At 49.5% G+C, this 70,576-nt stretch overlaps 1 pseudogene; it reads left to right on the top strand.

The window, feature by feature from the left end:
• Positions 1-28,560: 28,560 nt before the first annotated feature.
• Positions 28,561-35,875, top strand: LOC139258480 (zinc finger protein 229-like; annotated as a pseudogene).
• The last annotated feature ends 34,701 nt before the right edge of the window (positions 35,876-70,576 follow it).

Below are 70,576 nucleotides of genomic sequence, written 5' to 3'. Positions count from 1 at the left end.
TGTTCTGTATTGTTTAATGCTTTTTGAATACGGTTGGTATAACTCCACACATACTGCATGTGAAATGTTCTGATTGTTGTAATTGCCTTTGCTAATTTTAATGGGGTTGTTGATTATAATTACTTGTTACTAACATACCTTGCAGTATTTTTTGCATCAAAATATTAGTTTAAAAACTTTCTTCATCAGGTGTTTCCCGCCATCGATCTCTGTTTCCTCTTGTGAGGGAATCTAGAACTAGTCATAGTCTGAGACTAAGGGGTCGCCCATTTAAAACGGAAATGAGGAGGAATTTCTTCCCTCAGAGGGTCGTGAGTCTTTGAAATTCTCTCCTCCAGAGAGCAGTGGAGGTTGGGTCATTGATTATATTTAAGTTGTAGATATATCGATTTTTCAAAGATAAGGGAGTGAAGGGTTATGGGGAGAAGGCAGGGAAGTGGAATTGACGCCAAGATCAGATCAGCCACGATCTTATTGAAAGCTCGAGTGGGCTCAATGAGCCAGGTGGCTTGCTCCTGTTTCTTATCTTCCTAGCCGTGTTTCTGGGCTGTGTTTAGGTGTAACTTTCGGGCTGGTGCTTGTGATGTGTGGTTCTTTGTTAGGATTGAGGTTAGTGCTTAGTGTAGTCAATAGGATGTAAGGCTGAAGATACAGTGATTAACTTCGAAAGCACTATTGGAAGTATAATTGTCACTGGACGTGCACATGCCATGTTTTTAACCTCACACAGACGAGTTACAAAAAAAGGCTCACAATGTGTTCATTCAAGGAACCCTCTTTCCTGCACAAACCTCATTTCCTCCCTTCTTTCACATCTCGACACAGAATAATAAATTAGTGACTGTTAGATCTCTTAATTTCCAATGAAATACGAACTCTGATGGTAGTTTTAACTTTTTAATCTTGGCAGAGAGTAACAAGTTGCTGGCTGATTGCCAGTTTCTTTGTCTTACTGAAACCACATGGTCAAAATGGCTGTATTTATACCTGGATCAATTTACAGAAAAAAACTCGCCTTCTTTGAACTTATTGGCTCAATTGAAAGTCTGTTAATGTTTTAATTGGCTCGCTACCCAAGGTCTGAAAATGTCAAGTTGATTGATGACTTAATGCAATGTGGCCTGTGTTTTTTCACATCCTGTCTGAATGCAGCCTGTTTGAATTCTCGATCAATCCCCCCTTTGATTCTTTCACAAACTGAATCATAAAACATCAGGTATCACTGGTTAAACATTCTACAAAATAATTTCATACATGTTAATAGAGTTTCCTTCTAAAATTTGTTGATGTGTTTCGCCGCATGTCCGGACTAGTAGCTTCCACACAAATTTACAACAACCCGAATTCCATCATGGCCACAATGGAAGTCTGGTTTTAGTAGGTTAATTAACCTTATTCCAATTTAATCCAAATCAATATCTTAATTCAACCAGTAAACCACCTTAACTTAAGCATAACATACCCCTGTGCCACATACAGATGGTCTGCTGGGACCTGCAAGGTGTCTCACCTGCGGGACAGCAGATACAGCCGCCTGGTCGCAACAACATTTAATCAACATAAACAAACAATATAAAAGTAAAAGGTATTTACATGTAATTCCCTTGCTACCCTACGATTTCCCTTTGGTGCAGAGGGTCGGCTAGTAAGAAGTAGGCCTATGCCGAGAATACCTACAATCAATAATACAGTAAATTTATACATTTTCGCAAAAAGTAATTGTCCTTATTAGACTTCAGCTTCAGTTACGGGTGCTCATTTAATGTGTGAGGCGTGGATCCCGGCTTTCTTTCCTTGGACTTTAACAGCTGCCTGGGTGGTCAATAACAGTTGATAAGGTCCCTCCCACTTGGCACCCAAAGGTTCTTTATGCAACTTTTTCACATACACCCAGACTCCCGGGATGATGTTATGTCCTCCTTCGGGTGGATTACCCCAAGCTGCCGATACCAGTCGGGAAACAGGACTAATAGCATTGGTTAAGTTCTGACAGTATGATAACAAAGTGTCATTAAGTTCACTCATCAGCTTTCCGTAAATCAATAGTTCCTGGCAGCGACATGGGTCTTACTGTTATAATTTCAAATGGACTTAGACCTGTAGTTCTGTTCAGGGTTCCCCTAATGCTACATAGCACTATTGGTAGTGCCTGGGGCCATGGTGTTCCTTCTTGGTGATATTTGGCAAGCCGTTGTTTCAAAGTTCGATTCATTCGCTCTAATTGTCCTGATGATTGTGGATGACAGTGTAAATCCCACGTAATGTTCAGTAACCTACAGACTTCTTGGCAGACAGCACCTGTGAAGTGTGTTCCCTGATCTGAGTCAATACTACTCGGAACTCCCCATCGGGGAATGTAATCCTTACACAAGACCTTTGCAGTGTGATAGGCTGTGGCTCTTTTAGTTGGGACAGCTTCTACCCATCTAGAGAATCTGTCGACCATGACAAGAATGTTAGTGTATCCTTGGCATGAAGGAAGAGATATATAATCAACCTGCAGATGCTGGAATGGTCCGACAGGGGCAGGGGGCCTCAGTTGGGGCATTACCGTGATGGGTCCAGAATTATTTTTCTGGCAGACCACACAGCGGTCTGTTACCAGCTGGGCATGTTTTTTAAATCCCCGACCCCACCAGCTTTTCTGGAACCGTGCCGTCATCTGTTGAAAGGCCAAGTGTCCCCACGAGTGGATCTGTTGGGCTAAAAAAGGCATAAGCACTTGTGGCTTGACTCTTTGTCTCCAGACACCATCTTCACATTGCTTAATTCCTGCCTCCATCCATGTCCATTTTTCCTCTCGGGAGCACTTGCCTTGCATTGTTTGAAGGTCTCGTGTCAGAGTCCTGAGTGCTTTCAATCTGCACATCTGTGTTGGTTCTTCTGGAGGAACGCCCTGTGAGGCGGCATCTTTAGCTGTCTGGTCGGCTAGGGCATTTCCCTGTGCTTCCGTGGACTTCAGGATGGACACTTCCTGAGGTAATTGTATGGTCTCCAGTAAGTCTCGGACTTCTTTTCCATTTCGGCTAGGTGTAGCAGCAGCAGTGAGGAATCCTCTTTTCCGCCATAACATACCAAAGTCGTGAGCGACTCCAAAAGCATAACGCGAATCTGTGTAGACATTAGCTGTCTGTCCTTCTGCTATTCGATATGCTTCTGACAGGGCCCGTAACTCGGCCTGTTGTGCTGACGTTCCTGAGGGTAAACATCCTTTTGCCACTACCTCATATAAGGTTGGAACTGCCCATCCTGCTTTTCTGGTACCATTGTCAACAAAGGAGGAACCATCTGTAAACAGGATGAGGTCTGGGTTGTGCAGAGGCTCCTCTGCTGCTAAGGCTGCTTCTTCTGTTTCTTTTAAAATCTCCACGCAGTCATGCTCTTCACATTCTCCCCGCTCTTGCTCCCTCGATTCTGACATCGGGAGCATAGTTGCGGGATTAACCGGGCTGGCCCGGACGATATGGAGATTAGGAGCTTCCAAAACTGCTGTCCAGCGGGTCCATCTTGCTGCTGTCACCTGATACATTCTATTCATAGACAGCAAAGCGTGTACGGTGTGGGGACACTTGACAATCAGCTTTTGGTCGAGGACTAGACCCGCAGTGATCATTACCACTCGACATGTAGATTCCATGGCCCTTATGCAAGTTCCCCATCTGAGGGCTACCGCATCCAGTTTTGCCGAATAATAGCCAATAGGTCTTTGCCGATCCCCATGTTCTTGTGTCAGTATAGCTGTCATATATCCTTCTTTCTCATGAACAAACAGCGTAAATGGCTTACCACTGTCGGGGATTCCCAGAGCCAACGCCGAACACAAGGCCTTTTTCAAACTCAGGAAAGCCTCTTGCTGTTCTTTACTGAGGGTGATGGCTTCTTTAGAGGCACGTTTCCCCTTTAAAATATCATTCAGTGGCTGAGCAAGCTGTGTGAAGGAGTCAATCCAATTTCTGTTAAAGTTACACAATCCCAAAAAAGACCTTAGTTCCTGAATAGTGGTGGGTTTTTTAGCAGCTCGAATGGCTGCAGTTCTATCCTGGGTAAGTTCTCTCTTTCCTTGTGAAATCTTTTGTCCAAGGTATACAACCTCTTCTTGGGATATTTGTGCTTTGTCGATGCTGGCTTTATGTCCTTTCAGCCGAAGGTGATCCAGCAAAGCTCGTAAATCTTGTTCATGCTGTTCTTCCGTGTTTGAAGCTAGCAGGATATCGTCTACATATTGGATGACTGTGGATGACAGGGGAGGTAATTCTCGCAAATGACTTTGTAAAGCCATGTGGAATACCGTAGGGCTGTTGTGAAAACCCTGCGGTAACCGGGTCCAAGTATACTGTTGTCCTTGGACCGTGAAAGCAAACCACTGTCGAACCTCCGGTGCCAGAGGCACCGACCAAAATCCGTTGGCCATATCTATAACCGAGAAATATTCATGTTCCGGTTTGAGGGCATTAAAAATGGTGGAGGGATCTGCGACCAAAGGAGCTTTTTGATCAATACACTGGTTAGCTTTCCTATAATCGACAGTCATACGCCAAGTCTCATTAGATTTCTGTACCGGCCACACGGGGCTATTGGAGGAGCTATGCATTTTAATAAGCACCCCTTGTTTCTCCAATTACTGAATAACTGGTAAGATTCCTGCGATGGCAGTTGGACTGATGGGATACTGTTTCGTGCATGGAGTCTTGGTCCCGGTAAATAATGCAGGCTCCATCTGGAGTTGGCCACAATCGTTCTTATCTTTAGCTCATATCGGGTGTTCCTTCAATTCTTCTTTCTTCAAAGTTCTAATTGACCATGTCACCCGACCATCCTCGAAATGCAACGATGAATCTATTTGGATTAGAACGTCCATTCCCAAAAGGGGTTGATCTACTGGGCCTATCCAGACCGGCGTGGTTAGTTCATGTGGACCCAGCCCTATAAGTACTGGTGTTGTCCTTTTAATTTCCATTTTATGGCCCCCAACTCCATAGGCTGTAGGTGCCCTACCATCCAACGGCAAAAAGTCTCCATATTGTAGGGGTAAGCATGTTAATTCTGCCCCTGTGTCTAAAAGACAGTCCACATCCTTATCGCCCACCCTCACAGTTATATATAGTCCATCTCCCCTTTGTTGTATTAGTGCGAGGAGTGGGGCCAGGGCGGGCTCTCATCGTTTTTTGCTATCCCAAGTAAATCCTACTGTTGTTGTATTGTCAGTCGCTTAAATGCTTCTATGAGGCCGTTATCTTGTGACAAGCCTGGCTTGTTGGCTGAATTGTATCCCTGGCTGTGTCCTCTTCCCCAGCCACGACCTTGCTGTTTTGCCCTGCACGTCTTGGCCCAGTGACCTTCTTTCCCACAATAATGACATTTTCCGGGTAATTTTCCAAATGACTGTTTATCGGAATCCTGGGATTTCCATCTCATAGCCTGTACAGCTCGGACTTTAGCTCCCATATCCCGATCTAATTGGTTACATCGATCCACCAACGCTGCAAAGGTAGTTCCTCTACCTTCCCAGTCCGGTAACACGACCTTAAGCATTTTGGACAGTTCTGGCTTTAGACCTGCCATGAATGCTGCTTTCAGGGGTCCAAACACTTGTTCATCCATTTCCTCATCCGTATTATTCATACCCGAATGTTCTAGCCACGTGTATCTAAACCACTCGTCATACTCCAGGACCTCCTCTGTTCCTTTCTGTTGGCAGGTTGCAATTTTTCCCCAGTCTGTCTTAGCTGGACTGAAGGCTTGCAGCCAGTGTTTAATCGCCTCCCATCCTGCGTCTGATTCTTGCTCATTCTGCCCCAAAGCTTCATCTACCTTGTCGTGCAATTTTCTTCCTTGTGTTTTTGGCACCATTATGGTCAAAATTTGCACTCCGTCCCAGGGATGAAGTTGATATATATTTCTTAAGCGGTCCAATTGGTCCCACGTTTTTGCTCCCCCTTTCTTTGAATTGGGCAATTCCTTGGACCATTTAGCAATTTTCTCTGGGTCTGCCGGAGCATGAACTAAGTATTCTTCGTACACCCTTCTCTTTGTTTTTTTGGTTCCGCCCTCATCCGCAGTCTCTTCTGATTTGACTACAACTCGTCTTTTTTTAAACGGGGCAAAGCGCACCCCTAATTCTTCATCATCCTCCGACACTGTATTGTCGGAGGATTCAGAAACCGTATCTATTCCTCGGTCGTGTCTTCGGGTTTGCCCTTTTAATTTATCCAAACATGGGTACCCTGGGAATTGATCAATACATAATGATTTTTTCCATTCTTTAATTTCACCTTTAAGATCTTTAACTTCCGCTTCCAGCTTTTCAAGTTCAAGCTTTTTCTGTCGCAGCTGTGCACAAACAGCTTGCAATTGATCCTTTGTACTGGTCAGTTCTCAATCATGTTGGGAACGCATTATAATTTCATTCCGGTTTCGGATCTGGCCCATAACCGCTAGGGACCATCTAGTTCGCTCTTTATTTTTCATATGGGTCGTTTTTCCCCAGACCCTTTTAATCTCGTCCAAGGACCATTGTCCTTTGGAGGTTCCGTACTTTTGTTCGATCTTAATACAGGTTTTAGATAAGTTGAATTGTTGCTCTATGTATTCTTTCAACGGTTCGAGAATTAAATCTAGCGAAACTTCAGGTGGTGCCTGCCCACCTTTAACAGTTGTCGGCAATTCTTTGCCCTTATCTCCTGCTGCCATTATACTGAGTTCTTTACTGGGGTCTCAAGTCGTAGGCCTGCTAGCCGATCAATAGGTCGGTGATTAATTAACTAACACACCGCCGAAGTTTAGACGTCTATGGTACCTCGAGCCGACTACCAACCGGAGGGTTCGCAAACTGTAGGCTTTCGGAATCGCGTAGAAGGAGAGGCGAATTTAGACTTTTGACCGAGGACTTTTTTTTTAAAAAGAGGTGTCCTTACCTCAGTATGTAGGTCCGATGTCCAAAATTCAGTTTCTTTCCTCAGCGATCCTGTTCGCAGCGCCAAAATTGTTAGATCTCTTAACTTCCAATGAAATACGAATTCCGATGGTAGTTTTAACTTTTTAATCTTGGCAGAGAGTAACAAGCTGATGGCTGATTGCCAGTTTCTTTGTCTTACTAAAACCACATGGTCAAAATGGCTGTATTTATACCTGGATCAATTTACAGAAAAGAACTCACCTTCTTTGACCTTATTGGCTCAATTGAAAATCTTTGAACGTTTTAATTGGCTCGCTACCCAAGGTCCGAAAATGTCAAGTTGATTGATGACTTAATGCAATGTGGCCTGTGTTTTTTCACAGCCTGTCTAAATGCAGCCTGTTTGAATTCTCTATCAGTGACATTAGATTTGGGGATTTTGGGACAAGAACAGACAGATACAGTTGTTGCGCTGATTACATCTAATCATCAACCTGCCTGAAATAGACTTCTGCCAATAATCTGTCACCAGGCCCCACCAGTCGCCATGTGATTGCACCATCATATCCTCATTCATTACCCACCTTTCGCCCTAACTAGAGCTGCTTTCACCGGCATGGCCATTCCCCATACTGAGGCTCTCTAATTCCCGAGCAGAGCAGAAACCCCAGCATAGACTGGTTAGTCCGAACGGCTCATTTCTGTGCCGTATATCCCATGTAATTTTATAGCCTCAGTGTAAGTGGTCCCTGGATTTATTGTCACAGTATTAGCAATCCCTCAATTTTGTGTCATGATGTAATATGTTCTGGATTTGATGTCTCATTTTAAATGGTCCCTGGATTTGGTGTCATGGTATAAGCGTTTCTGGATTTGATGTCACCGTGTAAGGGGTCCCTGGATTTGATGCTTTAGTGTAAGTTGTCCCTGGTTTGGTGTCACAATGTAAGTGGTTTCTAAATCTGGTTTGTCAATGTAAGTGCTCCCTCAATTTTGTATCACAATGTAAGTGGACCCTGGATTTGGTCCATACTCTATGTGGTTCCTGGATTTGGTGTCTCAATGTATGTGGTCCCTGGATTTGTTGTGAACAGCACATCATCACTGGGACTGACGGCAAACCCACAGCTCAGCAACATGTTCAGCACAGAATGATCCCACACAAATCTATTCCCAATTAACACTACCCACATTAATTCACCAGAAACAGCCCGGTGCCCGCAAGGAACTGCAGCCCCACATCTAACTTCAGTGAAACACACAATACAAAATATTTTAAAGGAAAAATAAACCTCATTATAGTTCAACAGAGGCGATTAATGGACAGTAAATCCCCCTCACTCATATACCTCCTTTACCCCTATTCTCCCACTCTCCCTCCCCAACTCCTCTTTCAACTCTACTCTCCAAACCTCTTGTAATGACTCAAGAGTCTGGTTACTGTAAACTCACTCAGGTGCAACCTGATCCATCTTTATTTCAGCCCGAGATTGCCAGTGTGACAAAGACACCCAGTTTATATACAGGTGACCGAGCACACATGCCACATGCGTACAGCCTGATAAACCTGCAACCGTGGCGCCCTCTGGTGTCTGGTGACTCCTAAGCATTAATACATAACAACATCCCCTTTTAAAATCTTAACAACAGTCTTTTTACAAATTAAGACAGTCTCAGGCTTTCCTCTCACGAGTTGATCGTCTCAGTTCAACTTTGGCTCTGGGTGAGGGTTCTGAGTCCGTTGAGACTGAGGGCTGAGTAACCGATCTGATGGGAATGGTCATGACCACATCAGAGACTGAAGGTTCAGAGTCAGTAATGTCAGCAGAGTCCTCTGATGAGTGAACAATGGTTGGTTGATGACTGACTGCATCTTCCTCACTCGGTTCCAGTTCATCCATGTGCCGCAGTTTATCCTGGTCAAGGTGTTTCCTGCATGTTTGCCCATTCTTGTTAGCACTCCTTGGTCCTGGGAATAAAGTGAAAGTCAGAGTGACCGTGTCTGATATATCCATGCCTCGTGTGAGTTTGTAACAAGGTGCAGAGACACGACATTTGGCGACGAGAAACGGGAATCACCGAACCATGAGCAATGCCACCGGTGGCACAGAGGAACGTTACTGTGTGGGTGAGGCCTGGGACAACTTTGTGGAAAGACTCCAGCAGAGCTTTGTCACAAAGGACTGGCTGGAAGAGGCAGCGGCTGACTAGCGGAGGGCGCATCTACTGACCAGCTGTGGTCCACAGACGTATGCGCTGATGAAAGACCTGCTCGCACCCCGAAAGTCAGCGGACAAGTCCATCAAAGAGCTCAGCCAGCTGATCAGTGAGCATCTCAAGCCGGCAAGTAGCATACACATGGCCCGGCACCAGTTCTACTCTCACCAGCGTCGGGAGGGTCAAAACATTTCGGACTTCGTGGCGGAACTGCGGCGTTTGGCCAGTCTCTGTAAGTTCTCCGATGCCTGCAGGGGGGAGATGTTAAGGGACTTTTTCATCGATGGCATTAATCATGCCAGCATTTTCAGGAAGCTCATAAAGACTAAGGATATGACTTTAGAAGGGGCAGCATTGATAGCTCAGACCTTTATGGCAGGGGAAGGGGAGACCAAGCTAATCTATGCACACAGCCCTGGTTTCAATGTTGCGATGAACCAGGGAGTTAATGTTGTAAAAAGGACACAGGCAGGCAAGGGCAATTCGACACTGTCCAGGCAGGCAGGCAAGGGCAATTCACACCGTCCAGGCAGCAACTAGCTCCAGGGTGGGCCTGCAACAGGGACAATGGAAAGGGGATCGGCAATTCATGCCATCACGAGGAACAATGCATCGTGTGATGGGACGATTAACACCCTCCATCAGAGTGATTAGAAACAGCCAAACGGGCCATCAGAGAGGGATGCCTGGGAATAGTCCTTTTGTTAACAGCAATCTCAGCTCATGTTGGAGATATGGGGGAAGACACACTGCAAAAATCTGCAGGTTCCAATTTTACACCTGTAGGATTTGTAATGTCAAGGGACACCTGGCCAGGATGTGCAAAAAGGCAGTAGTGAGGCAGACGAACCAGATGAGGATGAGGCCTGGGGAACAACCATGGATGCTGAAGTTCAGAGAGTTCATTGGCCGACGTCCACAGCTCATACACCAAAACGCCACCCATGATGATGAAAGTCTTACTGAATGGCATCCCGGTGCACATGGAGCTGGATACCGGAGCTAGCCAGTCCCTCATGAGCACCCAACAATTTGAGAGACTATGGCCACACAGAGCTAGCAGGCCCAAACTGGAACGCATTGAGACGCAGCTACGGACATATACCAAAGAGATCATCCCAGTGCTGGGCAGTGCAAACTTGGTGGTAATGCATAATGGATCACAGAACCGGCTGCCACTCTGGATTGTTCCGGGAAATGGCCCCGCGCTCTTGGGGAGGAGTTGGCTAGATGAGATGAATTGGAAATGGGGAGCTATGCACACCATTTCATCCGTGGAGCGAAGTTCATGCTCGCAGGTATTGCAAAAATTCGAGTCACTCTTTCAACCCGGTGTTGGAACGTTCAAGAGCACCAAAGTAGTGATACACATCACTCCGAACACCAGACCAGTGCACCACAAAACCAGAGCGGTGCCGTACGTGATGCGTGAGAAAATTGAAAGTGAACTGGACAGGTTGCTCAGAGAGGGCATCATTTCGCCCATTGAATTCAGCGATTGGGCAAGTTCCATTGTTCCCGTCCTCAAAGCAGATGGCTCAGTTAGGACTTGTGGCGACTACAAAGCCACCATCAACCGAGTGTCGCTGTAAGACCAATACCCGCTCCCGAGAGCGGAGGACCTTTTTGCCACACTGGCAGGTGGTACGCTGTTCACGAAGCTGGACCTCACTTCGGCCTAAAACTCTGGAACTGGCTGAAGAATCCAAGTTTCTGACCACCATCACAACACACAAGGGATTATTTGTTTACAATAGGTGCCCGTTTGGCATTCGTTCGGCAGTGGCTATCTTTCAGCGAAACCTGGAAAGCTTGCTCAAGTCCATCCCTGGAACGATCGTGTTCCAAGACGACATCCTTACAATGGGTCGAGACACTGGAGGAGGTGCTACGTTGACTGGAATGGGTAGGCCTGCAGCTGAAAAAGGCCAAGTGCGTATTTATGGCCCCAGAAGTCGAGTTCCTGGGCAAGAGGGTTGGCGCAGATGGGATCCGGCCCACTAAATCAAAAACTGAGGCGATCCGCCGGGCGCTCAGGCCCGGCAACACGTCGGAGTTGCGATCATTCCTGGGGCTCTTGAACTATTTTGGAAACCTCCTGCCGAACTTAAGCACATTGTTGGAGCCATTACACACGCTCCTGCATAAAGGTTGTGAATGGTCTTGGAGGGATTGTCAAGAACGAGCTTTCAATAAGGCGAGGAACCTGCTGTGTTCCAACAAACTGTTGACTTTGGATGACCCCTGTAAAACACTGGTTTTAACATGCGATGCATCATCCTGCGAGGTTGGGTGTGTTTTACAGCAGGGTAACTGATAGAGTATTCAAACAGGCTCATTTCGACAGGCTGTGAAAATTCACAGACAACAAGTCAGAGATGCTACATGCATTTCAGCCACATTGCGTTAAGTCATCAATCAACTTGACATTTTCGGACCTTGGGTGGCGAGCCAATAAAACATTAAAAGATTTTCAATTGAGCCAATAAGGTCAAAGAAGGCGAGTTCTTTTCTGTAAATTGATCCAGGCATAAATACAGCCATTTTGACCATGTGTCTCAGTAAGAACAAAGACCTGACTTGAAGCCAAGCAGTTTGTTGCTCTCTGCTGAGATTAAAAAGTTAAAACTACCATCGGAGTTCGTATTTCATTGGAAGTTAAGAGATCTAACAATTTTGGCACTGCGAACAGGATCGCTGAGGAAAGAAACTGAATTTTGGACATCGGACCTACATATGGAGGTAAGGACTCCTCTTTTTTTAAAAAAGTCCTCGATCAAAAGTCTAAATTCGCCTCTCCTTCTACGCAATTCCGAAAGCCTACAGTTTGCGAACCCTCCGGTTGGTAGTCGGCTCGAGGTCCCATAGACGTCTAAACTTCGGCGGTGTGTTAGTTAATTAATCACTGACCTATTGATCAGCTAGCAGGCCTACGACTCGAGACCCCAGTAAAGAACTCAGTATAATGGCAGCAGGAGATAAGGGCAAAGAATTGCCGACAACTGTTAAAGGTGGGCAGGCACCACCTGAAATTTCGCTAGATTTAATTCTCGAACAGTTGAAAGAATACATAGAGCAACAATTCGACTAATCTAAAACCTGTATTAAGATCGAACAAATTATGGAACCTCCAAGGACAATGGTCCTTGGACGAGATTAAAAGGGTCTGGGGAAAAACGACCCGTATGAAAAATAAAGAACGAACTCGATGGTCCCTAGCGGTTATGGGCCAGATCCGAAATCGGAATGAAATTATAATGCGTTCCCAACATGATCGAGAACTGACCAGTACAAAGGATCAATTGCAAGCTGTTTGTGCACAGCTGCGACAGAAAAAGCTTGAACTTGAAAAGCTGGAAGTGGAAGTTAAAGTTCTTAAAGGTGAAATTAAAGAATGGAAAAATTATTAGGTCAAGAGACAGTAATAGGAAAAGGAAAATGTATTGATCAATTCCCAGGGTACCCATGTTTGGATAAATTGAAAGCGCAAACCCGAAGACACGACCGAGGAATAGATACGGTTTCTGAATCCTCCGACAATACAGTGTCGGAGGATGATGAAGAATTAGGGGTGCGCTTTGCCCCGTTTAAAAAAGACGAGTTGTAGTCAAATCAGAAGAGACTGCGGCTGGGGGCGGAACCAAAAAAACAAAGAGAAGGGTGTACGAAGAATACTTAGTTCATGATCCGGCAGACCCAGAGAAAATTGATAAATGGTCCAAGGAATTGCCCAATCCAAAGAAAGGGGGAGTAAAAATGTGGGACCAATTGGACCGCTTAAGAAATATATATCAACTTCATCCCTGGGACGGAGTGAAAATTTTCACCATAATGGTGCCAAAAACACAGGGAAGAAAATTGCACGACAAGGTAGATGAAGCTTTGGGGCAGAATGAGCAAGAATCAGACGCAGGATGGGAAGCGATTAAACACTGGCTGCAAGCCTTCAGTCCAGCTAAGACAGACTGGGGAAAAATTGCAGCCTGCCAACAGAAAGGAACAGAGGAGGTCCTGGAGTATGACGAGTGGTTTAGATGCATGTGGCTAGAACATTCGGGTATGAATAATACGGATGAGGAAATGGATGAACAAGCGTTTGGACCCCTGAAAGCAGCTTTCGTGGCAGGTCTAAAGCCAGAACTGTCCAAAATGCTTAAGGTAGTGTTACCGGACTGGGAAGGTAGAGGAACTACCTTTGCAGCGTTGGTGGATCGATGTAATCAATTAGATCGGGATATGGGAGCTAAAGTCCGAGCTGTACAGGCTATGGGATGGAAATCCCAGGATTCCGATAAACAGTCATTTGGAAAATTACCCGGAAAATGTCATTATTGTGGGAAAGAAGGTCACTGGGCCAAGACGTGCAGGGCAAAACAGAAAGGTCATGGCTGGGGAAGAGGACGCAGCCAGGGATACAATTCAGCCAACAAGCCAGGCTTGTCACAAGATAACGGCCTCATAGAAGCAATTAAGCGACTGACAATACAACAACAGAAGGATTTACTTGGGATAGCAAAAAACGATTAGAGCCCGCCCTGGTCCACCTCCTCGCTCTAATACAACAGAGGGGAGAGGGACTATATATAACTGTGAGGGTGGGCGATAAGGATGTGGACTGTCTTTTAGACGAAGGGGCGGAATGAACATGCTTACCCCTACAATATGGAGACTTTTTGCCGTTGGATGGTAGGGCACGTACAGCCTATAGAGTTGGGGGCCATAAAATGAAAATTAAAAGGACAACACCGGTACTTATAGGGCTGGGTCCACATGAACTAACCACACCGGTCTGGATAGGCCCAGTAGATCAACCCCTTTTGGGAATGGACGTTCTAATCCAAATAGATTCATCGTTGCATTTCGAGGATGGTCGGGTGACATGGTCAATTAGAACTTTGAAGAAAGAAGAATTGAAGGAACACCCGATATAGGCTAAAGATAAGAACGATTGTGGCCCACTCCAGATGGAGCCTGCGTCATTTACCGGGACCAAGCCTCCATGCACTAAACAGTATCCCATCAGTCCAACTGCCATCGTGGGAATCTTACCGGTTATTCAGCAATTGGAGAAACAAGGGATGCTTATTAAAATGCATAGCTCCTCCAATAGCCCCGTGTGGCCGGTACAGAAATCTAATGAGACTTGGCGTTTGACTGTCGATTATAGGAAAGCTAACCAGTGTATTGATCAAAAAGCTCCTTTGATCACAGATCCCTCCACCATTTTTAATGCCCTCAAACCAGAACATAAATATTTCTCGGTTATAGATATGGCCAACGGATTTTGGTCGGTGCCTCTGGCACCGGAGGTTCGACAGTGGTTTGTTTTCACGGTCCAAGGACAACAGTATACTTGGACCCGGTTACCGCAGGGTTTCCACAACAGCCCTACGGTATTCCACATGGCTTTACAAAGCCATTTGTGAGAATTACCTCCCCTGTCATCCACAGTCATCCAATATGTAGACGATATCCTGCTAGCTTCAAACACGGAAGAACAGCATGAACAAGATTTACGAGCTTTGCTGGATCACCTTCGGCTGAAAGGACATAAAGCCAGCATCGACAAAGCACAAATATCCCAAGAAGAGGTTGTATACCTGGGACAAAAGATTTCACAAGGAAAGAGAGAACTTACCCAGGATAGAACTGCAGCCATTCGAGCTGCTAAAAAACCCACCACTATTCAGGAACTAAGGTCTTTTTTGGGATTGTGTAACTTTAACAGAAATTGGATTGACTCCTTCACACAGCTTGCTCAGCCACTGAATGATATTTTAAAGGGGAAACGTGCCTCTAAAGAAGCCATCACCCTCAGTAAAGAACAGCAAGAGGCTTTCCTGAGTTTGAAAAAGGCTTTGTGTTCGGCACTGGCTCTGGGAATCCCCGACAGTGGTAAGCCATTTATCCTGTTTGTCCATGAGAAAGAAGGATATATGACAGCTATACTGACACAAGAACATGGGGATCGGCAAAGACCTATTGGCTATTATTCGGCAAAACTGGATGCGGTAGCCCTCGGATGGGGAACTTGCCTAAGGGTCACGGAAGCTACATGTCGAGCGGTAATGATCACTGCGGGTCTAGTCCTCGACCAAAAGCTGATTGTCAAGTGTCCCCACACCGTACACGCTTTGCTGTCTATGAATAGAATGTCTCAGGTGACAGCAGCTAGATGGACCCGCTGGACAGCAGTTTTGGAAGCTCCTAATCTCCATATCGTCCGGGCCAGCCCGGTTAATCCCACAACTATGCTCCCGATGTCAGAATCGAGGGAGCAAGAGGGGGGAGAATGTGAAGAGCATGACTGCGTGGAGATTTTAAAAGAAACAGAAGAAACAGCCTTAGCAGCAGAGGAGCCTCTGCACAACCCAGACCTCATCCTGTTTACAGATGGTTCCTCCTTTGTTGACAATGGTACCAGAAAAGCAGGATGGGCAGTTACAACCTTATATGAGGTAGTGGCAAAAGGACTTTTACCCTCAGGAACGTCAGCACAACAGGCCGAGTTACGGGCCCTGTCAGAAGCATGCCGAATAGCAGAAGAACAGACAGCTAATGTCTACACAAATTTGCGTTATGCTTTTGGAGTCGCTCACGACTTTGGTATGTTATGGTGGAAAAGAGGATTCCTCACTGCTGCTGGTACACCTAGCTGAAATGGAAAAGAAGTCCGAGACTTACTGGAGGCCATACAATTACCTCAGGAAGTGTCCATCCTGAAGTGTAAGGCCCATACCAAGGAAAATACCACAGAAGCTCAGGGAAATGCCCTAGCCGACCAGACAGCTAAAGATACCGCCTCACAGGGCGTTCCTCCAGAAGAACCAACACAGATGTGCAGATTGAAAGCACTCAGGACTCTGACACGAGACCTTCAAACAATGCAAGGCAAGTGCTCCCGAGAGGAAAAATGGATATGGATGGAGGCAGGAATTAAGCAATGCGAAGATGGTGTCTGGAGACAAAGAGTTACCGACAAGCCAGTCGTGCCACAAACGCTTATGCCTTTTTTAGCCCAACAGATCCACTTGTGGGGACACTTGGCCTCACAACAGATGACGGCACGGTTCCAGAAAAGCTGGTGGGGTCAGGGATTTAAAAAACATGACCAGCTGGTAACAGACCGCTGTGTGGTCTGCCAGAAAAATAATTCTGGACCCATCACGGTAATGCCCCAATTGAGGCCCCCTTCCCCTGTCGGATCATTCCAGCATCTGCAGGTTGATTATATATCTCTTCCTTCATGCCAAGGATACACTAACATTCTTGTCATGGTCGACAGATTCTCTAGATGGGTAGAAGCTGTCCCAACTAAAAGAGCCACAGCCAATCACACTGCAAAGGTCTTGTGTAAGGATTACATTCCCCGATGGGGAGTCCCGAGTAGCATTGACTCAGATCAGGGAACACACTTCACAGGTGCTGTCTGCCAAGAAGTCTGTAGGTTACTGAACATTACGTGGGATTTACACTGTCATCCACAATCATCAGGACAAGTAGAGCGAATGAATCGAACTCTGAAACAACAGCTTGCCAAATATCACCAAGAAGGAACACCATGGCCCCAGGCACTACCAATAGTGCTATGTAGCATTAGGGGAACCCCGAACAGAACTACAGGTCTAAGCCCATTTGAAATTATAACAGGAAGATCCATGTCGCTGCCAGGAACTATCGATTTACGGAAAGCTGATGTTCACTTAATGAGTGACACTTTGTTATCATACTGTCAGAACCTAACCAATGCTATTAGTTCTGTTTCCCGACAGGTATCGGCAGCTTGGGGTAATCGAAGGAGGACACGACATCATCCCGGGAGTCTGGGTCTATGTGAAAAAGTTGCATAAAGAACCTTTGGGTGCCAAGTGGGAGGGACCTTATGAAGTGTTATTGACCACCCAGGCAGCTATTAAAGTCCAAGGAAAGAAAGCCTGGATCCACGCTTCACATGTTAAACGAGCACCCGTAACTGAAGCTGAAATCTAATAAGGACAATTACATTTTGTGAAAATGTATAAATTTACTGCAGTATTGATTGTAGGTATTCTAGGCATAGGCCTACTTCTTACTAGCCGACCCTCTGCACCAAAGGGAAATAGTAGAGTACCAAGGGAATTACATGTAAATTTTTACTTTTGTATTGTTTGTTTATGTTGATTAAATGTTGTTGTGACCAGGCGGCTGTAGCTGCTGCTCCGCAGGTGAGACACCTTGCAGGTCCCAGCAGACCATCTGTACGTGGCACAGGGGTATGTTATGTTTAAGGGAAGGTTGTTTACTGGTTGAATTAAGATATTGATTTGGATTAAATTGGAATAATGTTAATTAACCTACTAAAACCAGACTTCCATTGTGGCCACGATGGAACTCGGGTTGGTGTAAATTTGTGTGGAAGCTACTAGACCGGACATGTGGTGAAACACATCAACAAATTTTAGAAGGAAACTCTATTAACATGTATGAAATTAATTTGTAGAATGTTTAACCAGTGATACCTGAAGTTTTATGATTCAGTTTGTGAAAGAATCAAAGGGGGGATTGATAGAGTATTCAAACAGGCTCATTGAGACAGGCTGTGAAAATTCACAGACAACAAGTCAGAGATGCTACATGCATTTCAGCCACATTGCGTTAAGTCATCAATCAACTTGACATTTTCGGACCTTGGGTGGCGAGCCAATAAAACGTTAAAAGATTTTCAATTGAGCCAATAAGGTCAAAGAAGGCGAGTTCTTTTCTGTAAATTGATCCAGGCATAAATACAGCCATTTTGACCATGTGTCTCAGTAAGAACAAAGACCTGGCTTGAAGCCAAGCAGTTTGTTGCTCTCTGCCGAGATTAAAAAGTTAAAACTACCATCGGAGTTCGTATTTCATTGGAAATTAAGAGATCTAACAGTAATGATGATGGCCGACTCCAATCGGTGGCTTATGCCTCCAGGTCGCACTCCCAGGTAGAACATGGATATGGCATGGTCAAGAAGGAGGCACTCGCATGTGTGTATGGTGTGAAAAAGATGCAGCAGTACCTTTTCGGTGGACGGTTCGAGCTAGAGACGGACCACAAACCATTAACATCCCTGTTGTCCGACAGCAAGGCTGTCAACGCTAACGCATCAGCTCGCATACAAATATGGGCCCTCATGCTGGCTGCATATGACTACACCATACGGCACCGGCCAGGCACCGAAAATTGCGCTGACACACTCAGCAGGCTCCCACTGGCCACCACCGAGGGGGCGTTGGAGCAGAGCGCCGAGATGGTCATGGCCATTGAGGCTTTTGACACCGCAGCCTCCCCCATCACAGCCCAACAGATCAAACTCTGGACCAACATCCCTGATGAAGAAATGTGTCCTGACTGGGGATTGGGCGCCCGCACACAGGGCGTGCTCCGAGGAAGTCAGGCAGTTTCAGAGACGGATGGATGAACTCTCCGTCCAAGCCGACTGCCTGTTATGGGGGAGCCGGGTAATCATGCCCCAGAAAGGAAGGGAAGCGTTCATCAGAGAACTCCACAGCGAGCACCCTGGCATCGTGTTAATGAAGGCCATTGCCCAGTCACACGTGTGGTCGGGGATTGACTCAGGCCTGGAACACTGGGTTCGCAGGTGCACGACGTGTGCCCAGCTGGGCAATGCCCCCAGGGAGGCCCCACTCAGCCAATGGCCCTGGCCCACCAGGCCATGGTCACATATTCACGTGGACTATGCGGGCCCGTTCATGGGAAAAATGTTCCTGATCGTTGTCGATGCATAAGCGAAGTGGATCGAGTGCATCGTATTGAACTCGTGCATGACATCCATCACCGTGGAGAGTCTGCGTACGGTTTTCGCGATCCACGGCTTGCTGGTCAGCGACAACGGCCCGTATTTTACCAGCCATGAATTCCAGGAGTTTATGTCGGGCAATGGGATCAAACACGTCCGGACAGCGCCGTTCAAGCCGGCCTCCAATAGCCAGGTGGAATGGGCGGTCCAAATCATAAAACAGGGCATGCTACACATCCATGTGACCCTCCCTTCAGTACCGCCCATCGCGCCTCCTGCCGGAGCGCTCTTCCAGGCCCCTGAGGTTGCCAGCTCTTTCCGCTTTCCCTCCGGTCGCTTTGGACGCTGTTTGCTTGGTCCTGACCAGCTTCTAAACGGATCTCAGCACAACCTGGGACACAAGGACTGGTAATGTGTCTGTGTCTGTGAGGGTCCGCCCCGCGGCTGTGATTACATAGAAACATAGAAAATAGGTGCAGGAGTAGGCCATTCGGCCCTTCGAGCCTGCACCGCCATTCAATAAGATCATGGCTGATCATTCCCTCAGTACCCCTTTCCTGCTTTCTCTCCATACCCCTTGATCCCTTTAACCGTAAGAGCCATATCTAACTCTCTCTTGAATATATCCAATGAACTGGCATCAACAACTCTCTGCGGCAGGGAATTCCACAGGTTAACAACTCTCTGAGTGAAGAAGTTTCTCCTTATCTCAGTCCTAAATGGCTTACCCCTTATCCTTAGACTGTGACTGATTCTGGACTTCACCAACATCGGGAACAATCTACCTGCATCTAACCTGTCCAGTCCCGTCAGAATCTTATATGTTTCTATGAGATCCCCTCTCATTCTGATAAACTCCAGTGAATACAGGGCCAGTTGATTCAGTCTCTCCTCATATGTCAGTCCTGCCATCCCAGGAATCAGTCTGGTGAACCTTCGCTGCACTCCCTCAATAGCAAGAACGTCCTTCCTCAGATTAGGAGGCCAAAACTGAACACAATATTCCAGGTGAGGCCTCACCAAGGCCCTGTACAACTGCAGTAAGACCTCCCTGCTCCTATACTCAAATTTCCCAGCAATCCCCGAACACAAACCCCAGTTACAGTGAGGCCTAGTCCGGACATCACATTCTCTGTGTGTTTTATTGCAGACACTGGGGGAGGGGTGGGTGCAGAAACTGGGGGGAGGGTGGGTGCAGACACTGGGAGAAGGGTGGGTGCAGACACTGGGGGAGGGTGGGTGCAGACACTGGGGGAGGGTGGGTGCAGACACTGGGGGAGGGTGGGTGCAGACACTGGGAGAAGGGTGGGTGCCGACACTGGGAGAAGGGTGGGTGCAGACACTGGGAGAAGGGTGGGTGCCGACACTGGGGGAGAGGGTGGGTGCAGACATTGGGGGAGAGGGTGGGTGCAGACACTGGGAGAAGGATGGGTGCCGACACTGGGAGAAGGGTGGGTGCAGACACTGGGAGAAGGGTGGGTGCAGACACTGGGAGAAGGGTGGGTGCCGACACTGGGGGAGAGGGTGGGTGCAGACACTAGGGGAGAGGGTGGGTGCAGACACTGGGAGAAGGGTGGGTGCCGACACTGGGAGAAGGGTGGGTGCAGATACTGGGAGAAGTGTGGGTGCAGACACTGGGAGAAGGGTGGGTGCCGACACTGGGGGAGAGGGTGGGTGCAGACACTGGGGGAGGGTGGGTGCAGACACTGGGGGAGGGTGGGTGCAGAGACTGTGGGAGGGTGGGTGCAGACACTGGGGGAGGGGGTGGGTGCAGACACTGGGGGAGGGGTGGGTGTGGATATTGGGGGAGGGGTAGATGTGGATACTGGGGGAGGGTGAGTGCAGACACTGGGGGAGGGTGGGTGCCGACACTGGGGGAGGGTGGGTGCAGACACAGGGGGAGGGTGGGTGCAGACACTGGGGGAGGGTGGGTGCAGACACTGGTGGAGGGGGTGGGTGCAGACACTGGTGGAGGGGTTGGGTGCAGACACTGGTGGAGGGGGTGGGTGCAGACACTGGGGGAGGGGGTGGGTGAGGATACTGGGGGAGGGGGTGGGTGCAGACACTGGTGGAGGGGGTGGGTGCAGACACTGGTGGAGGGGGTGGGTGCAGACACTGGTGGAGGGGGTGGGTGCAGACACTGGTGGAGGGGGTGGGTGCAGACACTGAGGGAGGGGGTGGGTGAGGATACTGGGGGAGGGGTAGGTGTGGATACTGGGGGATGGTGGGTACAGACACTGGGGGAGGGTGGGTGCAGAGACTGGGGGAGGGGGAGGGTGCAGAGATTGGGGAAGGGGTGAGTGCAGACACTGGGGAAGGGTGGGGGCAGCACTGGGGGAGGGAATGGGTGCAGACTCTGGCGGAGGGGGTGGGTGCAGACACTGGGAAAGGGGATGGGTGCAGACACTGGGGAGGGTGCAGATACTGGGGAGGGGGGGGGTGCAGACACTGGGGTGTGGTGTGGGTGCAGACACTGGGGGAGGGGTGGGTGCATACATTGGGGGAGGGTGCAGATAATGGGGGAGGGGCTGGGTGCAGGCACTGGGGGAGGGTGCAGACACTGGGGGAGGGGCTGGGTGCAGACACTGGGGGAGGGGTGGGTGCTGACACTGGGGGAGGGGGTGGGTGCAGACACTGTGGGAGGGGGTGGCTGCAGACGCTGGGAGGGGGTGGGTGCCGACACTGGGGGAGGGGTGGGTGCAGAAACTGGGAGAGGGGGAGGGTGCAGACAGTGGGGGAGGGGTGAGTGTAGACACTGGGGGAGGGGTGGGTGCAGACATTGGGGGAGGGGGTGGCTGCAGAGACTGGGGGAGGGTGCAGACACTGGTGTGTGGTGTGGGTGCAGACACTGGGGGAGGGGCTGGGTGCAGGCACTGGGGGAGGGGTGGGTGCAGGCACTGGGGGAGGGGGTGGGTGCAGACTCTTGGGGAGGGTGGGTGCAGAGACTGGGAGAGGGGGAGGGTGCAGACAGTGGGGGAGGGAATGGGTGCAGATACTGGGGGAGGGTGGGGGAGGGTGCACACATTGGGGGAGGGTGCAGATAATGGGGGAGGGGCTGGTTGCAGGCACTGGGGAAGGGGTGGGTGCAGACACTGGGGGAGGGGTGGGTGCAGACACTGGGGAGGCGGTGGGTGCCGACACTGGGGGAGGGGGTGGGTGCAGACACCGGGGGAGGGGCTGGGTGCAGATACTGGGGGAGGGGGTGGCTGCAGACTCTGGGGGAGAGGAGGGTGCAGACACTGGGGGAGGGGGTGGGTGCAGACACTGGGGGAGGGGGTAGGTGCAGACACTGGGGGAGGGGGTGGGTGCAGACACTGGGGGAGGGGTGGGTGCAGACACTGGGGGAGGGGTGGGTGCAGACACTGGGGGAGGGGTGGGTGCAGACACTAGGGGAGGGGTGGGTGCAGACACTGGGGGAGGGGTGGGTGCAGACACTGGGGGAGGGGAGGGTGCAGACACTGGGGGAGGGGGTGGGTGCAGACACTGGGGGAGGGGGTGGCTGCAGACTCTGGGGGAGAGGAGGGTGCAGACACTGGGGGAGAGGAGGGTGCAGACACTGGGGGAGGGGGTGGGTGCAGACACTGGGGGAGGGGGTGGGTGCAGACACTGGGGGAGGGGGTAGGTGCAGACACTGGGGGAGGGGGTGAGTGCCGACACTGGGGGAGGGGGTGGGTGCAGACACTGGGGGAGGGGAGGGTGCAGAAACTGGGGAAGGGGGTGGGTGCCGACACTGGGGGAGGGGTGGGTGCAGACACTGGGGGAGGGGAGGGTGCAGACACCGGGGGAGGGGTGGGTGCAGACACTGGTTGAGGGGAGGGTGCAGACACCGGGGGAGGGGGTGGCTGCAGACACTGGGGGAGGGGAGGGTGCAGACACTGGGGGAGGGGAGGGTGCAGACACTGGGGGAGGGGGTGGCTGCAGACACTGGGGGAGGGGAGGGTGCAGACACTGGGGGAGGGGAGGGTGCAGACACTGGGGGAGGGGTGGGTGCAGACACTGGAGAAGGGGGTGGGTGCAGACACTGGAGGAGGGGGTGGGTGCAGATACTGGGGGAGGGTGGGTGCAGACACTGGGGGAGGGTGTGGCTGCAGACACCGGGGGAGGGGCTGGGTGCAGATACTGGGGGAGGGGGTGGCTGCAGACTCTGGGGGAGAGGAGGGTGCAGACACTGGGGGAGGGGGTGGGTGCAGACACTGGGGGAGGGGGTAGGTGCAGACACTGGGGGAGGGGGTGGGTGCAGACACTGGGGGAGGGGTGGGTGCAGACACTGGGGGAGGGGTGGGTGCAGACACTGGGGGAGGGGTGGGTGCAGACACTAGGGGAGGGGTGGGTGCAGACACTGGGGGAGGGGTGGGTGCAGACACTGGGGGAGGGGAGGGTGCAGACACTGGGGGAGGGGGTGGGTGCAGACACTGGGGGAGGGGGTGGCTGCAGACTCTGGGGGAGAGGAGGGTGCAGACACTGGGGGAGAGGAGGGTGCAGACACTGGGGGAGGGGGTGGGTGCAGACACTGGGGGAGGGGGTGGGTGCAGACACTGGGGGAGGGGGTAGGTGCAGACACTGGGGGAGGGGGTGAGTGCCGACACTGGGGGAGGGGGTGGGTGCAGACACTGGGGGAGGGGAGGGTGCAGAAACTGGGGAAGGGGGTGGGTGCCGACACTGGGGGAGGGGTGGGTGCAGACACTGGGGGAGGGGAGGGTGCAGACACCGGGGGAGGGGTGGGTGCAGACACTGGTTGAGGGGAGGGTGCAGACACCTGGGGAGGGGGTGGCTGCAGACACTGGGGGAGGGGAGGGTGCAGACACTGGGGGAGGGGAGGGTGCAGACACTGGGGGAGGGGGTGGCTGCAGACACTGGGGGAGGGGAGGGTGCAGACACTGGGGGAGGGGAGGGTGCAGACACTGGGGGAGGGGTGGGTGCAGACACTGGAGAAGGGGGTGGGTGCAGACACTGGAGGAGGGGGTGGGTGCAGATACTGGGGGAGGGTGGGTGCAGACACTGGGGGAGGGTGTGGCTGCAGACACTGGGGGAGGGGAGGGTGCAGACACTGAGCCCGGTCCCGGGACAGGGATCAAATGGTTCTGGGATCAGCCCTTCTCTGGGAGGCGTGTGTAGCTCTGAGAAGAGCCTTTGGGTTCAGATATTTACAAGTTGCCCTTTTTATTTAATTTTTGGGCGTTGCTTTCTTGGTCTTTGCTGATTTGGACGTGGCCTTGGCCCTCGGTTTCTCCACCTTTTTGGCCGCCTTCACTTTTGAGCCTGTGGCCTTCTTGGTGCTGGTTTGCAAGGATCAAGGATGTCTCGGAGTGGGTGCAGGACATTCTGAAAAGGGAGAGTGAACAGCCAGTTGTCGTGGTGCATATAGGTACCAACGATATAGCTAAAAAAAGGGATGAGGTCCTACGAGATGAATTTAAGGAGCGAAATTAAAACGGAGGACCTCAAAAGTAGTAATCTCAGGATTGCTTCCAGTGCCACGTGCTAGTCAGAGTAGGAATCGCAGGATAGCTCAGATGAATACGTGGCTTGAGCAGTGGTGCAGCAGGGAGGGATTCAAATTCCTGGGGCATTGGAACCGGTTCTGGGGGAGGTGGGACCAGTACAAACCGGACGGTCTGCACCTGGGCAGGACCGGAACCAATGTCCTAGGCGGAGTGTTTGCTTGTGCTGTTGGGGAGGAGTTAAACTAATATGGCAGGGGGATGGGAACCAATGCAGGGAGACAGAAGGAAACAAAAAGGAGACAAAAGCAAAAGACAGAAAGGAGATGAGTAAAAGTGGAGGGCAGAGAAACCCAAGGCAAAAAACAAAAAGGGCCACTGAATATAAAGGGACTGCAGGCGCGGTCAAAACTAAAAATCATGGTTTAAAAACTAGGATTAAAACACTCTACCTAAATGCACGCAGCATTCAAAATAAAGTAAATGAGTTGACGGCACAAATCATTACAAATGGGTATGATTTGGTGGCCATTGCAGAAACATGGTTGCAGGGTGGCCAAGACTGGGAATTAAACATACAGGGGTATCTGACGATTCGGAAAGATAGACGAGAAGGGAAAGGAGGTGGGGTAGCTCTGTTAATAAAGGATGATATCAGGGCAGTTGTGAGAGACGATATTGGCTCTAATGAACAAAATGTTGAATCATTGTGGGTGGAGATTAGAGATAGTAAGGGGAAAAAGTCACTGGTGGGTGTAGTTTATAGGCCCCCAAATAATAACTTCACAGTGGGGAGGGCAATAATCAAGGGAATAATGGAGGCATGTGAAAAAGGAACGACAGTAATCATGGGGGATTTTAACCTACATATCGATTGGTCAAATCAAATCGCACGGGGTAGCCTGGAGGAGGAATTCATAGAATGCATACGGGATTGTTTCTTAGAACAGTATGTTACAGAACCTACAAGGGAGCAAGCTATCTTAGATCTGGTCCTGTGCAATGAGACAGGAAGAAAAAACGATCTCCAAGTAAAAGATCCTCTCGGAATGAGTGATCACAGTATGGTTGAATTTGTAATACAGATTGAGTGTGAGGAAGTAGTGTCTCAAACGAGAGTACTATGCTTAAACAAAGGGGACTACAGTGGGATGAGGGCAGAGTTGGCTAAAGTAGACTGGAAACACAGACTAAACGGTGACACAATTGAGGAACAGTGGAGGACTTTTAAGGAGCTCTTTCATAGTGCTCAACAAAAATATATTCCAGTGAAAAAGAAAGGCCGTAAGAGAAGGGATAACCAGCCGTGGATAACCAAGGAAATAAAGGAGAGTATCAAATTAAAAACCAATGCCTATAAGGTGGCTAAGGTTAGTGGGAAAATAGAAGATTGGGAAAATTTTAAATGACAGCAAAGAATGACTAAGAAAGTAATAAAGAAAGGAAACATAGATTACGAAGGTAAACTTGCACAAAACATAAAAACGGATAGTAAAAGCTTTTACAGATATATAAAACGGAAAAGAGTGACTAAAGTAAATGTTGGTCCTTTAGAAGATGAGAAGGGGGATTTAATAATGGGAAATGTGGAAACGGCTGAGATCTTAAACAATTATTTTGCTTCGGTCTTCACAGTGGAAGACACAAAAACCATGCCAAAAATTGCTGGTCACAGGAATGTGGGAAGGGAGGACCTTGAGACAATCACTATCACTGGGGGGGTAGTGCTGGACAGGCTAATGGGACTCAAGGTAGACAAGTCCCCTGGTGAAATGCATCCCAGGGTATTAAAAGAGATGGTGGAAGTTAAAGCAGATGCATTCGTTATAATCTACCAAAAGTCTCTGGACTCTGGGGAGATACCAGTGGATTGGAAAGCAGCTAATATAATGCCTATGTTTAAAAAAGGGGGCAGACAAAAGGCAGGTAACTACAGGCCGGTTAGTTTAACATCTGTAGTGGGGAAAATGCTTGAAACTATCATTAAGGAAGAAATAGTGGGACATCTAGATAGGAATAGTGCAATCAAGCAGACGCAGCATGAATTCATGAAGGGGTAATCATGTTTATAACTAATTTACTGGAATTCTTTGAGGATATAACGAGCATGGTGGATAGAGGTGTACTGATGGATGTGGTGTATTTAGATTTTCAAAAGGCATTCGATAAGTTGCCACACAAAAGGTTACTGCAGAAGATAGAGGTACGCGGAGTCAGAGGAAATGTATTAGCATGGATAGAGAATTGGCTGGTGAACAGAAAGCAGAGAGTCGGGATAAATGGGTCCTTTTCGGGTTGGAAATCGGTGGTTAGTGGTGTGCCACAGGGATCGGTGCTGGGACCACAACTGTTTACAATATACATAGATGACCTGGAAGAGGGGACAGAGTGTAGTGTAACAAAATTTGCAGATTACACAAATATTAGTGGGAAAGCGGGTTGTGTAGAGGACACAGAAAGGCTGCAAAGAGATTTAGATAGGTTAAGCGAATGGGCTAAGGTTTGGCAGATGGAATACAATGTCAGAAAATTTGAGGTCATCCACCTTGGGAAAAAAAACAGTAAAAGGGAATATTATTTGAATGGGGAGAAATTACAACATGCTGCGGTGCAGAGGGACCTGGGGGTCCTTGTGCATGAATCCCAAAAAGTTAGTTTGCAGGTGCAGCAGGTAATCAGGATGGCGAATGGAATGTTGGCCTTCATTGTGAGATGGATGGAGTACAAAAGCAGGGAGGTCCTTCTGTAACTGTATAGGGTATTGGTGAGGCCGCACCTGGAGTACTGCGTGCAGTTTTGGTCACCTTACTTAAGGAAGGATATACTAGCTTTGGAGGGGGTACAGAGACGATTCACGAGGCTGATTCCGGAGATGAGGGGGTTACCTTATGATGATAGATTGAGTAGACTGGGTCTTTACTCATTGGAGTTCAGAAGCATGAGGCGTGATCTTATCGAAACATTTAGAATAATGAAAGGGATAGACAAGATAGAGGCAGAGAGGTTGATTCCACTGGTTGGGGAGACTAGAACTAGGGGGCACAACCTCAAAATACAGGGGAGCTAATTTAAAACCGAGTTGAGAAGGAATTTCTTCTCCCAGAGGGTTGTGAATCTGTGGAATTCTCTGCCCAAGGAAGCAGTTGAGGATAGCTCATTGAATGTATTCAAGTCACAGATAGATAGATTTTTAGCCAATAAGGGAATTAAGGGTTACGGGGAGCGGGCGGGTAAGTGGAGCTGAGTCCACGGCCAGATCAGCCATGATCTTGTTGAATGGCGGAGCAGGCTCGAGGGGCTCGATGGCCTAGTTATGTTTCTAATTCTTATGTTCTTATGTTCAGAGAGACAGACACAGCATCAGTCTTACACTTTGTATCAGTGTCTCCATATTACGCTCAGTAACAGTACCACACCTTCACATATTGCACCAGAGAGAAACAGAGACATTATCAGTCTTACACCTCCAACAGTGTTTCCACATAACGCTAAATAACAGTGTCCCACCTTCACAACCAGGACAAGAGAGCGCGGATAGCAACAGAGAGACAGAGAGAGGGGAGAGGGCTGAGCGAGAGACAGGCGAGTGCGAGGTAGGGCGGGGAGACACAGAAAGACATGCACAGTATCAGTTCCAGACTGACCTGTGAAGTCCTGTTTTATTCTGAGAGTTCCCAATGGAGAGACAGAAGATGCAGTCTCCTCTCTCACTGACATTGTACCAGAGACAGACACATTATTAATGCACAATGCGGGACAGTGTCAGAGAGTGAGAGAAACAATGGCCCACATTTAACCCTCGCTTGCCTGGTGTACTCTCTGCAATCCTGCAGCTCAGGGCCGTTCGGTATTACTCTCAGTGACCGAGTGTTTGACTCTAATTAAACTGATCTCCGACTGTTTCTGTCAAATGTTACTCCTGCACGGTCCCAGCAAACGTCCCTCTGATGTTCTCCAGGGTTGCTTTGTGAAAACGGGCTGATGGAGAGAAACTCCCTGCACAGAATGATCCCACATTGAGCATCTCCAAGGGACAAGGCTCCCAGCTTTAATCATTCTCTGTCCTTCCCCCAGGCCCAGTTCCTTTGCTCAGAGTCTGATTAAAGTAAATTGGGAAAAGTGCACTTTGATTTTTACAGACTGAATTATTAGAGAGCCGCGCATGTGCGGATAAGCCCCGCCCCCTGTGTTGATTTCCAGTGAGCAGAAGAGCGCATGCGCCCTCCCCTCCCCTTCCCAGCCCTGCCTGTGATCGCCATTCACTCCGTGAGCGGAAGAAGATGGTTTAAAACAGCCGGGAATGGAGAGCCCGCGGCCCCGGGGTAAGGCAGCGAGCAGCAGCCTCCTTACAGCAGCAGCGCTCGGAGAGCGTGTCCGCAGATGGGCTCAGAGACCGGCACCGAGTCCGGGGGGAGTTCAGGGGGAGTCGGGGGCTGTGTGAAAGGGGCAGAGTGGACAAAGAACCAGTGTCAGTGCGTGGTGTGAGTGGGGGGAGGGACAGGCCATTCTCGGGCTGTGTGTGGACAGTGGAAGGTAACAGAGAAAGTAAACCACCTCGCTCTTTCACATCATTGCTGCTTTCTTTCCCATATCAGTAGTGAATGTTCCTGATTCACTTCCAATCTCACTGTGTCTGTTGTTCTTGGACAGTGAACAGTGGAAACACAGCCTGACAGTGAGGCTGTGGGGAGTTTCACAAAGTACATCTATTGCAGGCACCAGGAGAGGAGTGTGGGAGAATATATTTTAAAGACCGGTTGTATTGTTTCGGTGAGCTGAGTTCTCCAGAACCGTGTTGCTGGTGATCGAGAGCTACATTGTCGCTCCCTCAGATACACCATATTCTCCCCCGTATCCATATCTTAGAACTAAAAATGTTCTCGTATTATTCTCAGAGCAAAATTCTTTAACCAGCCAGAACAAATGTGATCTTTCCTCCAAGGAAACAGTGCAGGCAGCTCCTTCTCACATACAGTAAGTAGACTATCACTCGCAGAGACACAGAACTGGTCTCAATCCTATTGCCACAGGCAGCAGAAGCTGTCAGTCCCACAGTGATCCGAAGTGGCAGAGTAACATTGTGAGTCTTACAGCCACATGGAGCAGTCGAATCAGATGCTGTTTCACCACTGAAACAGATCACACTGACAGGTACATTAAACACCTACACTCACTTGCCAGAAACTGACAGGTACAGATTGTACCCCACACTCACATACCAGAAACTGACAGGTACATTGTAAATCATAAAACCATGTAGACTAATAGATACAAATTAAAGGCAGACTAACATACCAGAAACTTAGAGGCACAACTTAAACCACAACACACATAGCAAAACCTGTCCAGTACAGAATAATACACACGCTCACATATAAGAGCCTGACATATTAAAATCAATATTCCTATAACATAAATTGACAGAGTCAAATGCCAATACTCATTTCCCAGTAATTGACAGGTAGAGGGTAAAGACCTCTCTTCCATACCAGAAACTAACAGGTACAAATGAAAGCCCACTCTCAATTAAGCAGAAACTGGCAGGTACAGAGTATGGCCCATAATCACGTATCAGAACTTGACAGATAGAGAATAAAACCCAGACTCCCATAACAGAAATGGAGATACAGAGAAAGGCGCATACTCACATACCAGAGACAGATAGATACAGAGTAAAACTCAGACCCATTTATCAGAGACCGACAGATTCAGCATAAACACTCAGCTCCATAACAAAAATTGACAGTTAGATAGTAAAACAAATAGTCTATGAGGAATTGGTGGTGACAGTAAAACAATACTAATATACTGGAGAATGACGGGTATGGAGTAGAGCTCACATTCACACAACAGAGATGGACAGATACAGCACAAAACACACACTCACACACCAGGAATGGAAATATACAGAATGAAATCCACAGGCAATTACCAGAAATTGACAGGTACAGGATAAAACCCACGCTCTCAAATCAGAAACAGACATACATAGTAACACCCTCATTCACATACCAGATGGACAGAGTAAAATCCACACTCCCATACCAGACACCCACAATATTAATTCTATATTTACCTGTCAATGGATCAGAGAGTGAAAGTCTCCGTATCTATCCTCTAATCACCGGTCAGTCCCACACTGACACTGCACCGGAGATTGAAAGTGGCAGTGTCCATCCAACACTGACCTGTCAATCAGAATCTGTCACACAGTGTCAGAGAATGAGAGAGGCAGTATCGATCCAATGTTAACAAATATATCCCATACTGAGAGCAGTATCAGAGAATGAGAGGGACAGTGTCTGTCCCATATTCAGCAGTCAATCCGACAATCACACTCGCAGAGAGTGACAGTGGCAGTGTCTTTCCTATATTCTCCCTCAATCCCACACTGACACACTTTATCAGAGAGTAGCAGGTATATTATTTTTCCAAAAATGAACTATCAGTTGAATTGGTCACACTGTATTCGAGAGTGAGAGTTAAAGTATCTATACACTGTATTCAACTGACAATCAAACACTGCCACACAGTAACAGAGAGTGACAGGTACACTATCTATCCTATCGTCAACAATAATTCTCAAACTGATATATATGTATGACCAGAGAGTGAGTGGCAGGTATTTCTTATACACACCTGTCAATCACACACTGACACACAGTACCAGAGAGTGAGTGACAGTGTCTGTCCTATACACACCTGTCAATCACACACTGACACACAGTACCAGAGAGTGAGTGACAGTGTCTGTCCAATACACACCTGTCAATCACACACTGACACACAGTACCAGAGAGTGAGTGGCAGTGTCTGTCCAACACACACCTGTTAATCCTACACTGGCCACAGTACCAGAAAGTGACAAATAAAGTGTTTATCGACTTAACCAAGCAATTTAAAACTGTCCCATTTTACCAATGGGTGACAGAAATAATATCAATCCCTTTTCACCGGATCAGTGAGTGTAGAACTGAACCCAGCCAGAATCAGCACCTTCAGGGGAGGGGAACCAGTGAGTGTAGAACTGAACCCAGCCAGAGTCGGCACCTTCAGGGGAGGGTCAGAGAGGGAACCAGTCAGTATGGAACTGAACCCAGTCAGAGTCAGTACCTTCAGGGGAGAAGAGGGAGGGGAACCAGTGAGTGTAGAACTGAACCCTGCCAGAGTGAGTACCTTCAGGGGAGGAGAGGGAGGGGAACCAGTGAGTGTAGAACTGAACCCTGCCAGAGTCAGCACCTTCATGGGAGGGTCAGAGAGGGAACCAGTGAGTATGGAACTGAACCCTGCCAGAGTCAGTACCTTCAGGGGAGGAGAGGGAGGGGAACCAGTGAGTGTAGAACTGAACCCTGCCAGAGTCAGTATCTTCAGGGGAGGAGAGGGAGGGGAACCAGTGAGTGTAGAACTGAACCCTGCCAGAGTCAGTACCTTCAGGGGAGGAGAGGGAGGGGAACCAGTGAGTGTAGAACTGGACCCAGCCAGAGTCAGTACCTTCAGGGGAGGAGAGAGAGGGGAACCAGTGAGTGCAGAACTGGACCCTGCCAGAGTCAGTACCTTCAGGGGAGGAGAGGGAGGGGAACCAGTGAGTGTAGAACTGGACCCTGCCAGAGTCAGTACCTTCAGGGGAGGAGAGGGAGGGGAACCAGTGAGTGTAGAGCTGGACCCAGCCAGAGATGGTGATGATAATTAGGAGCCGAGGACAAGCTGCCTTCAGATGTGCGATATGTTTGAATTTCAGGACAGTGAGGGGGACGAGTGTATGGGATGGGGATTTACAGCTTTGGACAAACAAGAGAGGAAAGAATGTTCCATAGAATCTGGAATTCTCTGTTCTGAATTTCTGTCCTGTACTTGCAGTAATGATTTTTGCAAACTCCCTTTCCAGGGTTTCAGAAGGGCAGGATTTGCACACAGGAAACTCAAATCAAACATCACGTCAAGATCTGACGGAATCATTCAATTCCTCAGGATCTGAAAATCATCGGCCTTGGAATGTGGAAGGAGAAAAGTTTGTCTGTGGGAAAATATTTCAAACATCACTGTGACTGGAAAAGCACGGAGACACACACACCCGAGTGAGAGTGTTCCAGTGCACTGACTGTGGAAAGAGCTTCAACCAGTTACAAAGCCTGAAAAAACATCGCAGCATTGACAGCCGGGAGAAACTGTGTTCTGTGTGTGGACAAAGCTTCAACTGATCGTCCAACCTGGAGAGGCACAAGGGCACCCGCACCATGGAGCAACCGTGGGAATGTGGGGTCTGTGGGAAGGGATTCAATTACCCATCGCAGCTGGAAGTTCATCGACACAGTCACACTGGGGAGAGGCCGTTCACCTGCTCCGACTGTGGGGAGGGATTCACTCAGTCATCTGACCTGCTGAACCACCAGCGAGTTCTCACTGTGGAAAGGCCATTCACCTGCTCCGAGTGTGGGAAGGGATTCACTCAGTTATCCCACCTGCTGACACACCAGCGAGTTCACACTGGGGAGAGGCCATTCACCTGCTCTGAATGTGGGAAGGGATTCACTCAGTCATCCAACCTGTTGATACACCAGCGAGTTCACACTGGGGAGAAACCGTTCACCTGCTCTGAGTGTGGGAAGGGATTCACTCGGTCGTCCCACCTTCTAAATCACCAGCGAGTTCACACTGGGGAGAGGCCGTTCACCTGCTCAGAATGTGGGAAGCGATTCACTCAGTTATCCCACTTGCTGACACATCAGCGAGTTCACACTGGGGAGAGGCCATTCACCTGCTCTGAGTGTGGGAAGGGATTCACTGATTCATGCACCCTGCTGACACATCAGCGAGTTCACACTGGGGAGAGGCCATTCACCTGCTCCGAGTGTGGGAAGGGATTCACTGTGTCATCCCACCTGCGGACACACCAGAGAGTTCACACTGGGGAGAGGCCATTCACCTGCTCGGAGTGTGGGAAGGGATTCACTCAGTCATCCACCCTGCTGACACACCAGCGAATTCACACCGGGGAGAGGCCGTTCACCTGCTCCGTGTGTGGGAAGGGATTCACTCAGTCATCCACCCTGCTGACACACCAGCGAGTTCACACTGGGGAGAGGCCGTTCACCTGCTCTGAGTGTGGGAAGAGATTCATTGTCTCATCCGACTTACTGAGACACCAGCGAGTTCACACTGGGGAGAGGCCATTCACCTGCTCTGTGTGTGGGAAGGGATTCACTCGGTCATCCAACCTGCTGACACACCAGCGAGTTCACACTGGGGAGTGACCGTTCACCTGCTCCGTGTGTGGGAAGGGATTCACTTGGTCATCCAACCTGCTGACACACCAGCGAGTTCACACTGGGGAGAGGCCGTTCACCTGCTCTGAGTGTGGCAAGGGATTCACTCGGTCATCCAACCTGCTGACACACCAGCGAGTTCACACTGAGGAGTGACCGTTCACCTGCTCCGTGTGTGGGAAGGGATTCACTTGGTCATCCCACCTGCTGACACACCAGCGAGTTCACACTGAGGAGAAGCCGTTCACCTGCTCCATGTGAGGGAAGGGATTTACTCGGTCATCTGACGTGATGACACACCAGCGAGATCACACCGGGGAGAGGCCGTTCACCTGCTCTGTGTGTGGGAAGGGATTCACTCGGTCATCCCACCCTACTAACACACCAGCAAGTTCACAAGTGACTGCAGGTTTTGGATTCCGCCGTTATCCCAGACTGAATTGTGTCCATTCTGACATGCTGGGGTTGCTTTCTACTGATATTGATTCCCTTATAGCTGGGCTGGAGTTTAATATTCTGGATATTTGACCAAATAATCAATGGGAAAATGGTTAGACAAACGTAATGCTGATTGTTTTTGCGTTCTTAATTCACCCTTTAAAAAACATAAGAAATAGGAGCAGGAGTAGGCCATTGGCCACTAGAACCTGCTCTGCCATTTAATACGATCACGGCTGATCTGATCTTGGGCACAGCTCCACTTCCCTGCCCACTCTCCATAACCCTTCACTCCATTATCATTCAAAAATCTGTCTATCTCCACTTTAAATATATTCAGTGACCCAGCCTCCACAGTTCTCTGCGGTAGAGAATTCACAGATTTACAACACAGAGAAGAAATGTATTTTCATCTCAGTTCTAAATCAGCCACCTCTTATTCTTAAACTATGCCCCCTAGTTCCAGATTCCCTATGAGTGGAAACATTCTCTCTGCATCTGCCTTGTCGAGACACCTTTGTATCATATGTTTCAATAAGATCACCTCTCATTCTTTGAAACTCCAATAAGTATAGGCCCAACGTGCTCAACCTATCCCCATAAATCAACACCTTCATCTCAGGAATCCAACTAGTGAACCTTCTCTGAACTGTCTCCAATGCAAGTATATCCCTCATTAAATAAGGAGATCAAAACTGTACGAGAGTACTCCAGGTGTGGTCTCATCAATACCCTGTGCAGATGTAGCTTCTCTGCTTTTATACTCTATCCCCCTTGCAATAAAGGCCAACATTTCAATTGCCTTCTGTACCTGCATACTAACCTTTTTGTGTTTCATACATCAGGAACCCCAGGTCTCTCTGTACTGCAGCATTTTGTAATATCTCTCCATTTAAATAATAAATTGCATTTTTATTTTTCCTGCCAAAGTGAATAACTTCACATTTTCCCACATTATGCTCCATCTACAAAATATTTGCCCACTCCCTTAGCCTGTCTATATCCCCGAGCTGAATTGTTGTATCCTCCTCACAACTTGCTTTTCCACCATCTTTGTATCGTCAGCAAACTTGGCTACATTACACTCGGTCCCTTCATCCAAGTCATTGATATGATTGTAAATAGTTGAGGCCCCAGCACCGATCCCTTTGGCACCCCAGTAGTCACCTTTTGCCAACCGGAAAATGACCCATTTATCCCGACTCTCTGTTTTCTGTTCGTTAGCCCACCCTTTATCCATGCTAATATATTACCCACAACCCCATGAGCTCTTATCTTGTGCAGTAACCTTTTATGTGGCACCTTATCGAATGTCTTCTGTAAATCTAAATACACCACATCCACTGGTTCCCCCTTATCCACCCTGCTTATTACATCCTCAAAGAACACCAGCAAATTTGTCAAACATGATTTCCCTTTCATAAAACCACGCTGACTCTGCTTGGCTGTATTATGCTTTACCAAATGTCCTGCTACTGCTTCCTTAATAATGGACTCCAGCTTTTTCCCAACAGATTTTAGGCTAACTAGACTAATGTTTCCTGTTTTCTGTCTTCTTCCTTTTTTTTAAATAGCCATGTTACATTTGTGCTTTTCCAAACTGCTGGGACCTCTCCACAATCCAGGGAGTTTTGGGAGATTTAAACCAATGCATCCACTATCTCTGAGCCACTTCTTTTTAGACACTAGGATGCAGGCCATCAGGTCCAGGGGACTTGTCCACCTTGGGTTCCATTATTTTACCAAATGCTTTTTCTTAAGTGTCAGTGATAGTTTCAAGTTCCCTCTTCCCTATAGCCCCTTGATGATCTATTATTGGGTTGTATTTGGTATCTTCTACCGTGAAAACCGATAAAAAATATTAGAAAGGCTCTATTCAAAAAACTGAAAGCTGCAACAAATGGAGTTAAAGTTTGTTAAATAATTGATAACATGAATTGAATCTGTAGGTTGGTTTTGCATTTCTGTGGGATGGAGCCGGACGTGATGTGCCTTGAAATACCGCCGGTGTCCAGTAGATGACTTTCTCCCTCGAATTAATTTGGACTGATTGGAGTGTCACTGCCCCCTGGAGCAGGAGGAATGAGGGCAGATCTGGGTCAGACACTGAACATACTGCACCCCACAGGGACATCACACACTGTCCTCTCCCTGGGGTAGCTCAGGGGCAGACACTGAACATACTGCACCCCACAGGGACATCACACACTGTCCTCTCCCTGGGGCAGCTCAGGGTCAAACACTGAACATACTGCACCCCACAGGGACATCACACACTGTCCTCTCCCTGGGGCAGCTCAGGGTCAGACACTGAACATACTCATCATCATCATCATAGGCGGTCCCTCGAACAAGGATGACTTGCTTCCATGAGAGCTCACAGATGTTTCAATGAAGGACCCGATGTTCCAGTCCTGAACTCCAGTTGAAGGATGGAAGTTGCCTGTGCGTGAATTTTTTTAAACGTGTGGTGGCCATTGCACACCAGCCACCACACGGGCTTGACAGAGCTAGGCCTTTATCCAGTGGCAAGGATTAACCAGGACGACTGGAGACCTGCTCTGCTGCATGGACCTAGTGCGCTCACATATCACAGTGTGGGCTGGCCCGTGCTGCCCCTGGGCCCTGTACCCCCATTCGCTGCACCTCCGCCACGATGGTGTTCTCACACAGGCCCGGCACTCCAGCTCGATTTATAGCCCCGACCTGCGGTGGTGTTCTCACACAGGTCGGGGGTGGCCCAGCCCACAGGGACATCACACACTGCTCCCTCCCTGGGGCAACTCAGGGGCAGACACTAAACCTACTGCACACTATCGGGGATGCACGAACAGCCCTGTTGCTGCTGGAGGCTCCACAGACACAAGGGGATCTTCTCCATACCTGAGAAGCCACAAAGACCACGTGGGACCTCATGGACCATGGAGAAGCCCCCAGACCCCAGAGCTTTGGCTCACAGACCTCAGACACTGGGTCTCCACACACGGGGAGTGATCCCTCTGTCTCCCGCCCCCAGATCCCCCATGTTAGCACCACTGTAATTGTGAGTTTTGGGAGTTATATTGATCCACAGCAGCTCTCCTCCCCTGAAGATGCTGACTCTGGCTGGGCACAGAAATACACAACAATTATCTTCAAATCCCAGCACACACTCAGGAAATGTGCCCCACTTACCGGGCACTGTACAGGACTGGAGCAGATAATGCCTCCCTCAATTGTCCTGGTCCCAGTCTGACCCAGAACCAGACCACCGCCTCACCCTCCCCTGACCCAGAACCCCCTCGCCCTCCCCTCTCCCAGATCCCCCTCACCCTCCCCTGACCCAGAACCCCCTCGCCCTCCCCTCTCCCAGATCCCCCTCACCCTCCTCTGACCCAGACCCTCCCATGTCCCAGACTGACCCAGACCCCCCCACCCTCGACTGACCCAGACCCCCCTCACCCTCACCTGACCCAGATCCCCCCCACCCTCTCCTGTCCCAGACTGACCCAGACCCCCCTCACCCTCCCCTGTCCCAGACTGACCTAGACCCCCCTCACCCTCCCCTGTCCCAGACTGACCCAGACACCTCTCACCTTCCCCTGTCCCAGACTGACCCAGACCCCTCTCACCTTCCCCTGTCCCAGACCCCCCCACCCTCGACTGACCTAGACCCCCCTCACCCTCCCCTGTCCCAGACTGACCCAGACCCCTCTCACCTTCCCCTGTCCCAGACCCCCCCACCCTCGACTGACCCAGACCCCCCTCACCTTCCCCTGTCCCAGACTGACCCAGACCCTCCCCTGACCCCCCCCACCCTCCCCTGTCCCAGACCCCCCTCACCCTCCCCTGTCCCAGACCCCCCCTCACCCTCTCCTGACCCAGACCCCCCCTCACCCTCTCCTGTCCCAGATCCCCCTCAGCCCCCCCCCCTGTCCCAGACTGACCCAGACCCCCCCCCTCACCCTCCCCTGTCCCAGACTGACCCAGACCCCCCCTCACCCTCCCCTGACCCAGACCCCCCCACCCCAACCCATCACACTCCCCTATCCAGATATCCTAAAAGTTTTTGGTAAGATGCTGCATAAGGGGTTTTTCTATCAGAGTGAAGCCTGGAACATAAGAACATAAGAAATAGGAGCAGGAGTAGGCCATTTGGAACCTCGCATCTGCTCCGCCATTTACTATGATCACGGCTGATCCGATCATGGACTCAGCTCCACTTCCCTGCCCGCTCCCCATAACCCTTCACTCCCTTAATGCTCAAAAATCTGTCTATTTCCACCTCAAATATATTGAATGACCCCGTCTCCCCATCTCTCTGGGGCAGAGAATTCCATAGATTTATGACCCAATAAGAGAAACCATTTCTCCTCATCTCAGTTTTAAATGAGTGGCCCTTATTCTGAGACTATATCCCCGAGTTCTAGTTTCCCCTATGAGTGGAAATATCATTTCTGCATCAAGCTTGTCGAGACCCCTCATTATCTTATATGTTTCAATAAGATCACCTCGTCCTTCTGAACTCTAATGAGTACAGGCCCAACCTACTCAACCTATCTTCATAAGTTAACCCCCTCATCTCTGGAATCAACCGAGTGAACCTTTTCTGAACTGCGTCCAATGCAAGTATATCCTTCTTTAAATATGGGGACCAAAACTGTACGCAGTACTCTCGGTGTGGCCTCTCTAATATCCTGTACAGTTGTAGCAGGACTTCTCTGCTTTCATACTCTATCTCCCTTGCAATAAAGGCCAACATTCCATTTGCCTTCCTGATCACGTGCTGTACCTGCATACTAACTGTTTGTGTTTCATGCTCAAGGTCCCTCTGTACTGCAGCATTTTGCAATTTTTCTCCATTTAAATATTAACTTGCTTTACTATTTTTTCTGCCAAAGTGGATAACCTTACTTTTTCCCACATTATACTCTGTCAAAATTTTGCCCACTCACTTAGTCTGTTAACATCCTTTTGCAGATTTTTTGTGTCCTCCTCACAATTTGCTTTCCCACCCATCATTGTCTCATCAGCAAACTTGTCTACATTACACTCGGTCCCTTCATCCAATTCGTGAATATAGATTGCAAATAGTTGAGGCCCCAGCACGATCCCTGCGGCACCCCACTAGTTACTGTTTGCCAAACGGAAAATGACCCATTTATCCCGACTCTCTGTTTTCTGTTAGTTAGACAATCCTCTATCCATGCTAATATATCACCCCCAATTCCGTGAGCTTTTATCTTGTGGTGTAACCTCTTATGTGGCATCTTATCAAATGCCTTCTGAAAATTCTGCTCCACAAATCAATAGGATCATGGCTGAAGAGCCAAAACTCCAGGCGGTGTTTCTGACAAAGGAATCAAATGCTGGGCCCAGCAAGAGCAAGTAAAGTGGACAAGGTTTAATCGAGTAACACATTGGTTCAATTCAGAGCCAGCCACTCTATCTGTGAAAGGGCTGCTTACTGTCTGAAAAAACTGATCTATTGATCACAATCTTATCAGCGGTGCTTCAGTTGGTAGCTCTCTCGCCTCTGAGTCAGAAGGTTGTGGGTTCAAGTCCCACTCCAGGGACTTGAGCACAAAATCTAGTCTGACACACCAGCGCAGTAATGAGGGAGTGCTGCACTGCTGGATGTACCATCTGTCGGAAGAGACGTTAAACCGAGGCCGCTTCTGCTCTCTCAGGTGGACGGAAAGGATCCCACGGCTACTATTGTGAAGAAGAGCAGGTCAATTATCCCCGGTGTCCTGGCCAATACGATCAACATAAAACCAGAAGCTTTTAAATAAGGCCCAGTTACAATTAACAATCGAGAATAATCCCGCCGATATAATCCGTTCCCTGTCAATCTCAGACCTTATTCCATCTCCTTCCACAGACGGGTTCAGCAGTTTACAAACACCTTATTGCAGCTGGTTTGGAGAATCTGGTGTTTGGGATTTGAGTTGTGAGGCGGGGTATCGCCAGTATCAGAGACTCTGCCCCTGAATCTGTGAAATGACAATGACCAGGAACTGAGACTGGAGCCGAACACAAACCCCAGTTACAGTGAGGCCCGGGCCGGATATCCCATTCTCTGTGTGTTTAATTGCAGACACTGAGGGGGGGGGGGGGGGTGCAGACACTGAGAGGAGGGGGGGGGGGTGCAGACACTGAGAGGAGAGGGGGGGTGGGGTGGGTGCAGACACCGGGGGAGGGGTGGGTGCAGACACTGAGGGGTGGGGTGGGTGCACACACTGGGGGAGGGGATGGGTGCACACACTGGGGGAGGGGTGGGTGCAGACACTGGGGGAGGGGTGGGTGCAGACACTGGGAGAAGGGTGGGTGCACACACTGGGGGAGGGGATGGGTGCAGACACTGGGGGAGGGGTGGGTGCAGACACTGGGAGAAGGGTGGGTGCAGACACTGGGGGAGGGGGTGGGTGCAGACACTGGGGGAGGGGTGGGTGCAGACACTGGGGGAGGGGTGGGTGCAGACACTGGGGGAGGGGGTGGGTGCAGACACTGGGAGAAGGGTGGGTGCACACACTGGGGGAGGGGATGGGTGCAGACACTGGGGGAGGGGTGGGTGCAGACACTGGGAGAAGGGTGGGTGCAGACACTGGGGGAGGGGGTGGGTGCAGACACAGGGGGAGGGGTGGGTGCAGACACTGGGAGAAGGGTGGGTGCAGACACTGGGGGAGGGGGTGGGTGCAGACACTGGGGGAGGGGTGGGTGCAGACACTGGGGGAGGGGGTGGGTGCAGACACTGGGAGAAGGGTGGGTGCACACACTGGGGGAGGGGTGGGTGCAGACACTGGGGGAGGGGGTGGGTGCAGACACTGGGAGAAGGGTGGGTGCAGACACTGGGGAAGGGGTGGGTGCAGACACTGGGGGAAGGGGTGGGTGCAGACACTGGGGGAGGGGGTGGGTGCACACACTGGGGGAGGGGTGGGTGCAGACACTGGGGGAGGGGGTGGGTGCAGACACTGGGAGAAGGGTGGGTGCAGACACTGAGGAAGGGGTGGGTGCAGACACTGGGGGAGGGGAGGGTGCAGACAATTTTACCGAGTAACCAGGGATCCTGGGATCATTTTCACTGATTTCTATCTGGAATCTGAGCCCGGTCCCGGGACAGGGATCAAATGGTTCCGGGATCAGCCCTTCTCTGAGAGGCGTGTGTAGCTCTGAGAAGAGCCTTTGGGTTCAGATATTTACAAGATGCTCTTTTTATTTAATTTTTGGGCGTTGCTTTTTTGGTCTTTGCTGATTTGGACGTGGCCTTGGCCCTCGGTTTCACCTTTGCGCCTGTGGCCTTCTTGGTGCTGGTTTGCTTGGCTGGAGATTTCTTGGCTGGAGATTTTTTCACCTTCCTTCCCAATTCCCCCTGGGTTCCTTCTCAGCGACTTTGAAGGAGCCCGAGCCCTTGACCTGCTTGAGAGAGCCATTTGTCACATTCCTCTTGATACTGAACCTGATCTGGGTCCCGGGCTTCTCCACATCGCCGCCTTTGGCCGCCAGAGCCTCCTTTATCGCGGCCAGGGACATCCCCCTGCGATCGCTGCCATCGGCCACAACATTGAGGATCTGTTCGCCCAACTTGGGAGCGGCTGGCCTGGAGCGGGGAGCCGCCTTCTTGCTTTGAGCGGAGGCGGCAGGAGGAGCCGTGTCGGCGGCTGCACTCAGTCATGTCCGCGACTCTGTGGGAAATCTCCCCGACAGTCAGAGCTGGCTCAGAATGAAACGAGGGGCGGAGACATCCTGCTGATAGCTCCCGGCCTCTCCGTGTTTCTCTCTCCTCACTAACTCTCCGATTCCCATTCAACTCGGGCCCTCCAGATTCCCAGACTGGCCTCTTTCTGTCCCCAAGTCCGGGATGTTGGCTGTCGAGAAAGTTTCATCCGAATTGAAGGTAGCAATTTCGATTGAACCCGTTTCATTGCTGCACTGGTCGCTCTCTCAGCGCTGAGAGCGGACACACAAACACAATGGCGTTCGTCTAACCCGCCCGCCCCTTTAACACACTCTCGCTCACACAATGTTGAAATCTGCACATTCACACACAAAATGTTCCCAGATTTAGTTCCCAGCACAGGTTTTCCTCTCCGCTCGGCTGTGCTGCCGATTCTCGGGCCAGTTGTAGTTTCCCAGCTCAGTAAGTGTTAAACACTCCTGAGGCCGGCGCTCCTCACAGTCTGTTCCCAGATTCCGGGACAGGGGCCAATCTCAGCTGTGGCTGGCTTAACCCGTCTCTGCTTTAAGTTGTTGTATTGTTCGAATGCAGAAATATGTTTGACTAACATGAAAATACAAATGATGTGCTCACCGTCCCTGCAGCCTCTCTTTGTCTCTCTCTCTCCTCCGAAAATAAGGGACATATAACAGTAACTGGTGTCCTATACATCTCATACTCAACACCCAGAGATGGCTATCAGAGAGAGCGACAGAGAGACAGACACAGTATCAGTCTTAAACTCCCGAACTGTGTCTCCATATTACGCTCTATAATAGTATCACACGTTGATGTACAGCACCAGCGGAAAAGACAGAGAGACAGACACAGTATCAGTCTTACCCTTTGTATCAGTGTCTCCATATTACGCTCAGGAACAGTGCCACATCTTCGCGTATTGCACCAGAGAGAAAACAGAGACATTATCAGTCTTACACCTCCAACAGTGTTTCCACATTGTCATGTATCTTATATTATTATATATAACTGTATCCTAACATGCGATACATGACTGTAATAAGATATGACCTGTAACCACCAGCATACCTTACCACCAGGGGTGCACTTGCAAGAGACAGGTATATAAGGGCAGGTCTCAGGCCATTGCAGCATTCCAGAGCTGTGAAATAAAGGTGCAGGTCCAGAGTGACCTTGACTTCACTACATGCCTCGTGTGAATCTGTACTGAGGGGACAGGACTTTACAGTGGCGACGGGTTACCGGATTACAGAATCCACAGAATGGCGAACAACGGGTCAGATGAAAAGTACAATGCGGGAGACAATTGGGAGGACTTTATAGAAAGGCTCCAGCAAAGCTTTGTAACCAAAGACTGGTTAGGCGACGATAAGGCAGACAAGAGAAGAGCCCATCTCTTGACCAGCTGTGGCTCGAAAACATACGCTTTAATGAAGGATCTGTTGGCACCCAAGAAACCAACAAGCAAGTCGTTTGAAGAATTGAGCACACTGGTAAGAGACCACCTGAAGCCAGTGAGCAGCCTACACATGGCCAGACACAGGTTCTACAACTACAGACGCTGTGTGGGCCAGAGCATACCCGACTTCGTGGCGGAACTTCGGAGGTTGGCTAGTTTATGTGAGTTCTCCGATGAACCGAGGAGAGAAATGCTGAGAGACTTTCTCATTGAAGGAATAGGCCACGCAGGCATATTCCGAAAGCTCATAGAGACCAAGAACCTGACCTTAGAGGCAGCAGCACTGGTTGCACAGACATTCTTGATAGGGGAAGAAGAAACGAGGTTGATTTACAATGCAGGTACAACAACTAACGAAATATTGGAACAAGAAGTTAACAGCACTAAACAAGCTGCTACCCCCACACACAGACAAAACCGGGAGAACAGGTTCTCGACAGCAGGCAGAAGCCACCAAGGGCCACAGGAACGGCCGTTCACACCTCATCAACCCACAATGCGAGCAATCAACTACAAACTGAGAGAAGCTCAAGAGAGATCAGCCAGTTGCAGCTCATTCTTTGGAAACTCTTTGAACAATGGAACAGGTCTGTGTTGGAGGTGTGGGGGTGGGCATTCGGCAAGGGGATGTCGATTTCAGCAGGCTGTTTGTAGAAATTGTGAATATACAGGGCATTTGGCCCGCATGTGCAAAAAAACGGCAGCTCGGCTGGTATACGAATCGGATGGGTCGGAAAGCAGACCAGAAGGTGGTGGGGACAGTACCCGAGACACCGGTGTACAGCGGGTCAACACGATCAATGGCTGCTGCTCCGACAACAGGATGCCTCCTATAATGATGAGGGTCCTACTCAACGTGATATCTGTCAACATGGAGCTGGATACGGGAGCGAGTCAATCTCTCATGGGCGCTCAACAATTTGAACAACTGTGGCCGCATAAAAGAGACAGACCAAAACTCACAAGGGTCAACATCACACTAAGGACCGATACCAAAGAAATCGTACCAGTCCTCGGCAGCGCCATGCTCTCTGTCACACACAAAGGGACAGTGAACCGACTTCCCCTGTGGATTGTCCCCGGAGACCCCCCAGCACTGCTGGGGAGAAGCTGGCTGGCAAAACTAAACTGGAAATAGGATGATGTCCATGCCATGTCATTAGAGGAACAGACCTCCTGCTCAACAGTTATAAAGCGATTTAAACATCTCTTTCAGCCAGGTGTGGGCACTTTCAAATAGGCCAAAGTCAAAATCTACATCACACAGGATGCTAGACCGGTCCATCACAAGGCCAGAGCTGTACCCTATGTGATGAGGGAAAAGATTGAACACGCACTAGACAGGCTTCTGCGGAAAGGCATTATATCACATGTGGAATTTAGCGACTGGGCAAGTCCCATCGTCCCAGTCATGAAGCCTGATGGATCCGTATGAATCTGTGGGGACTACAAATCTACCATAAACAGAGTCTCCCTACAGGACCAATATCCGCTGCCCAGAGCGGAGGACTTATTTGCCACATTGGCTGGAGGTAAACTTTTCTCAAAATTAGACCTCACATCTGCGTATATGACGCAAGAATTGACCGAGGAATCCAAGCTACTCACCACCATCAACACACATCGAGGCTTTTTCATGTACAATCGATGCCCATTCGGCATCAGGTCGGCAGCTGCCATATTCCAGCGCAACATGGAGAGTCTGCTCAAGTCCATCCCGGGGACAATTGTATTTCAAGACGACATACTTATCACGGGCAGGGACACCGACTCCCATCACCGTAATTTGGAGGAAGTACTAAAGCGGTTGGATCGGGTAGGCCTACGAGTCAAAAAATCCAAGTGCCTGTTTCTTGCACCCGAGGTTGAATTTTTGGGCAGAAGGATTGCCGCTGATGGAATTCGCCCAACAGTGTCCAAAACAGAAGCAATTCGCCTGGCACCCAGGCCTCGGAATGTCTCAGAACTGCGCGCCTTTCTCGGGTTACTCAATTACTTTGGGAACTTTATGCATAACTTGAGCACGCTGCTGGAGCCTCTCCACATGCTACTCAGGAAGGGGTGCGATTGGTTTTGGGGGGACGCCCAGGAACGTGCCTTCAATAAGGCACACAACCTTCTGTGTTCCAACAGTGTTTTGACTTTCTTTGACCCAGGTAAAAAGCTAGTTCTCACATGCGATGCGTCAGCGTATGGGGTCGGGTGCGTTTTGCAACATGTCAATAGTGCGGGCAAATTACAACCCATAGCTTATGCCTCCAGGTCACTTTTGCGGGCGGAGCGCAGCTACGGAATGATAGAGAAGGAGGCCTCGCGTGCGTGTACGGTGTCAAAAAGATGCACCAATACCTTTTCGGGGCCAAGTTCGCATTAGAAACCGACCACAAGCCCCTCACATCCCTCCTATCCAAGAGCAGGGCAATAAACGCCAATGCCTCGGCGCGAATTCAACAGTGGGCACTCATGCTGGCGTCGTACGACTATACCATAAGGCACAGACCAGGCACAGACAACTGTGCCGATGCGCTCAGCAGGCTACCCCTGGCGACCACGGAAGGGTCTGACGAACAGGACTGTGAGATTGTCATGGCAATCAATGCCTTTGAGTCCACAGGTTCACCCATGATGGCTCGCCAAATCAGAGCCTGGACGGCCAGCGAACCCACGTTATCCTTAGTAAAAAGATGTGTCCTAACCGGTGACTGGGCAGAGGCTCGCGATGCCTGCCCCGAGAAATTCAAACCCTTTCACAAGCGCATGCATGAGCTATCACTACAAGCAGACTGCCTGATGTGGGGCAGCCGAATAGTCATGCCTCTGCAAGGCAGAGAGGCATTTGTCCAGGAGCTCCACTGCGAGCACTCGGGGATCGTTCTCATGAAGGCCATAGCCAGATCCCACGTCTGGTGGACTGGTATTGACGCGGACCTGGAGCTCTGCGTCCGAAGGTGCACCATTTGTGCCCAACTCAGCAATGCCCCCAGGGAGGCTCCACTGAGCCCCTGGCCCTGGCCTACCAAACCGTGGTCGCGGGTGCACGTAGACTATGCGGGCCCATTCATGGGCAAAATTTTCCTCGTAGTTGTAGATGCATTTTCAAAGTGGATCGAATGCACCATTTTAAGCTCAAGCACAACCTCCACCACTGTGGAGAGCCTCGCAACCACGTTTGCAACGCACGGAATCCCTGACATATTGGTCAGTGACAATGGTCTGTGCTTCACCAGCGCAGAATTCCAAGACTTTATAATTGACCACGGCATAAATCACGTCAAGACGGCACCGTTCAAGCCGGCCTCCAACGGCCAGGTGGAGAGAGCAGATCATTAAACAAGGCATGTTTAAAATCCAAGGTCCCACGCTGCAGGGTCGCCTCTCGTGACTGCTGCTGGCATGCAGATCTCGTCCGCACTCACTGACTGGGATCCCCCCCCCCCGCGCAACTGTTGATGAAAAGGACTTTAAAAACAAGACTCTCATTAATCCTTCCAGACATGCACAAAACCGTTGAGGCAAAGCGCCGTAAGCTGACTGAGTACCATGACAGAAATTTGAGGGGGAGATGGAATGAGATAGGGGACAAAGTGTTTGTACTAAACTATGGCAGGGGTCCCAAATGGCTTGCAGGGACAGTAACGGGCAAGGAAGGAAACAGGCTACTGGTAGTACAAATGGACAATGGCAAAACCTGCCGGAGGCATGTAGACCAAGTCAAAAGCAGATTTACCAACAACACTGCGGAACCAGAGGCAAACTACAATGTGGAACTCGCACCACACCTGGTGGACAGACAGAGGGAAGAACCTGAGGAAAGAGCAATCCCAACAGACAGCCCAGGTGAGTCAACAACAATCACACCAATCGATACAAACAGCCCAGGCGAGATACCAGCAACCACACCCAAAGAAAAACAGACACCAAGGCAAACAACTGAACCACAACTCAGACACTCCATGCGAGAGCGTAGACCACCTGAGAGACTGAACCTATAAAGACAATAAGACCGTGGGGGAGGGTGATGTCATGCATCTTACATTATTATATATAACTGTATCCTAACATGCTATACATGCTATACAAAGTCCCGGGTGGGGGGGAGGAGAGAGAGCGAGAAAGTCCCGGGGGGGGAGGAGAGAGAACGAGACAGAGTCCCGGGGGCGGAGGAGAGAGAGTCCCGTGGGGGAGAGCGAGAGAGAGTCCCAGGGTGGAGAGAGAGAGAGTGTGTCCCGGAGGGGTGGTGGGGAGAGAGAGAGAGAGTCCCGGGGGGGAGGAGAGAGAGAGAGAGTCCCGGGGGGGGGGAAGAAGAGAGAGAGAGAGAGAGTGTCCCGGGGGGGGGACAAGAGAGAGAGAGAAAGAGAGAGAGTGAGTCCCGGGGGGGGGGGGGGCAGGGGAGGAGAGAGAGAGAGAGAGAGAGAGAGTCCCGGGAGGGAGAGAGAGAGAGAGTGTCCCAGGGGGAGGGTGGGGAGAGCGAGAGAGAGTCCCGGCGGCTAGAGAGAGAGAGAAAGTCCCGGGGAGGGGGGGGGGGAAGGAGAGAGAGAGAGAGAGAGAGTCCCGGTGGGGGGGAGGAGAGAGAGAGAGAGAGAGAGAGTGTCCCGGAGGGGGGAGGAGAGAGAGAGAGAGAGAGAGAGAGAGAGTAAGTCCCGGGGGGGGGGAGGAGAGAGAGAGAGAGAGAGAGAGTCCCGGGGGTGAGAAAGAGAGAGTCCCAGGGGTGAGGAGAGAGAGAGTCCCGGGGTGGAGAGAGAAAGAGAGAGTCCCGGGGGGAGGAGAGAGAGAGTCCCGGGGGGGAGAGCGAGAGAGTGTCCCGGGGGGGAGGGGGGGCGGGAGAGAGAGAGAGAGAGAGGGGAGGGGGGGAGAGAGAGAGAGGGGGAGGGGGGGTGAGAGAGAGAGAGAGGCTGGGGAGGGGGAGAGAGAGAGAGAGTGAGGGGGGGAGGGGGGGAGAGAGAGGGGGGAAGCGAGAGAGAGAGAGAGTGTCCTGGGGGGGAGGGGGGTTGCAGGGAGAGAGAGAGAAAGAGAGAGAGGGGGGAGGGGGGGAGAGAGAGAGAGAGGGGGGAGGGGGGGAGAGAGGGAGAGAGAGGGGGGAGAGCGAGAGAGAGAGAGGGGGAGGGGGGAGAGAGAGAGAGAGAGGGGGGGGGATGGGGGGGAGAGAGAGACAGAGAGAGTCCTGGGAGCGAGAGAGAGTCCCGGGAGGGAGGAGAGAGAGAGAGAGACCCGGCGGGGGCGGGAGGGGAAGAGAGAGAGAGAGAGAGAGGGAGAAAGTCCCGAGGGGGAGGAGAGAGAGAGAGAGCGAGAGCGAGTCCCGGGGGGGGGGCGGAGAGCGAGAGCGAGTCCCGGGGGGGGGAGAGTGAGAGAGAGTCCCGGGGGGGGGGGAGAGAGAGAGAGAGAGTCCCGGGTGGGAGGAGAGAGAGCGAGAGAGAGTCCCGGGGGGTGGGGGGGGGGGGGCGGAGAGCGAGAGAGATGCCCGGGGTGGAGAGAGAGAGAGAGAAAGAGAGAGAGAGAGAGCGTGTCCCGGGGGAGCGAGGGGAGAGAGCGAGAGAGAGTCCCGGAGGGGAGAGGGAGAGTCCCGGGGGGGAGAGAGAGAGAGAGAAAGTCCCGGGGACGGGGGTGGGGGGAAGAGAGAGAGAGAGTCCCGGGGGGGAGAAGAGAGAGAGAGGGTCCCGGGGGGGAGGAGAGAGAGGAGAGAGAGAAAGTCCCGGGGGAGAGAGAGAGAGAGAGAAAAAGTCCCGGGGGAGAGGAGGAGAGAGAGAGAGAGAGAGATAGAGAGAGAGTCCCGGTGGGGGGGGGGGGTGGGATGAGAGAGAGAGAGAGAGAGAGTCCCGGGGGGGGGGGAGGAGAGAGAGAGAGAGTCCTGGAGGGAGGGGCGGGGGGGGGGGGAGAGAGAGAGAGAGTCCTGGGGGGGAGAATAGAGAGAGAGTCCCGGTGGGGGGGAGGAGAGAGAGAGTGACCCGGGGGGGGGGGGCGGGGGGAGGAGTGAGCGAGAGAGTGAGAGAGTGAGAGAGAGAGAGAGAGTCCCGGAGGGGGGAGGAGAGAGAGAGAGAGAGTCCCCGGGAGGGGGGAGGAGAGAGAGCGAGAGAGAGTCCCGGGGGGGGGTAGGAGAGAGAGAGAGAGAGAGAGAGAGAGTCCCGGGGGGGGAGGAGAGAGAGAGAGCGAGAGAGAGTCCCGGGGGGGGAGAGCGAGAGAGAGAGAGAGCGAGAGAGAGTTCCGGGGGGAAGGAGAGAGAGAGTCCCGGGTGGGAGGAGAGAGAGAGAGAGAGAGAGTCCCGGGGGGGGGCGGGGAGGAGAGAGAGAGAGTCGCGGAGGGGTTGTAGGGGAGAGAGAGAGAGAGAGAGTCCCGGGGGAGAGAGAGAGAGTCCCGGAGGGGTGGGGGGAAGAGAGAGAGAGAGAGTGAGTTTCCGGTGGGCGGGGAGGGGGGGAGGTGAGGAGAGAGAGAGTTCCAGGGGTGGGGGGGGGAGAGAGAGAGAGACAAAGAGAGACTCCTGGGGGCGGGAGGGGGGGGAGAGAGAGAGAGAAAGAGAGAGTCCCGGGGGGGAGGAGAGAGAGAGTCCCGGGGGAGAGAGCGAGAGAGTGTCCCGGGGTGGAGAGAGAAAGAGAGAGTCCCGGGGGGAGGAGAGAGAGAGTCCCAGGGGGGAGAGCGAGAGAGTGTCCCGGGGGGGAGGGGGGGGCGGGAGAGAGAGAGGGGGAGGGGGGAGAGAGAGAGAGAGAGGGGGAGGGGGAAGAGAGAGAGAGGGGGAGGGGGGAGAGAGAGAGAGAGAGAGGGGGGGAGGGGGGGAGAGAGGGGGGAGAGAGAGAGACAGAGTGTCCTGGGGGGGAGTGGGGACGCGGGGAGAGAGAGAGAGAGAGAGAGGGGGAGGGGGGGGGGGAGAGAGAGAGAGGGGTTGAGGGGGTGAGAGAGAGAGAGTGAGAGAGGGGGAGGGGGGGAGAGCGAGAGAGAGTTCCGGGGGGGGGGGGAGAGCGAGAGAGAGTCCCGGGGGGGAGAGCGAGAGAGAGTCCCGGGGTGGAGAGAGAGAGAGAAAGATAGAGAGAGAGAGAGAGAGCGTGTCCCGGGGGAGCGAGGGGAGAGAGCGAGAGAGAGTCCCGGAGGGGAGATGGAGCGTCCCGGGGGGGAGAGAGAGAGAGAGAGAAAGTCCCGGGGAAGGGGGGGGGGGGAGGAGAGAGAGAGAGAGAGAGAGAGTCCCGGGGGAGAGAGAGAGAGTCCCGGAGGGGTGGGGGGAAGAGAGAGAGAGAGAGAGATAGTTTCCGGTGGGCGGGGGGGGGGGGGGGTGAGGAGAGATAGAGTTCCGGGGGTGGCGGTGGGGGAGAGAGAGAGAGACAAAGAGAGAGTCCTGGGGGCGGGAGTGGGGGGAGGCGGGGGAGAGAGAGAGAGAAAGAGAGAGTCCCGGGGGGGAGGAGAGAGAGAGTCCCGGGGGAGAGAGCGAGAGAGTGTCCCGGGGTGGAGAGAGAAAGAGAGAGTCCCGGGGGGAGGAGAGAGAGAGTCCCAGGGGGGAGAGCGAGAGAGTGTCCCGGGGGGGAGGGGGGGGCGGGAGAGAGAGAGGGGGAGGGGGGAGAGAGAGAGAGAGAGGGGGAGGGGGTGAAGAGAGAGAGAGGGGGAGGGGGGAGAGAGAGAGAGAGAGAGGGGGGGAGGGGGGGAGAGAGGGGGGAGAGAGAGGGACAGAGTGTCCTGGGGGGGAGGGGGGATGCGGGGAGAGAGAGAGAGAGAGAGAGGGGGAGGGGGGGGGAGAGAGAGAGAGGGGTTGAGGGGTTGAGAGAGAGAGAGTGAGAGAGGGGGAGGGGGGGAGAGCGAGAGAGAGTTCCGGGGGGGGGAGAGCGAGAGAGAGTCCCGGGGGGGAGAGCGAGAGAGAGTCCCGGGGTGGAGAGAGAGAGAGAAAGAGAGAGAGAGAGAGAGAGAGCGTGTCCCGGGGGAGCGAGGGGAGAGAGCGAGAGAGAGTCCCGGAGGGGAGATGGAGCGTCCCGGGGGGGAGAGAGAGAGAGAGAGAAAGTCCCGGGGAAGGGGGGGGGGGGGGAGGAGAGAGAGAGAGAGAGTGTCCCGGGGGGGGGGGGGGGAGGAGAGCGAGAGAGAGAGAGAGAGAGAGAGAGTCCCGGGGGGGGAGAGAGAGAGAGAGAGAGTCCCGGGGGGGGGGGGGGGAGGAGAGCGAGAGCGAGCGAGAGAGAGAGAGAGAGCGTCCCGGGGTGGGGGGGAGGAGAGAGAGAGTCCAGGGGGGGAGAGCGAGAGAGAGTCCCGGGCTGGAGAGAGAGAGAGAAAGAGAGAGAGAGAGAGAGAGAGAGCGTGTCCCGGGGGAGCGAGGGGAGAGAGCGAGAGAGAGTCCCGGAGGGGAGATGGAGAGTCCCGGGGGGGAGAGAGAGAGAGAGAGAAAGTCCCGGGGAGGGGGGGGGGGGGAGGAGAGAGAGAGAGAGAGTGTCCCGGAGGGGGGTGGGGAGGAGAGCGAGAGAGAGAGAGAGAGAGAGGGAGTCCCGGGGGGGGGGAGAGAGAGAGAGAGAGAGTCCCGGGGGTGGGGAGAGAGAGTGAGAGTGTCCCGGGGGGGAGGAGAGAGAGAGAGAGAGAGAGAGAGAAAGTCCTGGGGGAGAGAGAGAGAGAGAGAGAGAGAGAGAGAGAGAAAGTCCTGGGGGTAAGAGGAGAGAGAGAGAGAGAGAGAGAGAGTCCTGGGGGGGAAGAGGAGAGAGAGAGAGAGAGAGTCCCGGAGGGGGCGGGGGGAGGAGAGAGAGTGTCCTGGGGGGGTGGGGGGGAAGAGAGAGAGAGAGAGTCCCGGTGGGGAGAGGGCGAGAGAGTCCCGGGGGGGAGAGCGAGAGAGAGTCCTGGGAGCGAGAGAGAGTCCCGGGGTGAGGAGAGAGAGAGAGAGACCCGGCGGGGGCCGGGGGGGAAGAGAGAGAGAGAGAGAGAAAGTCCCGAGGGGGAGGAGAGAGAGAGAGAGCGAGAGCGAGTCCCGGGGGGGGAGAGCGAGAGAGAGTCCAGGGGGGGGGAGAGCGAGAGAGAGTCCCGCGGGGGAGAGAGAGAGAGGGAGTCCCAGGGGGGAGAGAGAGAGAGAGAGAGAGAGAGAGTCTCGGGGGGGAGAGCGAGAGAGAGTCCCGCGGGGGAGAGCGAGAGAGAGTCCCGGGGTGGAGAGAGAGAGAGAAAGAGAGAGAGAGATAGAGAGAGAGCGTGTCCCGGGGGAGCGAGGGGAGAGAGCGAGAGAGAGTCCCGGAGGGGAGAGGGAGAGTCCCGGGGGGGAGAGAGAGAGAGAGAAAGTCCCGGGGACGCGGGTGGGGGGAAGAGAGAGAGAGAGTCCCGGGGGGGAGAAGAGAGAGAGAGGGTCCCGGGGGGGAGGAGAGAGAGGAAAGAGAGAAAGTCCCGGGGGAGAGAGAGAGAGAGAGAAAAAGTCCCGGGGGAGAGGAGGAGAGAGAGAGAGAGAGAGATAGAGAGAGAGTCCGGGGGGGGGGGGGGGGGGGGGATGAGAGAGAGAGAGAGAGAGCGTCCCGGGGGGGAGGACAGAGAGCGAGAGAGAGTCTCGGGGGGGAGAGCGAGAGAGTGTCCCGGGGTGGAGAGAGAGAGAGAGAGTATCCCGGAGGAAGGGGCGGGGGGAGAGAGTGAGAGAGAAAGTCCCGGGGAGGGGGGAGGAGAGAGAGAGTCCCGGGGGAGAGAGAGAGAGAGAGAGAGAGATTGTCCCGGGGGCGGGGAGAGAGAGAGAGAGAGAGAGAGAGTGAGTGAGTGAGTCCCGGGGGGGGGGGGAAGGAGAGAGAGAGAGAGAGAGAGAGAGAGTCCCGGGGGAGGGGGAGGAGAGAGATAGAGTCCCGAGGGGGGACGAAAGAGAGAGCGAGAGAGAGAGAGTGTGTCCCGGGGTGGGGGGGCGGGGGGAGAGAGAGAGAGAGAGAGAGTGAGAGTCCTGGGGGGGGGGAGGAGATAGAGAGAGAGAGAGAGAGTTCCGGGGGGGAGGGGAGAGGGAGGGAGAGACAGAGTTCCGGGGGTAAGGAGAGAGAGAGAGAGAGAGAGAGTGAGAGTGTCCCGGGGGGGAGGAGAGAGAGAGAGAGAGAGAGAAAGTCCCGGGGGGGAGGAGAGAGAGTCCCGGGGGAGAGAGAGAGAGAGAGAGTCCCGGGGGGGAAGAGAGAGCGAGAGATAGAGTCCCAGGGAGGGGGGGGGGAGGAGAGAGAGAGAGAGAGAGAGAGAGAGAGAGAGTGTCCCGGGGGGGTGGGGGGAGGGGGGAAGAGCGAGAGAGAGTCCTAGGGGGGAGAGCGAGAGAGAGTCCCGGGGGTGGAGAGAGTCCCGGGGGTGGAGAGAGAGCGAGAGAGAGTCCCGGGGGGGGGGAGAGAGAGCGAGAGAGAGTCCCGGGGGGGGGGGGGGGGGAAGGAGAGAGAGAGAAAGAGTCCCCGGGGGGGGGGCAGGAGAGAGAGAGTCCCGGGGGGGGGAACGAGAGAGAGAGAGAGAGAGAGAGAGTGTCCCGGGGGAGAGAGAGAGAGAGAGAGAGAGAGTCCCGGGGGTGGGGGGGAGGAGAGAGAGTGCCCCGGGGGGGGGGGAAGGAGAGAGAGAGAGAGTGTCCTGGGGGATGGAGGAGAGAGAGATTCCTGGGGTGGGGGGGTGGAGGAGAGAGAGAGAGTCCTGGGGGGGGAGGAGAGAGGGAGAGAGAGAGAGAGAGAGAGAGTTCCGGGGGAAGCAGAGAGAGAGAGAGAGAGAGAGAGTGAGTCCCGGGGGGGAGAGAGAGAGTGAGAAAGTCCCGGGGGGGAGGAGAGAGAGTGAGAGAGTCCCGGGGGAGAGAGAGTGTGAGAGAGAAAGTCCCGGGGGGGGAGGTGAGAGAGAGAGTGTCCCGGGAGGGAGAGAGAGAGAGAGAGTGTCCCGGGGGCGGGGGGGGGGAGAGCGAGAGAGAGTCCCAGGGGGGAGGAGAGAGAGAGAGAGAAAGTCCCAGGGAGCGGGGGGAGGAGAGAGAGAGAGAGAGAGTGTCCCTCGGGGGGGGAGGAGAGAGACGGAGTCCCGGGGGGGGGGCGGACGAGAGATAGAGAGAGTGTGTGTATGTCCCAGGAGAGAGATTGTCCCGGGGCGGGGGGAGAGAGAGAGAGAGTCCTGGGGCAGGGAGGGGGGGAGAGAGAGAGAGAGAGAGTGTCCTGGGAGTGAGAGAGTGTCCCGGGGGGGGAGGGGAGAGAGAGAGAGAGAGAGAGAGTCCCGGGGGGAGGGAGGAGGGGAGAGAGCGAGTGTCCCGGGGGGAGGGGGAGGTGGGGAGAGAGAGAGAGAGAGTCCTGGGAGGGGGTGTGGAGGAGAGAGAGAGAGTCCCGGGGGGGAGGAGAGAGGGAGAGAGAGTCCCGGGAGGGAGAGAGAGAGAGAGAGAGGGTGTCCCGGAGGGAAGGAGAGAGAGAGAGAGAGAGCGATAGTGTCCCGGGGGGGAGAGAGAGAGAGTGAGAAAGTCTCGGGGGGGAGGAGAGAGAGTGAGAGAGTCCCGGGGGAGAGAGAGAGAGAGGGAGAGAAAGTCCCGGGGGGGGGAGGAGAGAGAGAGAGAGAGAGTCCCGGGGGTGAGGAGAGAGAGAGCGAGTCCCGGGAGGGAGAGAGAGAGAGAGAGAGTGTCCCGGGGGTGGGGGGTGGGGGGGAGAGCGAGAGAGAGTCCCGGGGAGGAGGAGAGAGAGCGAGAGAGAGTCCGGGGGCGGAGAGAGAGAGAGAGAAAGTCCCAGGGAGCGGGGGGAGGAGAGAGAGAGAGAGTCACGGGGCGGGGGGGAACGAGAGATAGAGAGAGTGTGTGTGTGTCCCGGGAGAGAGATAGTCCCGGGGCGGGGGGGAGAGAGACAGAGAGAGTCCTGGGGGAGTGGGGGGGAGAGAGAGAGAGAGAGAGAGAGTGTCCAGGGAGCGAGAGAGAGTCCCGGGGGGGAGGAGAGAGAGAGAGAGAGAGAGAGAGAGTCCCGGGGGAGGAAGGGGGAGGGGAGAGAGCGTGTGTCCCGGGGGGAGGTGGGGGCGGGGAGAGAGAGAGAGAGAGTGCGTGTGTGTTTTTGTGTGTGTGTTTGTAAGTATGTGTGTGTGTGTTTCTTTGTGTGTGTGTGTGTTTCTGTATGTGTGTATGTTTCTGTGTGTGTGTGTGTGTTTCTGTGTGTGTGTGTGTTTCTGTGCGTGTGTGTTTTTCTGTGTGTGTTTTTGTGTTTCTGTATGTGTGTGTGTGTGTGTTTCTGTGTGTGTGTGTTTCTGTATATGTGTGTTTCTGTGTGTGTATGTTTCTGTATGTGTGTGTGTGTTTCTGTATATGTGTGTGTATTTCTGTGTGTGTTTGTGTGTGTTTCTGTGTGTGTGTTTCTGTGTGTGTTTGTGTGTTTCTGTGTGTGTGTGTGTTTCTGTATGTGTGTGTGTGTTTCTGTATTTGTGTGTGTGTTTCTGTATGTGTGTGTGTGTTTCTTTGTGTGTGAGTGTGTTTCTGTATGTGTGTGTGTGTGTGTTTCTGTGTGTGTATTTCTGTATGTGTGTTTGTGTTTCTGTATGTGTGTGTGTGTTTCTGTGTGTGTGTGTTTCTGTATGTGTGTGTGTGTTTCTGTGTGTGTGTGTGTTTCTGTGTATGTGTGTGTGTGTGTGTTTCTGTGTGTGTGCGTGTTTCTGTGTGTGTGTATGTGTTTCTGTGTGTGTGTGTTTCTGTATGTGTGTGTATTTCTGTATGTGTGTGTGTTTCTGTGTGTGTGTTTGTGTTTTTGTATGTGTGTGTGTGTTTCTGTGTGTGTGTGTGTGTTCTGTATGTGTGTGTGTTTCTGTATGTGCGTGTGTTTCTGTGTGTGTGTGTGTATGTGTATGTGTGTGTGTTTCTCTATGTGTGCGTGTTTCTGTGTGTGTGAGTGTGTTTCTGTATGTGTGTGTGTGTTTCTGTGTGTGTGTGTTTATGTGTGTGTGTGTGTTTCTGTGTGTGTGTGTTTCTGTATGTTGAGTGTGTGTTTCTGTGTGTGTGTGTTTCTGTATGAGTGTGTGTGTTTCTGTATGTGTCTGTGTGTTTCTGTGTGTGTGTTTCTGTGTGTGTGTGTTTCTGTATTTGTGTGTGTGTTTCTGTGTGTGTTTGTGTATTTCTGTATGTGTGTGTGTGTGTTTCTCTGTGTGTGTGTTTCTGTATGTGTGTGTGTGTTTCTGTGTGTGTGTGTGTGTTTCTGTTTATGTGTGTGTGTTTCTGTATGTGTGTGTGTATTTCTGTGTGTGTGTGTTTGTGTGTGTGTGTGTTTGTGTGTGTGTGTGTGTTTCTGTATGTGTGTGTGTGTTTCTGTATGTGTGTGTGTGTTTCTGTGTGTGTGTGTGTTAACTATGTGTGTGTGTGTGTTTCTGTGTGTGTATTTCTGTATGTGTGTGTTTCTTTGTGTGTGTGTGTTTCTGTATGTGTGTGTGTGTGTTTCTTTGTGTGTGTATTTCTGTATGTGTGTGTGTGTTTCTGTATGTGTGTGTGTGTTTCTGTATGTGTGTGTGTATTTCTGTGTGTGTGTGTGTTTGTGTGTGTGTGTGTGTTTCTGTGTGTGTGTGTGTGTTTCTGTATGTGTTTGTTTGTTTCTGTATTTGTGTGTGTGTTTCTTTGTTTGTGTGTGTTTCTGTATGTGTGTGTGTGTTTCTGTATGTGTGTGTTTCTTTGTTTGTGTGTGTTTCTGTATGTGTGTGTGTGTGTTTCTGTGTGTGTGTATGTGTTTCTGTATGTGTTCGTGTGTTTCTGTGTGTGTGTGTGTGTGATTATGTGCGTGTGTGTGTTTCTGCGTGTGTGTATGTGTTTCTGTATGTGTTCGTGTGTTTTTGTGTGTGTGAGTGTGTTTCTTTATCTGTGTGTGTGTTTCTGTGTGTGTGTCTTTGTGTGTTTGTGTGTTTGTGTGTGTGTGTGTGTGTGTTTCTGTATGTGTGTGTGTGTTTCTGTGTGTGTGTGTGTGTTTCTGTATGTGTGTGTGTGTTTCTGTGTGTGTGTGTTTCTGTATGTGTGTGTGTTTCTGTGCGTGTGTTTGTGTTTCTGTGTGTGTTTCTGTGTGTGTGTGTTTCTGTGTGTGTGTGTGTGAGTTTCTGTGTGTTTTTCTGTGTGTGAGTGTGTTTCTCTGTGTGTGTGTGTTTCTGTATTTGTGTGTGTGTTTCTGTGTGTGCGTGTGTTTCTGTATGTGTGTGTGTATCTGTGTGTGTGTGTGTGTTTATGTGAGTGTGTGTGTGTTTCTGTATGTGTGTGTGTTTCTGTATGTGTGTGTGTGCTTCTGTGTGTGTGTGTTTCTGTGTGTGTGTGTGTGTTTCTTTGTGTGTGTGTGTTTCTGTATGTGTGTGTGTGTTTCTTTGTGTGTGTGTGTTTCTGTATGTGTGTGTGTGTGTTTCTTTGTGTGTGTATTTCTGTATGTGTGTGTGTGTTTCTGTATGTGTGTGTGTTTCTGTATGTGTGTGTGTATTTCTGTGTGTGTGTGTTTGTGTGTGTGTGTGTGTTTCTGTGTGTGTGTGTGTGTTTCTGAATGTGTTTGTTTGTTTCTGTATTTGTGTGTGTGTTTCTTTGTTTATGTGTGTTTCTGTATGTGTGTGTGTGTGTGTTTCTGTATGTGTGTGTTTCTTTGTTTGTGTGTGTGTGTGTTTCTGTATGTGTGTGTGTGTGTTTCTGTGTGTGTGTATGTGTTTCTGTATGTGTTCGTGTGTTTCAGTGTGTGCGTGTGTGTTTATGTGAGTGTGTGTGTTTCTGTGTGTGTGTATGTGTTTCTGTATGTGTTCGTGTGTTTCTGTGTGTGTGAGTGTGTTTCTTTATGTGTGTGTGTTTCTGTGTGTGTGTCTTTGTGTGTTTGTGTGTTTGTGTGTGTGTGTGTGTGTGTTTCTGTATGTGTGTGTGTGTTTCTGTGTGTGTGTGTGTGTTTCTGTATGTGTGTGTGTGTTTCTGTGTGTGTGTGTTTCTGTATGTGTGTGTGTTTCTGTGCGTGTGTTTGTGTTTCTGTGTGTGTTTCTGTGTGTGTGTGTTTCTGTGTGTGTGTGTGTGTTTCTGTGTGTTTTTCTGTGTGTGAGTGTGTTTCTCTGTGTGTGTGTGTTTCTGTATTTGTGTGTGTGTTTCTGTGTGTGCGTGTGTTTCTGTATGTGTGTGTGTGTATCTGTGTGTGTGTCTGTGTTTATGTGAGTGTGTGTGTGTTTCTGTATGTGTGTGTGTGTTTATGTATGTGTGTGTGTGCTTCTGAGTGTGTGTGTTTCTGTATGTGTGTGTGTGTGTTTCTGTGTGTGTGTGCTTCTGTATGTGTGTGTGTGTTTCTGTGTGTGTGTATGTGTTTCTGTATGTGTTCGTGTGTTTCTGTGTGTGTGAGAGTGTTTCTTTATGTGTGTGTGTGTTTCTGTGTGTGTGTCTTTGTGTGTTTGTGTGTGTGTGTGTGTTTCTGTATGTGTGTGTGTGTGTTTCTGTGTGTGTGTGTGTTTCTGTATGTGTGTATGTTCCTGTGTGTGTGTGTATTTCTGTGTGTGTTTTTGTGTTTCTGTATGTGTGTGTGTGTGTTTCTGTGTGTGTGTGTGTTTCTGTATATGTGTGTTTCTGTGTGTGTATGTTTCTGTATGTGTGTGTGTGTTTCTGTATGTGTGTGTGTATTTCTGTGTGTGTGTGTGTTTCTGTGTGTGTGTTTCTGTTTGTGTGTGTGTGTGTTTCTCTGTGTGTGTGTTTCTGTATGTGTGTGTGTGTTTCTGTGTGTGTGTGTGTGTGTGTTTCTGTTTATGTATGTGTGTTTCTGTATGTGTGTGTGTATTTCTGTGTGTGTGTGTTTGTGTGTTTGTGTGTGTGTGTGTGTGTTTCTGTATGTGTGTGTGTTTTTCTGTGTGTGTGTGTGTTTCTCTATGTGTGTATGTTCCTATGTGTGTGTGTGTGTTTCTGTGTGTGTGTGTGTTTCTGTGTGTGTGTGTGTTTCTGTGTGTGTGTGTATTTCTGTGTGTGTTTTTGTGTTTCTGTACGTGTGTGTGTGTGTTTCTGTGTGTGTGTGTGTTTCTGTATATGTGTGTTTCTGTGTGTGTATGTTTCTGTATGTGTGTGTGTGTTTCTGTATGTGTGTGTGTATTTCTGTGTGTGTGTGTGTGTGTTTCTGTGTGTGTGTTTCTGTTTGTGTGTGTGTGTGTTTCTCTGTGTGTATTTCTGTATGTGTGTGTGTGTTTCTGTGTGTGTTTGTGTGTGTGTTTCTGTTTATGTATGTGTGTTTCTGTATGTGTGTGTGTATTTCTGTGTGTGTGTGTTTGTGTGTGTGTTTGTGTGTGTGTGTGTGAGTTTCTGTATGTGTGTGTGTGTTTCTGTATGTGTGTGCGTTTCTGTATGTGTCTGTGTGTTTCTGTGTGTGTGTGTGTTAACTATGTGTGTGTGTGTGTGTTTCTGTGTGTGTATTTCTGTATGTGTGTGTGTTTCTTTGTGTGTGTGTGTTTCTGTATGTGTGTGTGTGTTTCTTTGTGTGTGTATTTCTGTATGTGTGTGTGTGTTTCTGTATGTGTTTGAGTGTTTCTGTATGTGTGTGTATTTCTGTGTGTGTGTGTGTTTGTGTGTGTGTGTGTGTTTCTGTGTGTGTGTTTCTGCATGTGTTTGTTTGTTTCTGTATTTGTGTGTGTGTTTCTTTGTTTGTGTGTGTTTCTGTATGTGTGTGTGTGTGTGTTTCTGTATGTGTGTGTGTTTCTTTGTTTGTGTGTGTTTCTGTCTGTGTGTGTGTGTTCTGTATGTGTGTGTGTTTCTGTATGTGTGTGTGTTTGTGTATATGTGTGTGTTTCTGCATGTGTGTGTGTGTTTCTGTGTGTGTGAATGTGTTTCTGTATGTGTGTGTGTGTTTCTGTGTGTGTGTTTATGTGTATGTGTGTGCGTTTCTGTGTGTGTGTGTGTTTCTGTATGTGTGTGTGTTTCTGTGTGTGTGTGTGTGTTTCTTTGTGTGTGTGTGTTTCTGTATGTGTGTGTGTGTTTCTTTGTGTGTGTGTGTTTCTGTATGTGTGTGTGTGTGTTTCTTTGTGTGGATTTCTGTATGTGTGTGTGTGTTTCTGTATGTGTGTGTGTTTCTGTATGTGTGTGTGTATTTCTGTGTGTGTGTGTGTTTGTGTGTGTGTGTGTGTTTCTGTGTGTGTGTGTGTGTTTCTGTATGTGTTTGTTTGTTTCTGTATTTGTGTGTGTGTTTCTTTGTTTGTGTGTGTTTCTGTATGTGTGTGTGTGTGTGTTTCTGTATGTGTGTGTTTCTTTGTTTGTGTGTGTTTCTGTATGTGTGTGTGTGTGTTTCTGTGTGTGTGTATGTCTTTCTGTATGTGTTCGTGTGTTTCAGTGTGTGTGTGTGTGTTTATGTGAGTGTGTGTGTTTCTGTGTGTGTGTATGTGTTTCTGTATGTGTTCGTGTGTTTCTGTGTGTGTGAGTGTGTTTCTTTATGTTTGTGTGTGTTTCTGTGTGTGTGTCTTTGTGTGTTTGTGTGTGTGTGTGTGTGTTTCTGTATGTGTGTGTGTGTTTCTGTGTGTGTGTGTGTGTGTTTCTGTATGTGTGTGTGTGTTTCTGTATGTGTGTGTGTTTCTGTGCGTGTGTTTGTGTTTCTGTGTGTGTTTCTGTGTGTGTGTGTTTCTGTGTGTATGTGTGTGTTTCTGTGTGTTTTTCTGTGCGTGAGTGTGTTTCTCTGTGTGTGTGTGTTTCTGTATTTGTGTGTGTGTTTCTGTGTGTGCGTGTGTTTCTGTATGTGTGTGTGTGTATCTGTGTGTGTGTGTGTGTGTTTATGTGAGTGTGTGTGTGTTTCTGTATGTGTGTGTGTGCTTCTGTGTGTGTGTGTTTCTGTATGTGTGTGTGTGTGTTTCTGTGTGTGTGTGCTTCTGTATGTGTGTGTGTGTTTCTGTGTGTGTGTATGTGTTCTGTGTGTGGGTGTTTCTGTACGTGTGTATGTGATTCTGTGTGTGTGTGTGTGTGTGTTTCTGTGTGTGTGTGTTTCTGTGTTTGTGTGTGTTTTTCTGTGTGTGTGTTTCTGTGTGTGTGTGTTTCTGTGTGAGTGTGTTTCTGTATGTGTGTGTGTGTTTCTGTATGTGTGTGTCTGTTTCTGTGTGTGTGTCTTTCTGTGTGTGTGTGTCTGTATGTGTGTGTGTGTTTCTGTATGTGCGTGTGTGTTTCTGTGTGTGTGTGTGTTTCTGTATGTGTGTATGTTCCTGTGTGTGTGTGTGTGTGTTTCTGTGTGTGTGTGTATTTCTGTGTGTGTTTTTGTGTTTCTGTATGTGTGTGTGTGTGTTTCTGTGTGTGTGTGTGTTTCTGTATATGTGTGTTTCTGTGTGTGTATGTTTCTGTATGTGTGTGTGTGTTTCTGTATGTGTGTGTGTATTTCTGTGTGTGTGTGTGTGTTTCTGTGTGTGTGTTTCTGTTTGTGTGTGTGTGTGTTCCTCTGTGTATGTATTTCTGTGTGTGTTTTTGTGTTTCTGTATGTGTGTGTGTGTGTTTCTGTGTGTGTGTGTTTCTGTATATGTGTGTTTCTGTGTGTGTATGTTTCTGTATGTGTGTGTGTGTTTCTGTATGTGTGTGTGTATTTCTGTGTGCGTGTGTGTGTTTCTGTGTGTGTGTTTCTTTATGTGTGTGTGTGTTTCTGAGTGTGTGTGTGTTTCTGTATGTGTGTGTGTGTTTCTGTATGTGTGTGTGTGTTTCTGTATGTGTATGTGTGTTTCTGTATGTGTGTGTATGTTAACTATGTGTGTGTGTGTGTGTGTTTCTGTGTGTGTGTTTTTGTATGTGTGTGTGTGTTTCTGTGTGTGTGTGTTTCTGTGTGTGTGTGTGTATGTTTCTTTGTGTGTGTGTGATTCTGTATGTGTGTGTGTGTTTCTATATGTGTGTGTCTGTTTCTGTGTGTGTGTGTTTCTGTGTGTGTGTGTGTATGTTTCTGTGTGTGTGTGTGTGTTTCTGTATGTGTGTGTCTGTTTCTGTGTGTGTGTGTTTCTGTGTGTGTGTGTGTTTCTGTATGTGTGTGTGTTCTGTGTGTGAGTGTGTTTCTGTATGTGTGTGTGTGTTTCTGTGTGTGTGTTTATGTGTATGTGTGTGTGTTTCTGTGTGTGTGTGTGTTTCTGTGTGTGTGTGTGTGTTTCTTTGTGTGTGTGTGTTTCTGTATGTGTGTGTGTGTTTCTTTGTGTGTGTGTGTTTCTGTATGTGTGTGTGTGTGTTTCTTTGTGTGTGTATTTCTGTATGTGTGTGTGTGTTTCTGTATGTGTGTGTGTTTCTGTATGTGTGTGTGTATTTCTGTGTGTGTGTGTTTGTGTGTGTGTGTGTGTTTCTGTGTGTGTGTGTGTGTTTCTGAATGTGTTTGTTTGTTTCTGTATTTGTGTGTGTGTTTCTTTGTTTATGTGTGTTTCTGTATGTGTGTGTGTGTGTGTGTTTCTGTATGTGTGTGTTTCTTTGTTTGTGTGTGTTTCTGTATGTGTGTGTGTGTGTTTCTGTGTGTGTGTATGTGTTTCTGTATGTGTTCGTGTGTTTCAGTGTGTGCGTGTGTGTTTATGTGAGTGTGTGTGTTTCTGTGTGTGTTTCTGTGTTTCTGTATGTGTTCGTGTGTTTCTGTGTGTGTGAGTGTGTTTCTTTATGTGTGTGTGTGTTTCTGTGTGTGTGTCTTTGTGTGTTTGTGTGTGTGTGTGTGTGTGTGTGTTTCTGTATGTGTGTGTGTGTTTCTGTGTGTGTGTGTGTGTTTCTGTATGTGTGTGTGTGTTTCTGTGTGTGTGTGTTTCTGTATGTGTGTGTGTTTCTGTGCGTGTGTTTGTGTTTCTGTGTGTGTTTCTGTGTGTGTGTGTTTCTGTGTGTGTGTGTGTGTGTTTCTGTGTGTTTTTCTGTGTGTGAGTGTGTTTCTCTGTGTGTGTGTGTTTCTGTATTTGTGTGTGTGTTTCTGTGTGTGCGTGTGTTTCTGTATGTGTGTGTGTGTATCTGTGTGTGTGTGTGTGTTTATGTGAGTGTGTGTGTGTTTCTGTATGTGTGTGTGTGTTTCTGTATGTGTGTGTGTGCTTCTGTGTGTGTGTGTTTCTGTATGTGTGTGTGTGTGTTTCTGTGTGTGTGTGCTTCTGTATGTGTGTGTGTGTTTCTGTGTGTGTGTATGTGTTTCTGTATGTGTTCGTGTGTTTCTGTGTGTGTGAGAGTGTTTCTTTATGTGTGTGTGTGTTTCTGTGTGTGTGTCTTTGTGTGTTTGTGTGTGTGTGTGTGTTCCTGTGTGTGTGTGTGTGTGTTTCTGTGTGTGTGTGTATTTCTGTGTGTGTTTTTGTGTTTCTGTATGTGTGTGTGTGTGTTTCTGTGTGTGTGTGTGTTTCTGTATATGTGTGTTTCTGTGTGTGTATGTTTCTGTATGTGTGTGTGTGTTTCTGTATGTGTGTGTGTATTTCTGTGTGTGTGTGTGTTTCTGTTTATGTATGTGTGTTTCTGTATGTGTGTGTGTATTTCTGTGTGTGTGTGTTTGTGTGTGTGTGTGTTTGTGTGTGTGTGTGTGTGTTTCTGTATGTGTGTGTGTGTTTCTGTGTGTGTGTGTGTTTCTGTATGTGTGTATGTTCCTATGTGTGTGTGTGTGTGTTTCTGTGTGTGTGTGTGTTTCTGTGTGTGTGTGTGTTTCTGTGTGTGTGTGTATTTCTGTGTGTGTTTTTGTGTTTCTGTATGTGTGTGTGTGTGTTTCTGTGTGTGTGTGTGTTTCTGTATATGTGTGTTTCTGTGTGTGTATGTTTCTGTATGTGTGTGTGTGTTTCTGTATGTGTGTGTGTATTTCTGTGTGTGTGTGTGTGTGTTTCTGTGTGTGTGTTTCTGTTTGTGTGTGTGTGTGTTTCTCTGTGTGTATTTCTGTATGTGTGTGTGTGTTTCTGTGTGTGTTTGTGTGTGTGTTTGTGTGTGTGTGTGTGAGTTTCTGTATGTGTGTGTGTGTTTCTGTATGTGTGTGCGTTTCTGTATGTGTATGTGTGTTTCTGTGTGTGTGTGTGTTAACTATGTGTGTGTGTGTGTGTTTCTGTGTGTGTATTTCTGTATGTGTGTGTGTTTCTTTGTGTGTGTGTGTTTCTGTATGTGTGTGTGTGTTTCTTTGTGTGTGTATTTCTGTATGTGTGTGTGTGTTTCTGTATGTGTTTGAGTGTTTCTGTATGTGTGTGTATTTCTGTGTGTGTGTGTGTTTGTGTGTGTGTGTGTGTTTCTGTGTGTGTGTGTTTCTGCATGTGTTTGTTTGTTTCTGTATTTGTGTGTGTGTTTCTTTGTTTGTGTGTGTTTCTGTATGTGTGTGTGTGTGTGTTTCTGTATGTGTGTGTGTTTCTTTGTTTGTGTGTGTTTCTGTCTGTGTGTGTGTGTTCTGTATGTGTGTGTGTTTCTGTATGTGTGTGTGTTTGTGTATATGTGTGTGTTTCTGCATGTGTGTGTGTGTTTCTGTGTGTGTGAATGTGTTTCTGTATGTGTGTGTGTGTTTCTGTGTGTGTGTTTATGTGTATGTGTGTGTGTTTCTGTGTGTGTGTGTGTTTCTGTATGTGTGTGTGTTTCTGTGTGTGTGTGTGTGTTTCTTTGTGTGTGTGTGTTTCTGTATGTGTGTGTGTGTTTCTTTGTGTGTGTGTGTTTCTGTATGTGTGTGTGTGTGTTTCTTTGTGTGGATTTCTGTATGTGTGTGTGTGTTTCTGTATGTGTGTGTGTTTCTGTATGTGTGTGTGTATTTCTGTGTGTGTGTGTGTTTGTGTGTGTGTGTGTTTCTGTGTGTGTGTGTGTGTTTCTGTATGTGTTTGTTTGTTTCTGTATTTGTGTGTGTGTTTCTTTGTTTGTGTGTGTTTCTGTATGTGTGTGTGTGTGTGTTTCTGTATGTGTGTGTTTCTTTGTTTGTGTGTGTTTCTGTATGTGTGTGTGTGTGTTTCTGTGTGTGTATGTCTTTCTGTATGTGTTCGTGTGTTTCAGTGTGTGTGTGTGTGTTTATGTGAGTGTGTGTGTTTCTGTGTGTGTGTATGTGTTTCTGTATGTGTTCGTGTGTTTCTGTGTGTGTGAGTGTGTTTCTTTATGTTTGTGTGTGTTTCTGTGTGTGTGTCTTTGTGTGTTTGTGTGTGTGTGTGTGTGTGTTTCTGTATGTGTGTGTGTGTTTCTGTGTGTGTGTGTGTGTGTTTCTGTATGTGTGTGTGTGTTTCTGTATGTGTGTGTGTTTCTGTGCGTGTGTTTGTGTTTCTGTGTGTGTTTCTGTGTGTGTGTGTTTCTGTGTGTATGTGTGTGTTTCTGTGTGTTTTTCTGTGCGTGAGTGTGTTTCTCTGTGTGTGTGTGTTTCTGTATTTGTGTGTGTGTTTCTGTGTGTGCGTGTGTTTCTGTATGTGTGTGTGTGTATCTGTGTGTGTGTGTGTGTTTATGTGAGTGTGTGTGTGTTTCTGTATGTGTGTGTGTGTTTCTGTATGTGTGTGTGTGCTTCTGTGTGTGTGTGTTTCTGTATGTGTGTGTGTGTGTTTCTGTGTGTGTGTGCTTCTGTATGTGTGTGTGTGTTTCTGTGTGTGTGTATGCGTTTCTGTATGTGTTCGTGTGTTTCTGTGTGTGTAAGAGTGTTTCTTTATGTGTGTGTGTGTTTCTGTGTGTGTGTCTTTGTGTGTTTGTGTGTGTGTGTGTGTTTCTGTATGTGTGTGTGTTCCTGTGTGTGTGTGTGTGTTTCTGTGTGTGTGTGTATTTCTGTGTGTGTTTTTGTGTTTCTGTATGTGTGTGTGTGTGTTTCTGTGTGTGTGTGTGTTTCTGTATATGTGTGTTTCTGTGTGTGTATGTTTCTGTATGTGTGTGTGTGTTTCTGTATGTGTGTGTGTATTTCTGTGTGTGTGTGTGTGTGTGTTTCTGTTTATGTATGTGTGTTTCTGTATGTGTGTGTGTATTTCTGTGTGTGTGTGTTTGTGTGTGTGTGTGTTTGTGTGTGTGTGTGTGTGTTTCTGTATGTGTGTGTGTGTTTCTGTGTGTGTGTGTGTTTCTGTATGTGTGTATGTTCCTATGTGTGTGTGTGTGTGTTTCTGTGTGTGTGTGTGTTTCTGTGTGTGTGTGTGTTTCTGTGTGTGTGTGTATTTCTGTGTGTGTTTTTGTGTTTCTGTATGTGTGTGTGTGTGTTTCTGTGTGTGTGTGTGTTTCTGTATATGTGTGTTTCTGTGTGTGTATGTTTCTGTATGTGTGTGTGTGTTTCTGTATGTGTGTGTGTATTTCTGTGTGTGTGTGTGTGTGTTTCTGTGTGTGTGTTTCTGTTTGTGTGTGTGTGTGTTTCTCTGTGTGTATTTCTGTATGTGTGTGTGTGTTTCTGTGTGTGTTTGTGTGTGTGTTTCTGTTTATGTATGTGTGTTTCTGTATGTGTGTGTGTATTTCTGTGTGTGTGTGTTTGTGTGTGTGTTTGTGTGTGTGTGTGTGAGTTTCTGTATGTGTGTGTGTGTTTCTGTATGTGTGTGCGTTTCTGTATGTGTATGTGTCTTTCTGTGTGTGTGTGTGTTAACTATGTGTGTGTGTGTGTGTTTCTGTGTGTGTATTTCTGTATGTGTGTGTGTGTTTCTGTGTGTGTGTGTGTTTCTGTATGTGTGTATGTTCCTATGTGTGTGTGAGTGTGTTTCTCTGTGTGTGTGTGTTTCTGTATTTGTGTGTGTGTTTCTGTGTGTGCGTGTGTTTCTGTATGTGTGTGTGTGTATCTGTGTGTGTGTGTGTGTTTATGTGAGTGTGTGTGTGTTTCTGTATGTGTGTGTGTGTTTCTGTATGTGTGTGTGTGCTTCTGTGTGTGTGTGTTTCTGTATGTGTGTGTGTGTGTTTCTGTGTGTGTGTGCTTCTGTATGTGTGTGTGTGTTTCTGTGTGTGTGTATGTGTTTCTGTATGTGTTCGTGTGTTTCTGTGTGTGTGAGAGTGTTTCTTTATGTGTGTGTGTGTTTCTGTGTGTGTGTCTTTGTGTGTTTGTGTGTGTGTGTGTGTGTTTCTGTATGTGTGTGTGTGTTTCTGTGTGTGTGTGTGTGTGTTTCTGTATGTGTGTGTGTGTTTCTGTGTGTGTGTGTTTCTGTATGTGTGTGTGTTTCTGTGCGTGTGTTTGTGTTTCTGTGTGTGTTTCTGTGTGTGTGTGTTTCTGTGTGTGTGTGTGTGTTTCTGTGTGTTTTTCTGTGCGTGAGTGTGTTTCTCTGTGTATGCGTGTTTCTGTATTTGTGTGTGTGTTTCTGTGTGTGCGTGTGTTTCTGTATGTATGTGTGTATCTGTGTGTGTGTGTGTGTTTATGTGAGTGTGTGTGTGTTTCTGTATGTGTGTGTGTGTTTCTGTATGTGTGTGTGTGCTTCTGTGTGTGTGTGTTTCTGTATGTGTGTGTGTGTGTTTCTGTGTGTGTGTGCTTCTGTATGTGTGTGTGTGTTTCTGTGTGTGTGTATGTGTTCTGTGTGTGGGTGTTTCTGTACGTGTGTATGTGATTCTGTGTGTGTGTGTGTGTGTGTTTCTGTGTGTGTGTGTTTCTGTGTTTGTGTGTGTTTTTCTGTGTGTGTGTTTCTGTGTGTGTGTGTTTCTGTGTGAGTGTGTTTCTGTATGTGTGTGTGTGTTTCTGTATGTGTGTGTCTGTTTCTGTGTGTGTGTCTTTCTGTGTGTGTGTGTCTGTATGTGTGTGTGTGTTTCTGTATGTGTGTGTGTGTTTCTGTGTGTGTGTGTGTATCTGTATGTGTGTATGTTCCCGTGTGTGTGTGTGTGTGTTTCTTTGTGTGTGTGTATTTCTGTGTGTGTTTTTGTGTTTCTGTATGTGTGTGTGTGTGTTTCTGTGTGTGTGTGTGTTTCTGTATATGTGTGTTTCTGTGTGTGTATGTTTCTGTATGTGTGTGTGTGTTTCTGTATGTGTGTGTGTATTTCTGTGTGTGTGTGTGTGTTTCTGTGTGTGTGTTTCTGTTTGTGTGTGTGTGTGTTTCTCTGTGTGTGTGTTTCTGTATGTGTGTGTGTGTTTCTGTGTGTGTGTGTGTGTGTGTGTTTCTGTTTATGTATGTGTGTTTCTGTATGTGTGTGTGTATTTCTGTGTGTGTGTTTATGTGTGTGTTTGTGTGTGTGTGTGTGTTTCTGTATGTGTGTGTGTGTTTCTGTATGTGTGTGCGTTTCTGTATGTGTATGTGTGTTTCTGTGAGTGTGTGTTAACTATGTGTGTGTGTGTGTGTTTCTGTGTGTGTATTTCTGTATGTCTGTGTGTTTCTTTGTGTGTGTGTGTTTCTGTATGTGTGTGTGTGTGTTTCTTTGTGTGTGTATTTCTGTATGTGTGTGTGTGTTTCTGTATGTGTTTGAGTGTTTCTGTATGTGTGTGTGTATTTCTGTGTGTGTGTGTGTTTCTGTGTGTGTGTGTGTGTTTCTGTGTGTGTGTGTGTGTTTCTGTATGTGTTTGTTTGTTTCTGTATTTGTGTGTGTGTTTCTTTGTTTGTGTGTGTTTCTGTATGTGTGTGTGTGTTTCTGTATGTGTGTGTGTTTCTTTGTTTGTGTGTGTTTCTGTATGTGTGTGTGTGTGTGTGTTTCTGTGTGTGTGTATGTGTTTCTGTATGTGTTCGTGTGTTTCTGTGTGTGTGTGTGTGTGTGTTTATGTGAGTGTGTGTGTTTCTGTGTGTGTGTATGTGTTTCTGTATGTGTTCGTGTGTTTCTGTGTGTGTGAGTGTGTTTCTTTATGTGTGTGTGTGTTTCTGTGTGTGTGTCTTTGTGTGTTTGTGTGTGTGTGTGTGTGTTTCTGTATGTGTGTGTGTGTTTGTGTGTGTGTTTCTGTGTGTGTGTGTGTGTTTCTGTATGTGTGTGTGTGTTTCTGTGTGTGTGTGTTTCTGTATGTGTGTGTGTTTCTGTGCGTGTGTTTGTGTTTCTGTGTGTGTTTCTGTGTGTGTGTGTGTTTCTGTATGTGTGTGTGTGTTTCTGTATGTGTGTGCGTTTCTGTATGTGTATGTGTGTTTCTGTGAGTGTGTGTTAACTATGTGTGTGTGTGTGTGTTTCTGTGTGTGTATTTCTGTATGTGTGTGTGTTTCTTTGTGTGTGTGTGTTTCTGTATGTGTGTGTGTGTGTTTCTTTGTGTGTGTATTTCTGTATGTGTGTGTGTGTTTCTGTATGTGTTTGAGTGTTTCTGTATGTGTGTGTGTATTTCTGTGTGTGTGTGTGTTTGTGTGTGTGTGTGTGTTTCTGTGTGTGTGTGTGTGTTTCTGTATGTGTTTGTTTGTTTCTGTATTTGTGTGTGTGTTTCTTTGTTTGTGTGTGTTTCTGTATGTGTGTGTGTGTGTTTCTGTATGTGTGTGTGTTTCTTTGTTTGTGTGTGTTTCTGTATGTGTGTGTGTGTGTGTTTCTGTGTGTGAGTATGTGTTTCTGTATGTGTTCGTGTGTTTCTGTGTGTGTGTGTGTGTGTTTATGTGAGTGTGTGTGTTTCTGTGTGTGTGTATGTGTTTCTGTATGTGTTCGTGTGTTTCTGTGTGTGTGAGTGTGTTTCTTTATGTGTGTGTGTGTTTCTGTGTGTGTGTCTTTGTGTGTTTGTGTGTGTGTGTGTGTGTTTCTGTATGTGTGTGTGTGTTTGTGTGTGTGTTTCTGTGTGTGTGTGTGTGTTTCTGTATGTGTGTGTGTGTTTCTGTGTGTGTGTGTTTCTGTATGTGTGTGTGTTTCTGTGCGTGTGTTTGTGTTTCTGTGTGTGTTTCTGTGTGTGTGTGTGTTTCTGTGTGTTTCTGTGTGTTTTTCTGTGTGTGTGTGTGTTTCTCTGTGTGTGTGTGTTTCTGTATTTGTGTGTGTGTTTCTGTGTGTACGTGTGTTTCGGTATGTGTGTGTGTGTATCTGTGTGTGTGTGTGTGTGTTTATGTGAGTGTGTGTGTGTTTCTGTACGTGTGTGTGTGTTTCTGTATGTGTGTGTGCTTCTGTGTGTGTGTGTTTCTGTATGTGTGTGTGTGTGTGTGTTTCTGTGTGTGTGTGCTTCTGTATGTGTGTGTGTGTTTCTGTGTGTGTGTATGTGTTCTGTGTATGCGTGTTTCTGTATGTGTGTATGTGATTCTGTGTGTGTGTGTGTGTGTGTTTCTGTGTGTGTGTGTGTTTGTGTGTGTGTGTGTGTTTTTCTGTGTGTGTGTTTCTGTGTGTGAGTGTTTCTGTGTGAGTGTGTTTCTGTATGTGTATGTGTGTTTCTGTATGTGTGTGTCTGTTTCTGTGTGTGTGTCATTCTGTGTGTGTGTGTTTCTGTATGTGAGTGTGTGTTTCTGTGTGTGTGTGTGTTTCTGTATGTGTGTATGTTCCTGTGTGTGTGTGTGTGTTTCTGTGTGTGTGTTTCTGTGTGTGTGTGTGTTTCTGTGTGTGTGTGTATTTCTGTGTGTGTTTTTGTGTTTCTGTATGTGTGTGTGTGTGTTTCTGTGTGTGTGTGTTTCTGTATATGTGTGTTTCTGTGTGTGTATGTTTCTGTATGTGTGTGTGTGTTTCTGTATGTGTGTGTGTATTTCTGTGTGTGTGTGTGTTTCTGTGTGTGTGTTTCTGTTTGTGTGTGTGTGTGTTTCTCTGTGTGTGTGTTTCTGTATGTGTGTGTGTGTTTCTGTGTGTGTGTGTGTGTGTGTTTCTGTTTATGTATGTGTGCTTCTGTATGTGTGTGTGTATTTCTGTGTGTGTGTGTTTGTGTGTGTGTGTGTTTGTGTGTGTGTGTGT

The sequence above is a fragment of the Pristiophorus japonicus genome, unplaced genomic scaffold (genome assembly GCF_044704955.1).
Source record: "Pristiophorus japonicus isolate sPriJap1 unplaced genomic scaffold, sPriJap1.hap1 HAP1_SCAFFOLD_99, whole genome shotgun sequence".
Taxonomy (NCBI): Eukaryota; Metazoa; Chordata; class Chondrichthyes; family Pristiophoridae; genus Pristiophorus; species Pristiophorus japonicus.
Note: the sequence above shows the minus strand (reverse complement) of the source record. Positions and strands in the feature narration are given on the sequence as shown.